This window comes from Rutidosis leptorrhynchoides, chromosome 9 (genome assembly GCF_046630445.1).
Source record: "Rutidosis leptorrhynchoides isolate AG116_Rl617_1_P2 chromosome 9, CSIRO_AGI_Rlap_v1, whole genome shotgun sequence".
Classification (NCBI taxonomy): Eukaryota; Viridiplantae; Streptophyta; class Magnoliopsida; order Asterales; family Asteraceae; genus Rutidosis; species Rutidosis leptorrhynchoides.
In genome coordinates this window covers 69,319,019-69,391,107 of record NC_092341.1, presented here as the reverse complement: position 1 = coordinate 69,391,107, position 72,089 = coordinate 69,319,019, and positions in this window count along the sequence as shown.

Below are 72,089 nucleotides of genomic sequence, written 5' to 3'. Positions count from 1 at the left end.
TAAATAATAAAAAGTTGTTAATTTAGCATAGTTCAGGGGTCGTAAATGAAAATTCAATTTCATATTTTGCCTATAAAAGGCGATGATTGTCGATGTATTTTAGGCATACCTTTTTCTATCTTTTTCTTATTTATCAATATCAATTATCAATATCTATATTCTATATCTCTATCATAATGTTAACTTAATAAGATATAACAATAATCTTAATTTTAATTTTAAATTATGATAATAATAAGATTTATGATAGAGATCGTTTGAGTGTGTAAGTCGAAATTCTGTCCGTGTAACGCTACGCTATTTTTAATCATTGTAAGTTATGTTCAACCTTTTTACATTAATGTATCGTAACTAAGTTATTATTATGCTTATTTGAGCCGAAGTAATCGTGATGTTGGGCTAAAATATTAAGAAGGGGTTATTGAACTTTGGACCATAATTAAGGTTTGGGCAAAAGACCGACACTTGTGGAAATTGAACTATTGACTATTAATAGATGGGGGGTATTGTCTAATTGAGTGACAACTCATTGGAGTCTGTCGAACCTATCTTCAAATTAATTAACCTAATAATTAATAATGATTATGGTTGTCCTATTTAGTGATGTTCATATGGAATCTGTTATAATCATTTAATTAATCAATTGGGTTGGGTAATTGATTATTCATTCTGATCAAGTGGATGAATTAATATTCATAAACTAATTAAAACAGGGGTGGATTACATACAGTGATAACTGGTGTAATTGTTGACAGAAGTGATAACTGCGTCACAGTTTAAATCCTTAATCAGTTGGAATATTTGACTTCGGGTATAAGGGTAATTTGACGAGGATACTCGCACTTTATTTTTATGACCGATGGACTATTATGGACAAAAACCAGATAGACGTATCAAATAAACCAGGACAAAGGACAATTAACCCATGGTAATAAATTAAAATCAACACGTCAAACATCATGATTACGGAAGTTTAAATAAGCATAATTCTTTTATTATATTTCTCATCGTATCTTTATTTACTGTCATTTTATTACTCGCAATTTTATTTACTGTCATTTTATTTATTGTCATTATTTTACGCACTTTAATTATCGTCATTTATCTTTACGCTTAAAATATAGAATCGACAAACCGGTCATTAAACGGTAAAACCCCCCTTTTATAATAATATTACTACTTATATAATTATATATATTTTGTATAAATATAGTTAAAAATATAGTAAGTATCACCAGCTCCCTGTGGAACGAACCGGACTTACTAAAAACTACACTACTCTACGATTAGGTACACTGCCTATAGTGTTGTAGCAAGGTTTAGGTATATCCCATACGTAAATTAATAAAACTTGTGTCATATTTTGTAGTATTTTGTATTAAAAATAATACTATTTCGTACCCTCACGCTACATCATCAATCTTTGTTAAGAATTATAACCCGAACATTCTTAAACTAGAAGCTTACTATAAGTGAAAGCTTTTCATAAATAGTAGGTTTCCAAAAATAGAAACTTTTGAGAAATAGGAACTTTTCTCGAAAACCGTCACTGTCAATATAGTCGCTATATTAATAAACATACTTTATGTCAAGTTAGACATTAACTAATCAAACGTTATACCTCTAGGTTGATATCTAGATCACTTACTTGCTTTACTTTCCTTCTTGCGTGGAATACTTCAACTGCTATTTAAGGTGAATTTCATAGCCCCGTTTTTACATTTTTATGTTTTTACATTGGGGTGAGACACATGCTTTATTTTAAATGCTTTGACATGCTAGACACAAGTACAAACTTATTATGCGACCAACATGAGTATTTTATTATGTTCAATTGAAACATACAAATCCCTGCTTTGTAATATCATTAATTTCTAGATGAATTAAAGTGGCAAACGGAATTATTATAGATAGCGCTATTGGGAGTAACGTCCCGCACTGTTGACCATAGGTCAATTAGTGGTATAATAATGATCTCGACAATTACATATGTATTGTTACGGGGTAAAATCGTTTAGTTTTTATATTATACGCTCATGGCATACTTTTGATATACATGATATATCGACTTTATTTAAATCTTGTGGTCTAACAAACTTACTCAAAATTAAACCTATGTTATTCACTCAACCTCGTGTTGACTTTTTAAGCATGTTTGTCTCGGGTAATTAGAAGCTGTTGATGTGCTGCTTTGATTATGATTGCTTGCTATACTTGGAGTCTTCATGCATTACTTATCATTCCATTTAAAAACATTTAATGCTTTGTTCATTCAATAAAATGTAATGACTATTTATCTTCCGCTGCAAAAACTCAATAAAAGTTATATAAAACGTCTCATATAGAGTCGTTCTCGTTATACAATTGCTTGATTTAATATAATTAGTCACAAATACCCCCGACCCTATTTGAGGGTGTGACAGATTGGTATCAGAGCAGGTTGTTATAGAGAACCAGGATTGCATTTTATGTGTGCCTTATGTGTTAGCTAGGGTGCCTTAGCAATCTTTAGGACTACAGCCTTTCCTGCTTTAGTTTTAATTGCCTATTCCTTATTATCTTGCTATCTGTTATCCATACTTTTACTTCTTGCCCTACGTCTTCTTTAGAACGCTAACCTTATTGTGTTTCGAAGAAATATGGTTCACGGCGAATCAAGCAACGCAATTCCAAACGTCACCTTGACATCTCCCCAATTCCAACAACTGCTGGCTGCGGCACGAAGCAATGGCAACAACAGCGCACCACGAAATCTTCTGACTATTTATTCATATCAGAATTTCATGAACTACCAGCTCCCTACATACAAGGGTATTGAAAGACCTGAGTTTGGGAACATGGAAATGGTAGATGCTGATCTCATAAACTACACCAACCGATTCCAAGAATTTGCTTTCATGAATTCTCACATGACTACTCCCGAGTATCTTGGGATCCAACACTACATCAATGGGTTACCTGATGGCCTTCGAAGGGGCGTCGCCGTATTAAACCCAAGGATCATACAAGAAGCCATTTGTATGGCAAACCAGCTAATTAACAAACCTTGGAGGAAAGAAGATTCTAAAAGAAAGTGGGAAGAGATAGAGCAAAAAGACTCTAAGGGTGAACCCGACAAATGCTATAAAGGAACCATTCCTTATTGCCAAAGGTGTGAGAAACATCACTTTGGGAGATGTAACGCTGTATGCTCCAAATGTAAGAAGATGGGTCACCTGAGCAAAAACTGTAGACTTCCTGCTGTTACAACATATACTTCTGCAACTAAAGACAAGCCATTTGTTCCTACTTGCTATTCTTGTGGTGAAACTGGACATACAAAACCCAATTGTCCTAAGAAGGAGGATATCACTAAGAATGCAGATGCTGGAAAGTCTAAAGGCCGAGCATTCGTCATGACTGCTGAAGAAGCTAGGGACGACGAGGACGTCATCACTAGTACATTTCTTGTCAACAACTGCTATGCTTCTGTTTTATTCGATACTGGTGCTGATAGAAGTTATGTGTCTACTTAATTTGTAAAAAAAATCGTTTTTAAAAAAAAAAAAAAAAAAACGTAAAAAAAAAACGTAAAAAAAAAAAAACGTAAAAAAAAAAATATATATTTTTTTAAGATTTTGTCTATAAAAAAAAAATGTTTTTTTTAGTTTTATTACCTTTAGATTTTTAGACTATAGTCGCAACTTTTAGTATTAAGTTTAGTTTTGCCATAGTTATTTTTACTTCTAGAATTTTTAGGCTTTGCCGTAAAATCCCTTAAGTGCTTATTCCTTAGACTAAGTTTTAGGTGCTTTAGAATTTTACCACGCCGTTTTTCGCGCTACTTTCTTATTTTTATTTTTCGACGCCTATTTTTCGACCTTTTATTTTTCGACCTTTTTCGACGCGCAATCTTTTTCTTTCTTATTTCTCGCTATTCTAGTTTTAGGACATAGATTTTTATTCTACTTCTTATCTAAATTTCTTAAAATTACAAAAATTTATTTTAAGTGGTTAAATTGATAGACATCAAAATTTTCTGATTCGTAGTAATAGTTGGATTTGTACGTGGACCGGGTTATTGGAGCCAAACAGTCCTCAATTATATTGAGACCAAACGAATCCTGCCCCTCTGCTGCATCTTTTGGCTATTCGAAACGTGGGCAAAATCAGAAAAGTCTATTAATTGGACAACTTATATAAGTTTTTCTTATTTTTATAACTAATAGGATATTCTGTGAATGCACCGAGCAAAACGTTCACCACCTTTCATACGTTCACCACCTGTAACTCGATCAAGACATCTAGCAAATATTGTCGCCGTTGATTTTTCTTTAGAATCGTCATCTAGACGACCAAGTACTCCAACTCAAATTTCCGATAATCCAATTTTTAAACCCTAAATATAAAGGCTCTCACAACCAAGAACCCGGAGGATATTCAAGGACAATTCCAAGATCCTGAACCACTAATCATTCCTCCTGAACCACAAACCATTAAATCAGAATCCTCTAGTGATTCGTATTCAACAAATTCAATTATGGAAGTAACGGAACCTCTAAGTATGGAAGATCGAATGAGAGCCACACGCACGGGCCAAGGTCACGCCATTATTAAGCCAGAAGTTAATGCGCCAGATTATGAAATCAAAGGACAAATTCTACACATGGTAACTAACCAATGCCAATTCAGTGGTGCACCGAATGAAGATCCTAACGAACACCTTCGTACGTTTAAAAGAATTTGTACACTATTCAAAATCCGAGAAGTGGAAGATGAGCAGATCTATCTCATGTTGTTTCCCTGGACTTTAAAGGGAGAAGCCAAAGATTGGTTAGAATCGTTACCTGAAGGGGCGATTGACACATGGGATGTTTTAGTTGAAAAATTTCTTAAACAATTCTTTCCGGCATCCAAAGCCGTGAGACTTCAAGGAGAAATTGTTACGTTCGCGCAAAAGCCAAATGAAACATTATATGAGGCGTGGACAAGATTCGGAAGGATGTTGAGAGGATGTCCTCAACACGGTTTAGACACTTACCAAATAGTACAAATATTCTACCAAGGTGTCAACGTTGCTACACGAAAAGACATCGACATAACAGCCGGTGGTTCCATTATGAAGAAAACCGCAACGGAAGCTTACAAAATTATTGATAACACAGCATCCCACTCACATGAGTGGCACCAAGAAAAAGATATCTTTCGATCATCTAAAGCGGCTAGAGCTGATTCTAGCCATGACTTTGATTCCGTTTCCGCAAAAATAGATGCTTTCGAAAGACGAATGGAAAAGATGAATAAAGATATTCACGCAATACGAATCAGTTGTGAGCTATGCGGTGGACCACACTTATTGAAAGATTGTCACATTGAACCAACCATGGAACAACGAGAGAATGTTTCCTATATGAACCAAAGGCCGGGAAATAATTATCAAAATAATTATCAACCGCCAAAGCTGAACTTCAATCGAAATCAAAACATTCTTTACAATCCAAATGGACCCAACAATAACTCGTATAACCAACCAACTCAAACCAACACTTTCAATCAACAAATACATGGCTTGTATAAACCACCACAACAAATCGAAGAGAAAAAGCCAAATCTAGAAGAAATGATGGCAAAGCTAATAGAATCTCAAACACAATTTATTACAACTCAAACCCAAACAAATGATAGGTTTGATCAGTCATTAAGAACTCAACAAGCTTCCATTTTGAATCTAGAAAAACACGTAGGTACTCTTGCTAGCATGATGAGTGAGAGGGAACAAGGAAAGCTACCGAGTAATACTGAAGTAAATCCTCGGAAAGAGAATGTTAATATGGTTTCAACAAATTCTGAAAAACCAGCTCCGGAAGATGGGAAGGTTTTAGATGAGAATAAAAATGAAGAAGTTACACCACCACCACCAGAGTATGTAAAGCCAGTGGTAGCACCATATAAACCACCCATCCCGTTTCCAAGAAAAGGAGTTGAGTATGAGCAAGTGATAGGTAATAAAGATTGTGATACCTCTGGAAAGAAGAAGAAGAAAAAGAATAAGAAAGTGCAAGAAACAAAAGCCGTAAATATAAACCCGGTGAATACATTTCCACCAAAACCTCCACCCAGGGTAGGTGATCCGGGTGAATTTATTGTTCCTTGTCTACTTAGTGATTGTGTCATGTATGATGCACTAGCAGATTTAGGTGCAAGTGTGAGTGTTATGCCTCTTTCATTATATAAGAGATTAGGTGTAGGTGAGTTAAGTCCAACGAATATGAGTGTTCGACTCTTTGATCAAACCATTAAGCACCCAGTTGGAATTGCTGACAACCTACCCGTTCAAGTAGGTAATTTAACCTTTCTAGTCGAATTTATTGTCATTGATATAGAAGAGGACCCAAACGTTCCTCTAATTTTAGGTCGACCATTCTTTGCGTCCACCGGGGCGTTATTTGATGTAGGAAATGGAAGAATGACACTTAAAAGTGGTAACAAATCAATCACCTTTATGATTCGAAAGTCTAAATCTCCACCAACTAAAACCGTTGAACCAGTAAAAACGATTGGTAATAACCATGTTGTTTTACCAACTCCAACGGTAGTGCTTAGCAATAATAAAACGCCTAAGTGTGGGGAAAATGAAGTAAAACCTAATGATGACTTGATAATAAAGAACCCCGTTGTTGATACGAAATTAAATGACCCCGTTATTAACAGTTCAATGAAGAAACTTTTTAAACGGGCTATCGATGCTAGAAGTAAGGGGAACTTTAAGTTATGTAACCGGTTAGTATCCAATCTGTCGCCTAAAGAAAAGGCGAAACTAGTTGAATTTTGGGATATTACGGAAGAAGCCGGGCACTGGCTTAAAGAAAAAGTCACAGATAGGCAAGTTGATTATGGACCAAAAGAAATTGACGATGAAGTTAATCACAATTTCGACACCACAGCTACCTAAGTGTGGGGAGATTCAAATGTTCTAAGAAAATGTTATCTAGAGTTAGTTGTTCTGTTCTCGTGTAGTTCTGAGAATGGAACCCGATTGGTCTTTTCCGCTAGCAGACACTAAAGAACTAGTTTTCTCCCTCCATTCTGAATTTTTGTTTTGTAGTTTTTTTTTTATGAAATTAATATGCATTTTAATTTAAGTTTTTAAAAACAAAATTTACTTTAATTCATTAAGTTTAAAAAATGATTTCTAAAATTCGTCGTGAGTTAAAGACTATGTCGTTGAGCCGAAATTGCTTTACCCGAGGGCGGGACGACAAATTTTGTTATCATTATTTTTAATTTTATTGATTTAAAGTATGCCAAAAATATTATACTTTATAAATTTTTGAAAAGTGGGGTTATAAACCAAACTTCAAAAATATATATATATATATGTTTGTATTTTATCTTATGTACAAAACAGGGTAAAACAACGCACTTTCAAAGACTGTCATTAAAGTTCAGCAAAAGGTACTAATTTTGATGACAAGGCGCAAAATATCAAATGTGATGTAAAATAATATGCTTACAAACTGGGTATTTTTAATCACTTTTCTACACTAATCACCCTCATGAATTAATAATTATAGTCTGATTTCATGCAAATGAGGGCATTGCATGATCTTAAGTGTGGGGAAGGGTTATAAATTCTCTCAGGTTTATACTTGGTTTATTTGCCAAATTTTGTGAAAATTTGAAAAATTTTCAATTAAATGAACTCAAAATCATGTTTATACATATTTATGAACGATGAAAACTAGGTGATAATACCGAAATTATCGTTACCTCGAAAAGGACATAAATTGAGAAACAACCCAAAACGCTTGAATTCATTTAAAATGGGATAGAAGAGAATAAAAAGGCAAAGAAAAGAATAAATAAAAGCTAAGTGTGGGGAGAATGTACCAAGTTATTCAATTAAAAACTATCTATCACATTTTTGTATAAGAATTATTGCAGGTACTTTTGCTTTGGACGATACTAATCAGTTTTACCCGGTTTACTGTAATATATTTTAAAGAAAGATGGATCTACACGATGAATCAATTCCATCATTAAAAGGAAGTAAAGTCTTCCGAAAAAGACACGCGCTTCTTGATTTAGGTCATGAAGTTGTCGTCCAGACCAGCTGTAGGTTGACGAAAAATCTAGAAAAGTCATCTCTAAAATCAGCAGGAAATCCACGGACCTCAGCATCAAACAGGGTTGTCAAGTGGTCAGATTTATCCTAACCATGAGAAGGATTTATCTCGTACAATGGGGAGGCACCGTGCAAATTAGCTTGATAAGACTAATGAATCAGATCCCCAGAAAAGGATAATCTCCTTAAAGATTAAAAATCAGCTTTTAAGACTGATAATACTCAATCCTAGAGATTGACCTTAAAGATTGAGAATTCAAACTCATGGAATTCGATGATATCTAAACTCGAGCATGAACGAGAAAATATTTTGATCAAAAATACAAACCGATTTGTTTTCTGAAAAACCATTTTCAATGCGTTCATTACCATTGAACGTAAAATCCTAAGAAATTCACCTGGAATTCATTAGGTCACCTGAACCAAATCGGGTGTCAACCGTAAGAACGGTGGTTGCATAGCATGGTCGGAGACAGGACCTTGTGCCAGACCGGAAAATTATAGGATGATCTTTACTATCGCTCCTACCAAGGATAGTTCTAGCATCCGACACGTTAATAAGACCATAATCATCTGCATGTCACGGGACATTGCCTTAACAGTTTCTTGTTCATCGCTTTCCTTTACAACCGGACGGTAGTTTGCCGAAAGGTAATATACGGGACAAGTAAACTGGACGTGTTGCTTTCCTAATACAAGGTTAGCAAGTGGGTAACACAAAACCACAAGTGTTGAGCTAAAATTTTCAAATCTGAAACCCACACAACCCACAAAAATATTTTGCAAACACCGGTGAAGGGTTATTCCGGAAAACTTATCTAGGGTAAAAGCTAGATTAAATTTTCAAAAAGATCAAATGTTTTCATAAAGATCCAATTTTCTTAAGGATCTACATTTTAATAGTCATGTGGGACTGTAAACCACCTTTCAAATGTGCACTTTGCTTTGGAAACCGAAAGTAAATCGGCTATTTGATTGCAAGTGTCGTTGACCTAAACCCGAGGCAACTGTGGATGACACACCCACCTTTAACCATCATTACTGTCATTGTTTATACCGCTATATCAAAATCACTGATGTACAAAGTGTGATGAATAAAAAAGTGATTCATGTATGTTTTTATTTCAAGTTCTGTATTGCTTGAGGACAAGCAACGCTCAAGTGTGGGGATATTTGATAGTGCTCCAAATGAACATATATTTAGTAGCAATATCGTTCCAATATGTAAAGTTTTTAAATGTAATTTCCTTATTTTTAGTTGTAATAGTTAAATAAATAAGTGCGAAGACGAAAGACGCAAATCGCTCGAAAATGAAGATTTAAAGACAAAAACAAAGATTTGAAAGACCAAAACGTCCAAAAAGCTCAAATGTACAAGATACAATTAAAAAGGTTCAAATTATTGATGAAGAACGTCTAAAAATGACAAGAGTACAAGTTACAAAATGCAAAGTACACGATATAAAATAGTACGCAAGGACGTTCGAAAATCCGGAACCGGGACATGAGTCAACTCTCAACGCTCGACGCAACGGTGTAAAAATTACGAGTCAACTATGCACAAGAATAAAATATAATATTTAAATAATTCATAATAAGAATAATATTAAATAATAAAAAGTTGTTAATTTAGCATAGTTCAGGGGTCGTAAATGAAAATTCAATTTCATATTTTGCCTATAAAAGGCGATGATTGTCGATGTATTTTAGGCATACCTTTTTCTATCTTTTTCTTATTTATCAATATCAATTATCAATATCTATATTCTATATCTCTATCATAATGTTAACTTAATAAGATATAACAATAATCTTAATTTTAATTTTAAATTATGATAATAATAAGATTTATGATAGAGATCGTTTGAGTGTGTAAGTCGAAATTCTGTCCGTGTAACGCTACGCTATTTTTAATCATTGTAAGTTATGTTCAACCTTTTTACATTAATGTATCGTAACTAAGTTATTATTATGCTTATTTGAGCCGAAGTAATCGTGATGTTGGGCTAAAATATTAAGAAGGGGTTATTGAACTTTGGACCATAATTAAGGTTTGGGCAAAAGACCGACACTTGTGGAAATTGAACTATTGACTATTAATAGATGGGGGGTATTGTCTAATTGAGTGACAACTCATTGGAGTCTGTCGAACCTATCTTCAAATTAATTAACCTAATAATTAATAATGATTATGGTTGTCCTATTTAGTGATGTTCATATGGAATCTGTTATAATCATTTAATTAATCAATTGGGTTGGGTAATTGATTATTCATTCTGATCAAGTGGATGAATTAATATTCATAAACTAATTAAAACAGGGGTGGATTACATACAGTGATAACTGGTGTAATTGTTGACAGAAGTGATAACTGCGTCACAGTTTAAATCCTTAATCAGTTGGAATATTTGACTTCGGGTATAAGGGTAATTTGACGAGGATACTCACACTTTATTTTTATGACCGATGGACTATTATGGACAAAAACCAGATAGACGTATCAAATAAACCAGGACAAAGGACAATTAACCCATGGTAATAAATTAAAATTAACACGTCAAACATCATGATTACGGAAGTTTAAATAAGCATAATTCTTTTATTATATTTCTCATCGTATCTTTATTTACTGTCATTTTATTACTCGCAATTTTATTTACTGTCATTTTATTTATTGTCATTATTTTACGCACTTTAATTATCGTCATTTATCTTTACGCTTAAAATATAGAATCGACAAACCGGTCATTAAACGGTAAAACCCCCCTTTTATAATAATATTACTACTTATATAATTATATATATTTTGTATAAATATAGTTAAAAATATAGTAAGTATCACCAGCTCCCTGTGGAACGAACCGGACTTACTAAAAACTACACTACTCTACGATTAGGTACACTGCCTATAGTGTTGTAGCAAGGTTTAGGTATATCCCATCCGTAAATTAATAAAACTTGTGTCATATTTTGTAGTATTTTGTATTAAAAATAATACTATTTCGTACCCTCACGCTACATCATCAATCTTTGTTAAGAATTATAACCCGAACATTCTTAAACTAGAAGCTTACTATAAGTGAAAGCTTTTCATAAATAGTAGGTTTCCAAAAATAGAAACTTTTGAGAAATAGGAACTTTTCTCGAAAACCGTCACTGTCAATATAGTCGCTATATTAATAAACATACTTTATGTCAAGTTAGACATTAACTAATCAAACGTTATACCTCTAGGTTGATATCTAGATCACTTACTTGCTTTACTTTCCTTCTTGCGTGGAATACTTCAACTGCTATTTAAGGTGAATTTCATAGCCCCGTTTTTACATTTTTATGTTTTTACATTGGGGTGAGACACATGCTTTATTTTAAATGCTTTGACATGCTAGACACAAGTACAAACTTATTATGCGACCAACATGAGTATTTTATTATGTTCAATTGAAACATACAAATCCCTGCTTTGTAATATCATTAATTTCTAGATGAATTAAAGTGGCAAACGGAATTATTATAGATAGCGCTATTGGGAGTAACGTCCCGCACTGTTGACCATAGGTCAATTAGTGGTATAATAATGATCTCGACAATTACATATGTATTGTTACGGGGTAAAATCGTTTAGTTTTTATATTATACGCTCATGGCATACTTTTGATATACATGATATATCGACTTTATTTAAATCTTGTGGTCTAACAAACTTACTCAAAATTAAACCTATGTTATTCACTCAACCTCGTGTTGACTTTTTAAGCATGTTTGTCTCGGGTAATTAGAAGCTGTTGATGTGCTGCTTTGATTATGATTGCTTGCTATACTTGGAGTCTTCATGCATTACTTATCATTCCATTTAAAAACATTTAATGCTTTGTTCATTCAATAAAATGTAATGACTATTTATCTTCCGCTGCAAAAACTCAATAAAAGTTATATAAAACGTCTCATATAGAGTCGTTCTCGTTATACAATTGCTTGATTTAATATAATTAGTCACAAATACCCCCGACCCTATTTGAGGGTGTGACAGATTGGTATCAGAGCAGGTTGTTATAGAGAACCAGGATTGCATTTTATGTGTGCCTTATGTGTTAGCTAGGGTGCCTTAGCAATCTTTAGGACTACAGCCTTTCCTGCTTTAGTTTTAATTGCCTATTCCTTATTATCTTGCTATCTGTTATCCATACTTTTACTTCTTGCCCTACGTCTTCTTTAGAACGCTAACCTTATTGTGTTTCGAAGAAATATGGTTCACGGCGAATCAAGCAACGCAATTCCAAACGTCACCTTGACATCTCCCCAATTCCAACAACTGCTGGCTGCGGCACGAAGCAATGGCAACAACAGCGCACCACGAAATCTTTTGACTATTTATTCATATCAGAATTTCATGAACTACCAGCTCCCTACATACAAGGGTATTGAAAGACCTGAGTTTGGGAACATGGAAATGGTAGATGCTGATCTCATAAACTACACCAACCGATTCCAAGAATTTGCTTTCATGAATTCTCACATGACTACTCCCGAGTATCTTGGGATCCAACACTACATCAATGGGTTACCTGATGGCCTTCGAAGGGGCGTCGCCGTATTAAACCCAAGGATCATACAAGAAGCCATTTGTATGGCAAACCAGCTAATTAACAAACCTTGTAGGAAAGAAGATTCTAAAAGAAAGTGGGAAGAGATAGAGCAAAAAGACTCTAAGGGTGAACCCGACAAATGCTATAAAGGAACCATTCCTTATTGCCAAAGGTGTGAGAAACATCACTTTGGGAGATGTAACGCTGTATGCTCCAAATGTAAGAAGATGGGTCACCTGAGCAAAAACTGTAGACTTCCTGCTATTACAACATATACTTCTGCAACTAAAGACAAGCCCTTTGTTCCTACTTGCTATTCTTGTGGTGAAACTGGACATACAAAACCCAATTGTCCTAAGAAGGAGGATATCACTAAGAATGCAGATGCTGGAAAGTCTAAAGGCCGAGCATTCGTCATGACTGCTGAAGAAGCTAGGGACGACGAGGACGTCATCACTGGTACATTTCTTGTCAACAACTGCTATGCTTCTGTTTTATTCGATACTGGTGCTGATAGAAGTTATGTGTCTACTGAATTTTGTGCCTTATTTGACAAGGAACCCCAAACCTTAGACACTAAGTGTCTTGTAGAAATGGCCAACGATAAATTTGTAAAAGTTGACCGGATCTACAAGAAATGTAATCTGACTCTAGCCAATAAAACCTTCAAGGTTGACTTATTGCCTGTTGAACTAGGAAGCTTTGATGTAGTCTTAGGGATGGATTGGTTATCCCCGATGAATGTGGGTATCCAGTGTTTTGATAAGACAATTAATATTCCTCTCGAAACTGGTGAAATTCTTGTTATCCAAGGAGATAAGAGTGGTTCCAAACTTAATCTTATCTCATGCATCAAAACCCGAAAGTACCTTATGAAAAGATGTCAAGCCATTTTGGCTCACATAAAGGAAGTCAAGCCAGATGAACGGCGTATTGAAGACGTTCCTGTTGTTAAAGACTTTCCTGAAGTTTTTCCTGATGAACTCCATAGTCTTCCACCACAAAGACAAGTTGAGTTTCAAATCGATTTGATCCCCGGTGCTGCACCTATTGCAAAGGCACCATACCGGCTAGCTCCATCAGAAATGAAAGAGCTATCTATGCAACTACAAGAGCTTCTGGAGAAAGGATTCATTCGTCCTAGCTCATCACTGTGGGGAGCACCTATATTGTTCATCAAAAAGAAAGATGGTTCAATGAGGATGTGTATCGACTACCGCGAATGTAAGACCCGTATATTTGTAGTGTACATAAGTGTAGTTAATGTACTTGAAGTGGGGTTTTGGTTGTACATATTAAAAAGAATGCAGAAAAACTGGTCTGGGCGTTTGGCGGGCCGCGCGGCCATTTGGCGTGCCGCGCCATTGTTCTGTGACAGATTCCTTTTTAATTAGATATTTTGAGGGCTTTTTGGTAATTACACATGGGGGCCCGAATTAAAGGCTCTAGATCAGTTTTGGAGCCTCATTAACTCCATTTTCATCTACTTCACCTCTTCCAAATTAATTTAGTGAGAGAAAGGGTTTTCTAGAGTGAGAGAACTCAAATCAAGGAAGAAGAAGCCGATTTCGGGTCTAAGTGCGAGCTTTAAAGTTGTTCATCTATCCTCTAGCTACGTTTTGATTGTAGTGGTATGCTCTAATCTTGATTTCCTAATTTAATTTTGTGAAAGGGTTAGTGTTAGGGTTAATGGTGAACTTAAAACCCACTTTGTTAGTAAATTGGGTGTTTTGGGTGAATTTGGGTCATGTAGACCTAAAGATGATTAACTTGGGTTTTTCAAAGTATTGATTGATGTTTATTAGCTTAATTTAGTTAGTAAATTACTAGCACACCTAGAGATAAGTATATGGGCGTTGTGTGGGTTGGTGGATGACCCGAAATGGGTGTGTTGACCTTAATTTGGTCAAATGGGTCAAAATGGACCTAAGTTAGTTAATGTTGTTGTACAATGCATATACCTTATGTTGAAATGCGTTTTAAACCTAACTTGGCTAATGATTAGGGTTTTGGGGATGTTAACCCAAATATTAGGGTTAAGGGTATAAATGGGTCGAAATTGCACCATGGGTCAAGATAACACTAGAATGGAGTTTTAGTTGGTTGACCAACTTGAGTTTGTGATTGATATTATGTATAATGTAATAGGTACGTTACATTGAAGATTTTCGAGCTTGATTATCTCTCATCAAGACTTTGAGGTGAGTGGAAAATCTATATATATATGTATAGGATTTACGTGCCGTATTAATGGTGTCACATAGCCGTTTTGTGACCGTAGTTGTGAGACATAGCCGTTTTGTCCACATTTTATATTTATGCACATAGTCGTGTTTGTGCATATAGTGGCGAGTAATAGCCGTGTTTTACCCCCACATTTTTATCCGAGTTATTGTGCACATAGTCGTGTTTGTGTACATGATTGTGAGTAATAGCCGTGTTTTACTCACACGTTAATCAAGTGATGCCATAGCCATTTTTGGAAACACTTGGGGGTGATGCCATAGCTGTTTTTGGAACACCTCGGGGGTTAGCATACCATAGCCGTTTTTGGGAGCTAACGGTTGTTATGAACATCGATGACTTGTTTCTCGAAGTCATTCCCTTGCGAAGATATTGGTTAACCATGGTTTATAGTTGTTGACGTAAGCATTTAATTATTATTATGAATATTATGCTATTGATGTTGCTAGTTGTACGAATTGGCGATACTAGCTTGTTTATTGAGACGTTATGCGTTTATATGCGTTATATGATATTGTGGATGCGAGTAGGTAAGTTTTATATGCATGTATATATTTATTCTACTCACTAAGCGTTAGCTTACCCTCTCGTTGTTTACCATTTTATAGGTTCCGACGTGGATAAGGGTAAGGGCATACGGTTGGATTAGAGATCCTGCTTGTTAGGGGACGTCTTTTGGATGTGTTAGCTTTTGGAGTTTGACCATGACTTGGGTAGATTAATCCCAAACACCATGCTCATCGTGTCGTTTGGTACTTAAACTTTTTGGTGGTCGAAACTCACGTTATGTATTAAACTCGTAAAATAGCCAAAGTGAGCCCCACTTTGTAAACTTATTTTATGTTTGAATTGTGTTAGTTTTACAAGTTTGAATATGTTGTTAAAAGCGTTTTGTCTAATTATGTCGGGAAGTGGCCGATCTTTTTTGCGTTTCATGACTTTTGGGACAGACTAGTTTGGCGCGCCGCACGGCCATATGCTGTTCCAGCAATTTTGTTTTATTTGTTATTTTTACGCGGGTTGTTCGTGGTTTGGTTTGGGTTGTTACAGCGAACTGAACAAGTTGACCGTCAAGAATCGTTATCCTCTTCCTAGAATCGATGACTTGTTTGATTAGTTACAAGGATCAAGCATCTATTCGAAGATCGACCTGAGATATGGATATCAACAACTTAAAGTTAAGGAATTTGACGTTTCCAAGACTGCCTTCCGGACTCGTTACGGACATTACGAATTTTTGGTAATGCCCTTTGGGTTAAATAACGCTCCTGCTGTGTTCATGGATCTCATGAACCGTGTATACAAGCCTTATCTCCATAAGTTTGTGATTGTTTTCATAGACGATATTCTCATCTACTCTAAGAGTGAGAAAGAACACGAACAACACCTCCGATAAATTCTGGAGTTATTAAAGAAGGAACAGTTGTATGCTAAGTTCTACAAGTGTGAGTTTTGGTTAAAGACTGTTCAGTTTTTGGGGCATGTAGTTGACAGTAATGGAATACATGTCGACCCCGCAAAGATCTCGGCTATTCAGAACTTGGAAACACCTAAGAACGTGAAACACATTCGTCAGTCCCTAGGACTTTCCGGTTACTATCGGAAATTTATCAAAGATTTCTCCATTCTTGCCAAACCACTCACCAAGTTGACTCTTAAGGATAAGAAGTTCGAGTGGTCTATTAAACAGGAATCTGCGTTTCAGACCCTGAAAGAAAAATTGACTACCGCTCCAATCTTATCACTACCCGGCAGAATTGAAGACTTCGTAGTCTATTGTGATGCTTCAAACCAAGGTTTTGGGTGTGTGTTAATGCAGCTCCAGAAAGTCATTGGAATTACCCGAAGAGCTTGAGGGGATTCATAATAATTTCATGTTTCCCATCTCCGTAAGTGTCTTACGGATGATTCTTCATGGATGCCATTAGACGAAATTGAGCTAAAACAATAAGTTAGAAAATGTTGAAGAGCCGATTGCTATACTTGATGAGAAGGTGAAAATGTTGAGAAATAAAGAGGTGAGCACTTTTAAAGTTCAATGGCATCGTAGTAAAGGTTCCGAGTTTACTTGGGAGCCCGAAGAGTTTGTGTTGGTTTATCTTCCTTTTTGTCATGCTGCGTGGATCGCGAGGACGCGCTCCGATTCAAGTGGGGGAGAGTTGTAAGACCCGTTTATTTGTAGTGTACATAAGTGTAGTTAATGTACTTGAAGTGGGGTTTTGGTTGTACATATTAAAAAGAATGCAGAAAAACTGGTCTGGGCGTTTGGCGCGCCGCACAGCCATTTGGCGCGCCGCGCCATTGTTCTGTGACAGATTCCTTTTTAATAAGATATTTTGAGGGCTTTTTGGTAATTACACATGGGGGCCCGAATTAAAGGCTCTAGATCAGTTTTGGAGCCTCATTAACTCCATTTTCATCTACTTCACCTCTTCCAAATTAATTTAGTGAGAGAAAGGGTTTTCTAGAGTGAGAGAACTCAAATCAAGGAAGAAGAAGCCGATTTCGGGTCTAAGTGCTAGCTTTAAAGTTTTTCATCTATCCTCTAGCTACGTTTTGATTGTAGTGGTATGCTCTAATCTTGATTTCCTAATTTAATTTTGTGAAAGGGTTAGTGTTAGGGTTAATGGTGAACTTAAAACCCACTTTGTTAGTAAATTGGGTGTTTTGGGTGAATTTGGGTCATGTAGACCTCAAGATGATTAACTAGGGTTTTTCAAAGTATTAATTGATGTTTATGAGCTTAATTTAGTTAGTAAATTACTAGCACACCTAGAGATAAGTATATGGGCGTTGTGTGGGTTGGTGGATGACCCGAAATGGGTGTGTTGACCTTAATTTGGTCAAATGGGTCAAAATGGACCTAAGTTAGTTAATGTTGTTGTGCAATGCATAGACCTTGTGTTGAAATGCGTTTTAAACCTAACTTGACTAATGATTAGGGTTTTGGGGATGTTAACCCAAATATTAGGGTTAAGGGTGTAAATGGGTCGAAATTGCACCATGGGTCAAGATAACACTAGAATGGAGTTTTAGTTGGTTGACCAACTTGAGTTTGTGATTGATATTATGTATAATGTAATAGGTACATTACATTGAAGATTTTCGAGCTTGATTATCTCTCATCAAGACTTTGAGGTGAGTGGAAAATCTATATATGTATGTATAGGATTTACGTACCGTATTAATGGTGTCACATAGCCGTTTTGTGACCGTAGTTGTGAGACATAGCCATTTTGTCCACGTTTTATATTTATGCACATAGCCGTGTTTGTACATATAGTGGCGAGTAATAGCCGTGTTTTACTCCCACATTTTTATCCGAGTTATTGTGCACATAGCCGTGTTTGTGTACATGATTGTGAGTAATAGCCGTGTTTTACTCACACGTTGATCAAGTGATGCCATAGCCATTTTTGGGAACACTTGGGGGTGATGCCATAGCCGTTTTTGGAACACCTCGGGGGTTAGCATACCATAGCCGTTTTTGGGAGCTAACGGTTGTTATGAACATCGATGCCTTGTTTCGCGAAGTCATTCCCTTACGAAGATATTGGTTAACCATGGTTTATAGTTGTTGACAATAGCATTTAATTATTATTATGAATATTATGCTATTGATGTTGCTAGTTGTACGAACTGACGATACTAGCTTGTTTATTGAGACGTTATGCATTTGTATGCGTTATATGATATCGTGGATGCGAGTAGGTAAGTTTTATATGCATGTATATATTTATTCTACTCACTAAGCGTTAGCTTACCCTCTCGTTGTTTACCATTTTATAGGTTCCGGCGTGGATAAGGGTAAGGGCATACGGTTGGATTAGAGATCCCGCTTGTTAGGGGACGCCTTTTGGATGTGTTAGCTTTTGGAGTTTGACCATGACTTGGGTAGTTTAATCCCAAACACCATGCTCATCGTGTCGTTTGGTACTTAAACTTTTTGGTGGTCGAAACTCACGTTATGTATTAAACTCGTAAAACGGCCAAAGTGGGCCCCGCTTTGTAAAACTTATTTTATGTTTGAATTGTGTTAGTTTTACATGTTTGAATATGTTGTTTAAAGCGTTTTGTCTAATTATGTCGGGAAGTGGCCGATCTTTTTCGCGTTTCATGACTTTTGGGACAGACCAGTTTGGAGCGCCGCGCCATATGCTGTTCCAGCGGAAAAAAAAATTTTATTTGTTATTTTTACGCGGGTTGTTCGTGCTTTGGTTTGGGTTGTTACAAGTGGTACCAGAGCATGGTCTAAGGGATTTAGGTGACTTGAGATAGACGCCTAGACTTAGACTTTTTGTGTGCGCATTATGCTAGACTTGTAGGACTTTGGGTCGGATCGGGTTTTGGTTAGTGCATAGTTTTATGTAAACTAATCATGCGCTATTTTTTGTGGGGCATTTGAAATCGTCAAGCGAAATAGACGTGGTACTAGTGAGTTAATGCGATGTGCTCGCGTAACAATGATTAGCTACCATTGTTACGGGTTTAAATCGTGTCAAACAAGCGATGTACGACAATTGTTGAGCAAGATGGGGTAGTGTGGTGTATATGTATATACATATGTGTTAAGTCCTTTCGTTTTGTTGCTTAATTTACTTCATTTTATAGAATGAAGATGAGAAATGGACACGACACCAATGATGGAAGTACGAGTGAGGACGTTGAACTCACGGCCAAGGTTGAGGCCATCTTTAAAAGGCTAAAGAAGGATTTTCTTGATGACGTCCGAAAGGTCTTCCAAGAGTCGGTTGATGGACAAGTGACTGAAATGATCAATGATCGAATGAAAGCCGCAATAGAGGAGGCTTTAGAGGCTAGAAACATTTATCCTCGAGGCGAAGGGGGTGAAGGTAATGGTGGGGGTGGAAGACGGGACTTCCACTACAAAAATTTCAAGGATACTCAACCTCCGATGTTTAATGGGGTGAGGGATCCATTGAAAAGCACTTGTTGGATTTCCGATATCGAGGGAGCGTTCCGTACCGCGGAGTGTCCTCCCGAGAAGAAGACGAGGTATGGGTCTTGCATGTTGCGCGAAGAGGGCAAGTTGTGGTGGGACGATAAAATCAAATTATATGATGAAGAGCAATGCATGTGCTTGACATGGGAGGAGTTTAAGAAAGAATTTTTCCAAGAATACCGAACTTCTTCCGATCTTGATAAAATCCGAGACGAGTTGCACAATTTGCAACAAGGTTCAATGGACTTGGTTACTCTCAAGTCTACCTTCTTGGCAAAGACTCGTTTTTGTCCAGAGTATGTTGGCGATGATCACAAGTTGATGCTAGATTTCTACCGTACTTTAAGTGATGAGTTGAAGGGTAAGATTATGTAACACCGGCCATTTTTTTTTTATAACACACAGCGGAAGACTTTATTAACAAACACACTATAAGTCGCGTCATTACATTAATCTGAGTAATTAAGTTTAAGTTTACACAACGGTGTTACGTTATTACAAAACATTATTTATACAAAAGTTCACATCAGAGTTGGGTTGTCAAACATGTCTTCTGCATCCATACCCATCCCGACTAGCAGTACCTAAACCTGCAAAGGGGGAAACATGTGGGGGATTAGCGCACCGCTAAGTGAATGGAATCTATCTAACAGATATAGCTTAAGCCACACACAAGCTATATACATCAACAATACCTGCTAACTACCAACTAGCATACAATAAGACAATACGAGGATCGGCGGCTTGTACGAGCACACGACTCCCAGCTGATCGGGCCTGAGTCTACCGATAGTCCCTGCTACTCAATTAACAGTATAGTTATCCAGATGCAGGGGATGCATCATTCACACTATACTCCACAATTAGTAGCCTATGGACCCAACCTCCCCTAGGCACGGTTGACCTCATACGGACTCTAACCTCTCCCAGGCACGGTCTCGAGTCCCCAGTCTCCCTAGACCTGACTGGTGCCATTCACACAGTGTACACATAATTCACATACAACATCAGGCAAACGATATTATTCTATCATGGCAATTCCTACACTATGCATGGTAAAAGAGTCAACCACAGTAGCATGATATGCTACTTAAACTCTATCCGTAGATAGACCCACTCACCAATTACCAGCAACTGCTCAGTTATTATTTCTGAGCTTCCTCCTTGTCCTTATCTCCTGAGAACAGCAAAAACCAAGTTAGAATAGTGTTCCCATCAAGGTTAGACACACGGACAGCGAATTATAGCAAATTAGTAAAAATTTGCGTCCGCTAAAATTTTCATGTTTAACACTTATGCATTTTCAGAATTTACATCCTGAAAATCATAAAAACACACGGACAGCATAACGGCTAAAAATCAACACTTAGTAAAAATTTCACTGCCTAAGACCATCGGTCGATGGTCCCATCCATCGGCCGATCGTCAACACACCATCGGTCGATGGTCTCCCCCAATCGGTCGATCGTCAAAACTACATCAGTTGGTCAGAAGTCATACACCATCGGTCGATGGTCCTATCCACCGGCCGATCGTCCCTCACCATCGGTCGATGGTCAACGACCATCGGCCGAAGGTAGTTCATCAGCTGCAACAGCAGCAATGAAATGTCCCGTTCTTATTGATTAAAAACGTTCCATATTAATTGATTTCGTTGCGAGGTTTTGACCTCTATATGAGACGTTTTTCAAAGACTGCATTCATTTTTAAACAAACCATAACCTTTATTTCATCAATAAAGGTTTAAAAAAAAAAGCTTTACGTAGATTATCAAATAATGATAATCTAAAATATCCTGTTTACACACGACCATTACATAATGGTTTACAATACAAATATGTTACAACAAAATAAGTTTCTTGAATGCAGTTTTTACACAATATCATACAAGCATGGACTCCAAATCTTGTCCTTATTTAAGTATGCGACAGCGGAAGCTCTTAATAATCACCTGAGAATAAACATGCTTAAAACGTCAACAAAAATGTTGGTGAGTTATAGGTTTAACCTATATATATCAAATCGTAACAATAGACCACAAGATTTCATATTTCAATACACATCCCATACATAGAGATAAAAATCATTCATATGGTGAACACCTGGTAACCGACAATAACAAGATGCATATATAAGAATATCCCCATCATTCCGGGACACCCTTCGGATATGATATAAATTTCGAAGTACTAAAGCATCCGGTACTTTGGATGGGGTTTGTTAGGCCCAATAGATCTATCTTTAGGATTCGCGTCAATTAGGGTGTCTGTTCCCTAATTCTTAGATTACCAGACTTAATAAAAAGGGGCATATTCAATTTCGATAATTCAACCATAGAATGTAGTTTCACGTACTTGTGTCTATTTTGTAAATCATTTATAAAACCTGCATGTATTCTCATCCCAAAAATATTAGATTTTAAAAGTGGGACTATAACTCACTTTCACAGATTTTTACTTCGTCGGGAAGTAAGACTTGGCCACTGGTTGATTCACGAACCTATAACAATATATACATATATATCAAAGTATGTTCAAAATATATTTACAACACTTTTAATATATTTTGATGTTTTAAGTTTATTAAGTCAGCTGTCCTCGTTAGTAACCTACAACTAGTTATCCACAGTTAGATGTACAGAAATAAATCGATAAATATTATCTTGAATCAATCCACGACCCAGTGTATACGTATCTCAGTATTGATCACAACTCAAACTATATATATTTTGGAATCAACCTCAACCCTGTATAGCTAACTCCAACATTCACATATAGAGTGTCTATGGTTGTTCCGAAATATATATAGATGTGTCGACATGATAGGTCGAAACATTGTATACGTGTCTATGGTATCTCAAGATTACATAATATATAATACAAGTTGATTAAGTTATGGTTGGAATAGATTTGTTACCAATTTTCACGTAGCTAAAATGAGAAAAATTATCCAATCTTCTTTTACCCATAACTTCTTCATTTTAAATCCGTTTTGAGTGAATCAAATTGCTATGGTTTCATATTGAACTCTATTTTATGAATCTAAACAAAAAAAGTATAGGTTTCTAGTCGGAAAAATAAGTTACAAGTCGTTTTTGTAAAGGTAGTCATTTCAGTCGAAAGAACGACGTCTAGATGACCATTTTAGAAAACATACTTCCACTTTGAGTTTAACCATAATTTTTGGATATAGTTTCATGTTCATAATAAAAATCATTTTCTCAGAATAACAACTTTTAAATCAAAGTTTATCATAGTTTTTAATTAACTAACCCAAAACAGCCCGCAGTGTTACTACGACGGCGTAAATCCGGTTTTACGGTGTTTTTCGTGTTTCCAGGTTTTAAATCATTAAGTTAGCATATCATATAGATATAGAACATGTGTTTAGTTGATTTTAAAAGTCAAGTTAGAAGGATTAACTTTTGTTTGCGAACAAGTTTAGAATTAACTAAACTATGTTCTAGTGATTACAAGTTTAAACCTTCGAATAAGATAGCTTTATATGTATGAATCGAATGATGTTATGAACATCATTACTACCTTAAGTTCCTTGGATGAACCTACTGGAAAAGAGAAAAATGGATCTAGCTTCAATGGATCCTTGGATGGCTCAAAGTTCTTGAAGCAAAATCATGACACGAAAACAAGTTCAAGTAAGATCATCACTTGAAATAAGATTGTTATAGTTATAGAAATTGAACCAAAGTTTGAATATGATTATTACCTTGTATTAGAATGATAACCTACTGTAAGAAACAAAGATTTCTTGAGGTTGGATGATCACCTTACAAGATTGGAAGTGAGCTTGCAAACTTGAAAGTATTCTTGATTTTATGAAACTAGAACTTTTGGAATTTATGAAGAACACTTAGAACTTGAAGATAGAACTTGAGAGAGTTCAATTAGATGAAGAAAATTGAAGAATGAAAGTGTTTGTAGGTGTTTTTGGTCGTTGGTGTATGGATTAGATATAAAGGATATGTAATTTTGTTTTCATGTAAATAAGTCATGAATGATTACTCATATTTTTGTAATCTTATGAGATATTTCATGCTAGTTGCCAAATGATGGTTCCCACATGTGTTAGGTGACTCACATGGGCTGCTAAGAGCTGATCATTGGAGTGTATATACCAATAGTACATACATCTAAAAGCTGTGTATTGTACGAGTACGAATACGGGTGCATACGAGTAGAATTGTTGATGAAACTGAACGAGAATGTAATTGTAAGCATTTTTGTTAAGTAGAAGTATTTTGATAAGTGTATTGAAGTCTTTCAAAAGTGTATAAATACATATTAAAACACTACATGTATATACATTTTAACTGAGTCGTTAAGTCATCGTTAGTCGTTACATGTAAGTGTTGTTTTGAAACCTTTAGGTTAACGATCTTGTTAAATGTTGTTAACCCAATGTTTATAATATCAAAAGAGATTTTAAATTATTATATTATCATGATATTATGATGTACGAATATCTCTTAATATGATATATATACATTAAATGTCGTTACAACGATAAACGTTACATATATGTCTCGTTTCAAAATCATTAAGTTAGTAGTCTTGTTTTTACATATGTAGTTCATTGTTAATATAATTAATGATATGTTTACTTATCATAATATCATGTTAACTATATATATAACCATATATATGTCATCATATAGTTTTTTACAAGTTTTAACGTTCGTGAATCATCGGTCAACTTGGGTGGTCAATTGTCTATATGAAACCTATTTCAATTAATCAAGTCTTAACAAGTTTGATTGCTTAACATGTTGGAAACATTTAATCATGTAAACATCAATCTCAATTAATATATATAAACATGGAAAAGTTCGGGTCACTACAGTACCTACCCGTTAAATAAATTTCGTCCCGAAATTTTAAGCTGTTGAAGGTGTTGACGAATCTTCTGGAAATAGATGCGGGTATTTCTTCTTCATCTGATCTTCACGCTCCCAGGTGAACTCGGGTCCTCTACGAGCATTCCATCGAACCTTAACAATTGGTATCTTGTTTTGCTTAAGTCTTTTAACCTCACGATCCATTATTTCGACGGGTTCTTCGATGAATTGGAGTTTTTCGTTGATTTGGATTTCATCTAACGGAATAGTGAGATCTTCTTTAGCAAAACATTTCTTCAAATTCGAGACGTGGAAAGGGTTATGTACATCCGCGAGTTGTTGAGGTAACTCAAGTCGGTAAGCTACTGGTCCGACACGATCAATAATCTTGAATGGTCCAATATACCTTGGATTTAATTTCCCTCGTTTACCAAATCGAACAACGCCTTTCCAAGGTGAAACTTTAAGCATGACCATCTCTCCAATTTCAAATTCTATATCTTTTCTTTTAATGTCAGCGTAGCTCTTTTGTCGACTTTGGGCGGTTTTCAACCGTTGTTGAATTTGGATGATCTTCTCGGTAGTTTCTTGTATAATCTCCGGACCCGTAATCTGTCTATCCCCCACCTCACTCCAACAAATCGGAGACCTGCACTTTCTACCATAAAGTGCTTCGAACGGCGCCATCTCAATGCTTGAATGGTAGCTGTTGTTGTAGGAAAATTCTGCTAACGGTAGATGTCGATCCCAACTGTTTCCGAAATCAATAACACATGCTCGTAGCATGTCTTCAAGCGTTTGTATCGTCCTTTCGCTCTGCCCATCAGTTTGTGGATGATAGGCAGTACTCATGTCTAGACGAGTTCCTAATGCTTGCTGTAATGTCTGCCAGAATCTTGAAATAAATCTGCCATCCCTATCAGAGATAATAGAGATTGGTATTCCATGTCTGGAGACGACTTCCTTCAAATACAGTCGTGCTAACTTCTCCATCTTGTCATCTTCTCTTATTGGTAGGAAGTGTGCTGATTTGGTGAGACGATCAACTATTACCCAAATAGTATCAAAACCACTTGCAGTCCTTGGCAATTTAGTGATGAAATCCATGGTAATGTTTTCCCATTTCCATTCCGGGATTTCGGGTTGTTGAAGTAGACCTGATGGTTTCTGATGCTCAGCTTTGACCTTAGAACACGTCAAACATTCTCCTACGTATTTAGCAACATCGGCTTTCATACCCGGCCACCAAAAATGTTTCTTGAGATCCTTGTACATCTTCCCCGTTCCAGGATGTATTGAGTATCTGGTTTTATGAGCTTCTCTAAGTACCATTTCTCTCATATCTCCAAATTTTGGTACCCAAATCCTTTCAGCCCTATACCGGGTTCCGTCTTCCCGAATATTAAGATGCTTCTCCGATCCTTTGGGTATTTCATCCTTTAAATTTCCCTCTTTTAAAACTCCTTGTTGCGCCTCCTTTATTTGAGTAGTAATGTTATTATGAATCATTATATTCATAGATTTTACTCGAATGGGTTCTCTATCCTTCCTGCTCAAGGCATCGGCTACCACATTTGCCTTCCCCGGGTGGTAACGAATATCAAAATCGTAATCATTCAATAATTCAATCCACCTACGCTGCCTCATATTCAGTTGTTTCTGATTAAATATGTGTTGAAGACTTTTGTGGTCGGTATATATAATACTTTTGACCCCATATAAGTAGTGCCTCCAAGTCTTTAATGCAAAAACAACCGCGCCTAATTCCAAATCATGCGTCGTATAATTTTGTTCGTGAATCTTCAATTGTCTAGACGCATAAGCAATCACCTTCGTTCGTTGCATTAATACACAACCGAGACCTTGCTTTGATGCGTCACAATAAATCACAAAATCATCATTCCCTTCAGGCAATGACAATATAGGTGCCGTAGTTAGCTTTTTCTTCAATAACTGAAACGCTTTCTCTTGTTCATCATTCCATTCAAATTTCTTCCCTTTATGCGTTAATGCAGTCAAGGGTTTTGCTATTCTGGAAAAGTCTTGGATGAACCTTCTGTAGTAACCAGCTAGTCCTAAAAACTGGCGTATGTGTTTCGGAGTTTTCGGGGTTTCCCACTTTTCAACAGTTTCTATCTTTGCCGGATCCACCTTAATACCTTCTTTGTTCACTATGTGACCGAGGAATTGAACTTCTTCCAACCAAAATGCACACTTTGAAAACTTAGCGTACAATTCTTCCTTCCTCAATACTTCTAACACCTTTCTCAAATGTTCACCGTGTTCTTGGTCATTCTTTGAGTAAATAAGTATGTCATCAATGAAAACAATGACAAACTTGTCAAGGTATGGTCCACACACTCGGTTCATAAGGTCCATGAACACAGCTGGTGCATTAGTTAAACCAAACGGCATGACCATAAACTCGTAATGAGCGTAACGTGTTCTGAAAGCAGTCTTTGGAATATTATCTTCTTTCACCCGCATTTGATGATACCCGGAACGTAAGTCAATCTTTGAATAAACAGACGAGCCTTGTAGTTGATCAAATAAGTCGTCGATTCTCGGTAGTGGGTAGCGGTTCTTGATGGTAAGTTTGTTCAACTCTCGGTAGTCGATACACAACCTGAATGTACCATCTTTCTTCTTGACAAACAAAACAGGAGCTCCCCACGGTGATGTGCTTGGTCGAATGAAACCACGCTCTAAAAGTTCTTGTAATTGGCTTTGCAGTTCTTTCATCTCGCTGGGTGCGAGTCTGTAAGGAGCACGAGCTATTGGTGCAGCTCCTGGTACAAGATCTATTTGAAATTCAACGGATCGATGTGGGGGTAATCCCGGTAATTCTTTCGGAAATACATCGGGAAATTCTTTTGCAATGGGAACATCATTGATGCTCTTTTCTTCAGTTTGTACTTTCTCGACGTGTGCTAGAACAGCATAGCAACCTTTTCTTATTAGTTTTTGTGCCTTCAAATTACTAATAAGATGTAGCTTCGTGTTGCCCTTTTCTCCGTACACCATTAAGGGTTTTCCTTTTTCTCGTATAATGCGAATTGCATTTTTGTAACAAACGATCTCCGCTTTCACTTCTTTCAACCAGTCCATACCGATTATCACATCAAAACTCCCTAACTCTACTGGTATCAAATCAATCTTAAATGTTTCGCTAACCAGTTTAATTTCTCGATTCCGACATATATTATCTGCTGAAATTAATTTACCATTTGCTAATTCGAGTAAAAATTTACTATCCAAAGGCGTCAATGGACAACTTAATTTAGCACAAAAATCTCTACTCATATAGCTTCTATCCGCACCCGAATCAAATAAAACGTATGCAGATTTATTGTCAATAAGAAACGTACCCGTAACAAGCTCCGGGTCTTCCTGTGCCTCTACCGCATTAATATTGAAAACTCTTCCACGGCCTTGTCCATTCGTGTTCTCCTGGTTCGGGCAATTTCTAATAATGTGGCCTGGTTTTCCACATTTATAACAAACTACATTGGCATAACTTGCTCCGACACTACTTGCTCCGCCATTACTCGTTCCGACACCATTTGTTCCTTTCGTTCTATTAACCCCTGGTCCGTAGACCTCACACTTCGCCGCGCTATGACCATTTCGTTTACACTTGTTGCAAAATTTGGTGCAGAACCCCGAGTGATTCTTTTCACACCTTTGGCATAGTTGCTTCTGATTGTTGTTGTTGTTGCGGTTATTATTGTTGTTGGGATGATTGTTGTAGTTGCTGTTGTTGTTGTTGTTGTTGTTGTTGTTGTTGGGCCGTTTGTTGTAGTTGCGATTGATGTTGCGATTGTTGGGATAATTGTTGCGATTATTGTTGTAATTGCTGTTGTTGTTGTATTGGTGATTCTTATCACCGTTTTCCTCCCACTTTCTTTTGACTTGCTTCACATTAGCCTCTTCAGCAGTCTGTTCTTTAATTCTTTCTTCAATCTGGTTCACTAGTTTGTGAGCCATTCGACATGCCTGTTGTATGGAGGCGGGCTCGTGTGAACTTATATCTTCTTGGATTCTTTCCGGTAATCCTTTCACAAACGCGTCGATCTTCTCTTCCTCATCTTCGAATGCTCCCGGACACAATAGGCACAATTCTGTGAATCGTCTTTCGTACGTGGTAATATCAAATCCTTGGGTTCGTAACCCTCTAAGTTCTGTCTTGAGCTTATTGACCTCGGTTCTGGGACGGTACTTCTCGTTCATCAAGTGCTTGAATGCTGACCACGGTAGTGCGTACGCATCATCTTGTCCCACTTGCTCTAGATAGGTATTCCACCATGTTAACGCAGAACCTGTGAAGGTATGCGTAGCGTACTTCACTTTGTCCTCTTCAGTACACTTACTTATGGCAAACACCGATTCAACCTTCTCGGTCCACCGTTTCAATCCGATCGGTCCTTCGGTTCCATCAAATTCCAAAGGTTTGCAGGCAGTGAATTCTTTGTAGGTGCATCCTACACGATTTCCTGTACTGCTAGATCCAAGGTTATTGTTGGTATGTAGCGCAGCCTGTACTGCGGCTATGTTTGAAGCTAGAAAAGTACGGAATTCCTCTTCATTCATATTCACGGTGTGTCGAGTAGTCGGTGCCATTTCCTTCAAAATAGTTAAATGGAACAAGTTAATCATACAGAATATTAAGAGTAGTTAATAGTATTTCGTAGCATAATATGAACTCATTTATAAAAGCTTTTTCTTCATATTAGCGTTTTATAAGTTTAAATTCGGGTAGTACCTACCCGTTAAGTTCATACTTAGTAGCTAATATACAATTCAACTACTACAATTCTATATGAAAAACTGATTGTAATAATATTTCGCGTTCAAACTTTTATACAATATTTTACAAACTTACAATACCGCTTATTTTACATAAAGCATGAAATATAGCACACAATAACTTTGATACAAGATAGTTGTGAAGACAATTCTAGCTAGTACACAAGTCGTTCGGCAAAGGCAATAAAGACACGTAATTCATACGTCCAGAAACAAGTCATGCATTCTGGTTTTACTAGGACTACTTCCCATCCTTGGTCTTGTGCAACATAACCGTTATGGCCGTTGATAAGACAGCGTGTTGTAACGTCATCAAAGGGACGAGGGTTACGTAATGTCCAACAGTCCCGTAATAATCTAAAAACCTCATTTCTTACCCCAATTACCGACTCCGTCACTTGTGGAAACGTTTTGTTTAATAGTTGTAGCCCGATGTTCTTGTTCTCACTTTGGTGAGAAGCGAACATTACTAATCCGTAAGCATAACATGCTTCTTTATGTTGCATGTTAGCCGCTTTTTCTAAATCACGAAGTCCAATATTCGGATATATTGAGTCAAAATAATTTCTTAACCCGTTGCGTAAAATAGCATTTGGGTTCCCCGCAATATATGCGTCAAAGTAAACACATCGTAACTTATGGGTTTCCCAATGTGATATCCCCCATCTTTCAAACGAAAGTCTCTTATAAACCAAGACATTCTTGGAACGTTCTTCGAATGTCTTACAAACTGATCTCGCCTTAAATAGTTGTGCCGAAGAATTCTGGCCGACTCTAGACAAGATTTCATCAATCATGTCTCCGGGTAGGTCTCTTAAAATATTGGGTTGTCTATCCATTTTGTGTTTTTAAACTGTAAAATAGACAAGAGTTAGATTCATAAAAAAAAATACTTATTAATACAAGCAATTTTTACATATATCATAAAGCATAAGAACACTATATTCCATATATTACACCACACGAATACAACTATCTTATTCCGACTCGCTCGTTTCTTCTTCTTCGGTTTTGGTTCGTTTTGCCAAGTTTCTAGGGATATATGATGTTCCCCTAATACGAGCCGTCGTTGTCCACATTGGTTTAGAAAAACCTGGTGGTTTAGAGGTTCCCGGGTCATTGTTACAACTTAAGGACTTCGGGGGTTGACGATACATATAAAGTTCATCGGGGTTGGAATTAGATTTCTCTATTTTTATGCCCTTTCCCTTATTATTTTCTTTTGCCTTTTTAAATTCAGTTGGGGTAATTTCTATAACATCATCGGAATTCTCGTCGAAATCCGATTCATCGGAGAATTGGTAATCCTCCCAATATTTTGCTTCCTTGGCGGAAACACCATTGACCATAATTAACTTTGGTCGGTTGGTTGAGGATTTTCTTTTACTTAACCGTTTTATTATTTCCCCCACCGGTTCTATTTCTTCATCCGGTTCCGATTCTTCTTCCGGTTCCGATTCTTCTTCCGGTTCCTCTTCGGAAACTTGTGAATCAGTCCACAAATCATTCCAATTTACATTTGACTCTTCATTATTATTAGGTGAGTCAATGGGACTTGTTCTAGAGGTAGACATCTATCACATAATATCAAACACGTTAAGAGATTAATATATCACATAATATTCATATGTTAAAAATATATAGTTTCCAACAAAAATGTTAAGCAATCATTTTTAAAGAAAACACGGTCGAAGTCCAGACTCACTAATGCATCCTAACAAACTCGATAAGACACACTAATGCAAATTTTCTGGTTCTCTAAGACCAACGCTCGGATACCAACTGAAATGTCCCGTTCTTATTGATTAAAAACGTTCCATATTAATTGATTTCGTTGCGAGGTTTTGACCTCTATATGAGACGTTTTTCAAAGACTGCATTCATTTTTAAACAAACCATAACCTTTATTTCATCAATAAAGGTTTAAAAAAAAAAAGCTTTACGTAGATTATCAAATAATGATAATCTAAAATATCCTGTTTACACACGACCATTACATAATGGTTTACAATACAAATATGTTACAACAAAATAAGTTTCTTGAATGCAGTTTTTACACAATATCATACAAGCATGGACTCCAAATCTTGTCCTTATTTAAGTATGCGACAGCGGAAGCTCTTAATAATCACCTGAGAATAAACATGCTTAAAACGTCAACAAAAATGTTGGTGAGTTATAGGTTTAACCTATATATATCAAATCGTAACAATAGACCACAAGATTTCATATTTCAATACACATCCCATACATAGAGATAAAAATCATTCATATGGTGAACACCTGGTAACCGACAATAACAAGATGCATATATAAGAATATCCCCATCATTCCGGGACACCCTTCGGATATGATATAAATTTCGAAGTACTAAAGCATCCGGTACTTTGGATGGGGTTTGTTAGGCCCAATAGATCTATCTTTAGGATTCGCGTCAATTAGGGTGTCTGTTCCCTAATTCTTAGATTACCAGACTTAATAAAAAGGGGCATATTCAATTTCGATAATTCAACCATAGAATGTAGTTTCACGTACTTGTGTCTATTTTGTAAATCATTTATAAAACCTGCATGTATTCTCATCCCAAAAATATTAGATTTTAAAAGTGGGACTATAACTCACTTTCACAGATTTTTACTTCGTCGGGAAGTAAGACTTGGCCACTGGTTGATTCACGAACCTATAACAATATATACATATATATCAAAGTATGTTCAAAATATATTTACAACACTTTTAATATATTTTGATGTTTTAAGTTTATTAAGTCAGCTGTCCTCGTTAGTAACCTACAACTAGTTATCCACAGTTAGATGTACAGAAATAAATCGATAAATATTATCTTGAATCAATCCACGACCCAGTGTATACGTATCTCAGTATTGATCACAACTCAAACTATATATATTTTGGAATCAACCTCAACCCTGTATAGCTAACTCCAACATTCACATATAGAGTGTCTATGGTTGTTCCGAAATATATATAGATGTGTCGACATGATAGGTCGAAACATTGTATACGTGTCTATGGTATCTCAAGATTACATAATATATAATACAAGTTGATTAAGTTATGGTTGGAATAGATTTGTTACCAATTTTCACGTAGCTAAAATGAGAAAAATTATCCAATCTTCTTTTACCCATAACTTCTTCATTTTAAATCCGTTTTGAGTGAATCAAATTGCTATGGTTTCATATTGAACTCTATTTTATGAATCTAAACAAAAAAAGTATAGGTTTCTAGTCGGAAAAATAAGTTACAAGTCGTTTTTGTAAAGGTAGTCATTTCAGTCGAAAGAACGACGTCTAGATGACCATTTTAGAAAACATACTTCCACTTTGAGTTTAACCATAATTTTTGGATATAGTTTCATGTTCATAATAAAAATCATTTTCTCAGAATAACAACTTTTAAATCAAAGTTTATCATAGTTTTTAATTAACTAACCCAAAACAGCCCGCAGTGTTACTACGACGGCGTAAATCCGGTTTTACGGTGTTTTTCGTGTTTCCAGGTTTTAAATCATTAAGTTAGCATATCATATAGATATAGAACATGTGTTTAGTTGATTTTAAAAGTCAAGTTAGAAGGATTAACTTTTGTTTGCGAACAAGTTTAGAATTAACTAAACTATGTTCTAGTGATTACAAGTTTAAACCTTCGAATAAGATAGCTTTATATGTATGAATCGAATGATGTTATGAACATCATTACTACCTTAAGTTCCTTGGATGAACCTACTGGAAAAGAGAAAAATGGATCTAGCTTCAATGGATCCTTGGATGGCTCAAAGTTCTTGAAGCAAAATCATGACACGAAAACAAGTTCAAGTAAGATCATCACTTGAAATAAGATTGTTATAGTTATAGAAATTGAACCAAAGTTTGAATATGATTATTACCTTGTATTAGAATGATAACCTACTGTAAGAAACAAAGATTTCTTGAGGTTGGATGATCACCTTACAAGATTGGAAGTGAGCTTGCAAACTTGAAAGTATTCTTGATTTTATGAAACTAGAACTTTTGGAATTTATGAAGAACACTTAGAACTTGAAGATAGAACTTGAGAGAGTTCAATTAGATGAAGAAAATTGAAGAATGAAAGTGTTTGTAGGTGTTTTTGGTCGTTGGTGTATGGATTAGATATAAAGGATATGTAATTTTGTTTTCATGTAAATAAGTCATGAATGATTACTCATATTTTTGTAATCTTATGAGATATTTCATGCTAGTTGCCAAATGATGGTTCCCACATGTGTTAGGTGACTCACATGGGCTGCTAAGAGCTGATCATTGGAGTGTATATACCAATAGTACATACATCTAAAAGCTGTGTATTGTACGAGTACGAATACGGGTGCATACGAGTAGAATTGTTGATGAAACTGAACGAGAATGTAATTGTAAGCATTTTTGTTAAGTAGAAGTATTTTGATAAGTGTATTGAAGTCTTTCAAAAGTGTATAAATACATATTAAAACACTACATGTATATACATTTTAACTGAGTCGTTAAGTCATCGTTAGTCGTTACATGTAAGTGTTGTTTTGAAACCTTTAGGTTAACGATCTTGTTAAATGTTGTTAACCCAATGTTTATAATATCAAAAGAGATTTTAAATTATTATATTATCATGATATTATGATGTACGAATATCTCTTAATATGATATATATACATTAAATGTCGTTACAACGATAAACGTTACATATATGTCTCGTTTCAAAATCATTAAGTTAGTAGTCTTGTTTTTACATATGTAGTTCATTGTTAATATAATTAATGATATGTTTACTTATCATAATATCATGTTAACTATATATATAACCATATATATGTCATCATATAGTTTTTTACAAGTTTTAACGTTCGTGAATCATCGGTCAACTTGGGTGGTCAATTGTCTATATGAAACCTATTTCAATTAATCAAGTCTTAACAAGTTTGATTGCTTAACATGTTGGAAACATTTAATCATGTAAACATCAATCTCAATTAATATATATAAACATGGAAAAGTTCGGGTCACTACAAGCAAAGTGACGGGTTTCAACCCAAAATCACCAAATCTCGACTTTAGACACGTTTTTGACCTCAAAACTGAACACAACTCGTACACTAAACTTTTTGGAACATAAACCCACAACATTCAAACACAAACAACATCAATTTCTACCAATTTGACACAAAACCCCATTTTCATAAAACTTGACTAAAACACCCATTTTGACACTGATTTGATCACGAAATTAAACAAACTTTACCTTGTTAGAATCACAACAACACAAGGAACGATTTGACACTAAAATCAAGCTTCAATTCGAGATCAAATGATTTAGGGTTGAGATGAAGATGGTGAAGTTTAGGTTAGGTGAATGTGTGAGTGAGAGGAAAGTTCAGGAAACCTCAAGAAAAGAGCTGGTCACTAGCTTATATTTGTGTTAAAACACAATACCCCATCACACACGGGTATTTACCAGTTATCTGATATCTTTCGCACAAGATTAGGTAACTCCAACGAGATCCAAATAAAATAAACAAACCTGTTCTGGGACCCTTGTCACAAACTGGTCACAACACAATTATATTAAAATACTAATAAAATAATTAAAATAAAAAGCACTTAAGACTAAGCACAAACCCTAAAGGCAAAAATAGAAAACTTACAACTAGCCCGGGTTTCAGTCTGTTACAAATCCACCCCCCTTAAGGAGATTCCGTCCTCGGAATCTGGTCTTGGTCAAACAAATAAGGATAGCGGTTTCTCATCAACTCTTCCATTTCCCACGTAAGATTAGAACCCAAACTGTGTTTCCACTCGATCAACACCATCGGTATCTCTTTATATCTCAACTTAGTCACCTTTTGGTCAACCACACGGACCGGCTCTTCCACCAATTTCTTATTCAAATCGACCCTTAAATCTTCTAAAGGAAGAAGTTGCGTTTCTTCATCGACTTTACACTTACGAAGATAACACACGTTAAATGTATTATGAATACCGGCTAACTCTGGCGGAAGATCTAACACCACAGTCTGATCATTCAACACTTCACTGATCGGAAACGGACCAATAAATCTCGGTGCTAACTTACCACGTTTACCGAATCTGATAACCCCTTTCCACGGCGAAACTTTCATATACACTCGTTCACCCACATTAAAAGTTACCGGACGTCTACGCGGATCAGCATACATTTTCTGCCTATCTCTAGCGGCTTTCAACTTTTCTCTCGCAATTGTAACTTTTTCAGCTGTCATTTGAACAATTTCGGGACCTGCAAACTGCTTCTCCCCGGCTTCTAACCAACAAGTCGGAGTTCTGCAACGACGACCGTACAACATTTCATAGGGCGGCATTCCTATACTCAAATGATATGAATTATTATACGCGAATTCGACCAACGGTAAATGTGTATCCCATGAACCACCGTATTCTAACACACAAGCCCTTAACATATCCTCCAAAGTCTGTATCGTTCTTTCACTCTGACCGTCTGTCTGAGGATGATAAGCTGTACTTAAATTCACACGTGTACCCAAATTCTGTTGAAGACTATTCCAAAAATTCGACACAAATCTGGAATCTCTGTCTGAAACGATCGATAACGGCACACCATGTCGACTAACTATTTCTTTCACATACAAATCGGCTAACTCACTTAACGAAGCTGTCTCACGAGTAGCAAGAAAATGAGCACTTTTAGTTAGACGATCCACTATTACCCAAATCATATCATGTCGTTTCTGAATTCGAGGTAATTTGGTCACAAAATCCATCATTATATGTTCCCATTTCCACTCTGGAATCTGTAACTGACGTAGCGAACCATAAGGTTTCTGATGTTCTGCCTTCACTTGAGCACAAATATGACACTTTTCGACATATCGAGCGATATCTGTTTTCATTGTCGGCCACCAATACACTGTTTTCAAATCATGATACATCTTATTACTACCCGGATGTACTGTCAGTCTGGATTTGTGAGCTTCCGTCATGATTAAATCCCTCAAATCTCCAAGCTTAGGCACCCAAACACGATTGTTTAAGGTCTTTAGTCCACGTGAGTCATCAATTAAGTCCACTTTTCTTTTGGTCATTTGTTCAGATTTAATATGTTCGTCCTCTAAAGCACAGGCTTGAACAGTTCTTAAGCTGTTAATCAAATCTGGAGTTATATTCAAACGAAGAAATTTCACATTTTCACTTGAATTTTTATGACTTAGCGCATCTGCAACCACATTTGCCTTACCCGGATGATATTTAATTTCACAATCATAGTCTTTGATCAACTCTTGCCACCGTCTCTGACGCATATTCAATTCTTTCTGTGAGAAGATATATTGCAAACTCTTATGATCTGTACAAATAACACAATGAGTTCCATACAAATAGTGTCTCCATAGTTTCAAAGCAAACACTACTGCAGCCATTTCAAGATCATGCACTGGATAATTCTTCTCATGAACTTTCAACTGTCGCGAGGCGTAGGCGATTACTTTATCTCTTTGCATTAATACACAACCCAACCCAGCATATGATGCATCACAGTATACCACGAAGTTGTCTGAACCTTCTGGTAAAGCTAGCACTGGTGCCTGACACAGTAGCTGTTTCAAAATCTGAAAAGCCTTTTCCTGTTCATCAGTCCATCGAAAGGCTACATCTTTACGAGTCAACTTAGTCAATGGACCCGCTATTTTAGAGAAATCTTTGATAAACCTGCGATAATAACCAGCCAATCCCAGAAAACTCTTAATCTCAGTCGGAGTCCTCGGAGAATTCCAATTCATTACCGCTTCTATCTTTGTCGGATCAACTTTTATACCCTCGGTACAAATCACATGACCCAAAAACTGCACTTCACGTAACCAAAATTCACACTTTGAAAATTTTGCAAATAGTTGCTCACGTTTTAACAAGTTCAAAACCAACCTCAGATGTTCAGCATGTTCACTCTCTGTTTTCGAATACACCAATATGTCATCAATAAACACAATCGCAAACTTATCTAAGAATGGACGACACACTCTATTCATTAGATCCATGAAGACTGCTGGCGCATTCGTCAACCCAAAAGGCATGACAAGAAATTCATAATGACCATACCTAGTTCTAAACGCTGTTTTCGATATATCTGATTCAGCAACACGAACCTGATGATATCCGGATCGTAAGTCTATCTTAGAAAAGAATGAAGCACCCTGTAACTGATCGAACAAATCATCTATTCGAGGTAACGGATATTTATTCTTCACAGGTCTTTTGTTCAATTCACGATAATCAATACACATACGCATTGACCCATCTTTCTTTTTAACAAACATTACCGGAGCACCCCACGGTGAAGAACTCGGTCGGATAAACCCACGATCTAATAGTTCTTGAATCTGTGACATCATTTCACGGATTTCAGACGGCGCTAATCGGTATGGAGCTTTTGCAACTGGAGTTGTTCCAGGAACCAATTCAATCTTATATTCAACTTCCCTTACCGGCGGCAGACCTGGTTACTCATCTGGGAACACATCGGGAAATTCTGATACTATCGGAATATCGGCCACTGTTTTCTTTTCTTTCTTCGCATCAATCACATATGCAAGAAATGATTCACAACCCTTTGCCATCGACTTTTTTGCTTTCATCATGGTTATCAACAGAAAATTATACCCTCCCCGCTCCCCTCGGGCCACAACACGGGTTCCATCGGTCGAACGAAAGGTAATCATTTTCCTATCACACTTAATATTAGCCCTAAGCGAGCTTAACCAATCCATCCCTAATACTACATCAAAGCTAGGAATAGGTAACACTAAACAAGTCACCGGGAAAGACTTCCCTTCAATCTCTATACAAACCCCAGACACATATGTTGTGACTGGTGTGATCTTACCATCGGCTACTTCTACACTAACCGGCTTGGGTAACACATTAGCTGGTAAATTCAACTTAGCATAGAAATCTAGGGACATAAAACACCTATTGGCACCATAATCAAACAATACAAGAGCAGGTATTGAGTTGATTAGAAACATACCGGTGATCACTTCGTCGGTTGCCACAGCATTCTCAACTGACATCTGAAAAGCTCTAGCCTCTGCTGTTGGAGGGTTCTTCCTCTTCTGCCCACTCGAGGCAGTTGACCCTACGGCTGATGCTGAACGCGCCCCTGACCCTGCCCCGGAACTACCACTCTTCGATGGACAACTAACTGCACGATGCCCTGGTTTATGACAACTCCAACACACACTATTCGGATACGGACATGCTGAAGACTCATGCCCAACCACACCACACTTTAAGCACCTTCTTGTAGTCTCAGAACACTAACCACTGTGAGAAGATCGGCACGTGTGACACCAATTCCCTTTACCTGATCCAGATCCAGTACTACTCTGACCACTTTTACCCTTCGATTTAAACCCACTAGACTTCTTAAATTTAGATCCTGATTGACCAGATACTTGTCCACCTTGTTGTAGCACATTACCAAACATTCTGTTTCTGGCAGCCTGAACATCACTTTCTACCATCTTAGCCATCACAACAGCTTGAGACAATGATGTAGCTGTTCTAACAAAAGTTCTGTACTCAGGCATAATGATATTAACAAAATGCTGGATACGAGACGCTTCGTCTGGCACCCATTGTTGTACAAACCTCAGTTTATCCATAAACTTCTCTACTACCTCATCGATCGTCATTTGAGGTGTCATCTTCATTTCAAGAAACTCAGTCTTGATTCGGTTCATATCAAATGGATTACAATATTGTTCACACACCTTCCCATGAAACTGCTCCCATGTGATAATACTCACTTGTTCTTTCGGTATACTGGAAATCAAGGAATCCCACCAAATCATAGCCCTACCTTTCAACATTCGACTTGCATATGTCACTTTCAGCTCGGGTTCACACTGGCATGCTTCAAATACCCTTTCAATTTCTCGCAACCAATTGAGAGTTACAGTCGGATCAGTACTTCCAGAGAACTCAGAGGGTTTGCAATCACGGAAGTTCTTATAAGTACACTTTTTGGGTGGTTGCATGTAAGGTTGTTGAAACATTTGCATTTGGTACGGGTTCATCATCATGGGATTTTGGTAAGTAAAAGTGTTTTGCGGTGGCATATAATATTGGTTAAGTATTTGATTCTGAAACTGGTTCTGGTGCACATTAGGTATCGTTTGGGATTGCGCGGTTGGGAATCCAGGTGGTGTATCTTCATTTCCAGAATGCCTTGCCAATTCAAGCTCATTAATTTTGTCCTCAGCCTCTTTTAGCTTACTTTCTAATTGAAGGATGTAACTACTCTGATCATCATCAGACTCAACACCCTCTTCTGGTGCTCTGAATGTTCTGGGGTTAGATGGGCCAGTTGCGTTTCTATCAGCCATACCTGTGCTACAAAACAGCTTACACAAAAGCTTAGTGGATAACAGTTAGTTCAATCACAACTAACACACGTATATCCTATTTTCACTTAGCCCCCACTCCCACAGACATGTTTGACTTGCCTCAGGGTTTGGGAACAAAATACGCGCACGTATTTGCTGCCCAAACCATGCTCTGATACCAACTTGTAACACCGGCCATTTTTTTTTTTAACACACAGCGGAAGACTTTATTAACAAACACACTATAAGTCGCGTCATTACATTAATCTGAGTAATTAAGTTTAAGTTTACACAACGTTGTTACGTTATTACAAAACATTATTTATACAAAAGTTCACATCAGAGTTGGGTTGTCAAACATGTCTTCTGCATCCATACCCATCCCGACTAGCAGTACCTAAACCTGCAAAGGGGGAACATGTGGGGGATTAGCGCACCGCTAAGTGAATGGAATCTATCTAACAGATATAGCTTAAGCCACACACAAGCTATATACATCAACAATACCTGCTAACTACCAACTAGCATACAATAAGACAATACGAGGATCGGCGGCTTGTACGAGCACACGACTCCCAGCTGATCGGGCCTGAGTCTACCGATAGTCCCTGCTACTCAATTAACAGTATAGTTATCCAGATGCAGGGGATGCATCATTCACACTATACTCCACAATTAGTAGCCTATGGACCCAACCTCCCCTAGGCACGGTTGACCTCATACGGACTCTAACCTCTCCCAGGCACGGTCTCGAGTCCCCAGTCTCCCTAGGCCCGACTGGTGCCATTCACACAGTGTACACATAATTCACATACAACATCAGGCAAACGATATTATTCTATCATGGCAATTCCTACACTATGCATGGTAAAAGAGTCAACCACAGTAGCATGATATGCTACTTAAACTCTATCCGTAGATAGACCCACTCACCAATTACCAGCAACTGCTCAGTTATTATTTCTGAGCTTCCTCCTTGTCCTTATCTCCTGAGAACAGCAAAAACCAAGTTAGAATAGTGTTCCCATCAAGGTTAGACACACGGACAGCGAATTATAGCAAATTAGTAAAAATTTGCGTCCGCTAAAATTTTCATGTTTAACACTTATGCATTTTCAGAATTTACATCCTGAAAATCATAAAAACACACGGACAGCATAACGGCTAAAAATCAACACTTAGTAAAAATTTCACTGCCTAAGACCATCGGTCGATGGTCCCATCCATCGGCCGATCGTCAACACACCATCGGTCGATGGTCTCCCCCAATTGGTCGATCGTCAAAACTACATCAGTTGGTCAGAAGTCATACACCATCGGTCGATGGTCCTATCCACCGGCCGATCGTCCCTCACCATCGGTCGATGGTCAACGACCATCGGCCGAAGGTAGTTCATCAGCTGCAACAGCAGCAAAGTGACGGGTTTCAACCCAAAATCACCAAATCTCGACTTTAGACACGTTTTTGACCTCAAAACTGAACACAACTCGTACACTAAACTTTTTGGAACATAAACCCACAACATTCAAACACAAACAACATCAATTTCTACCAATTTGACACAAAACCCCATTTTCATAAAACTTGACTAAAACACCCATTTTGACACTGATTTGATCACGAAATTAAACAAACTTTACCTTGTTAGAATCACAACAACACAAGGAACGATTTGACACTAAAATCAAGCTTCAATTCGAGATCAAATGATTTAGGGTTGAGATGAAGATGGTGAAGTTTAGGTTAGGTGAATGTGTGAGTGAGAGGAAAGTTCAGGAAACCTCAAGAAAAGAGCTGGTCACTAGCTTATATTTGTGTTAAAACACAATACCCCATCACACACGGGTATTTACCAGTTATCTGATATCTTTCGCACAAGATTAGGTAACTCCAACGAGATCCAAATAAAATAAACAAACCTGTTCTGGGACCCTTGTCACAAACTGGTCACAACACAATTATACTAAAATACTAATAAAATAATTAAAATAAAAAGCACTTAAGACTAAGCACAAACCCTAAAGGCAAAAATAGACAACTTACAACTAGCCCGGGTTTCAGTCTGTTACAGATTAGTCGGGGTATGGCTAAGTCTTTTGAAGATTTATACGAATTGGCTAGGGGTTTTGAGCTGGAGGTTCCAAGAAAGAGTGATTTCGCTTTTTCCAAAAGAAAGTTTGAAGGTTCTAGTCATTCTAACTTTTCAAACAAGAAAATCAAGAACAAGAAGGGGTCCGAAAGCGTTGGAAGTGTGAAGAAGGGTGGTTCAAATACTTTTGCGCCTACTTGTTATAGTTGTGGGAAGTCGGGTCATTACGCCCGTGATTGTTTGACCAAGTCGGTCACGTGTTTTAATTGTTGAATGGAGGGGCACAAGAGGCCGGAATGTCCCGATTTGAATAATGATCATGTCAAGATGTTAGAAAAGGCGGCGGGCATGGCTAGGGGTCACAACTATTTGATGACGAATGAGGAGGCCAAGCAATCCAACGAAGTTGTTTCAGGTACTTTTATGGTTAACTCTAATCCGTAAAGGATCCTATTTGATAGCGGTGCAAATTTGTCGTTTGTATCTCCAAAATTTGTGCCTAGACTTAATAGACCGTTAGCTAAGTTAAGTCGCCCGGTTGAAGTCGAAATAGCGGAAGGCAAGACGGTGCTAGTGGTTGATGTGTGTAAAAATTGTGATGTCATTTTTGGTGCCAAAAACTTTAAGATTGATCTTATCCCGATGACTTTGGGCGATTTCGATATCATTGTTGGTATGGATTGGCTCGATCATAATAGAGCCGATATTACATGCCATGAAAAATTTATTCGTGTAAAGGCCCAAGTGGGGGAGAGTTAATTATTCACGGTGATAAGCGTAGAAGACTTGTGTCGATATGCACTTTTGCACTGGAACGTCGTCTCCTCGGTAGTGGTGGCATAGCTTTACTTGCCCATGTTGTTGATACTCGTGATGAGCCACCACCCATTCGTGAAATTCCGGTGGTTAGTGAATTCGAAGACGTTTTTCCGGATGAGTTACCGGGTGTTCCGGCGGAAAGACAAGTTGAATTTCGCAATGAGTTGGTTCCGGGGGCTACCCCCATTGCTAAAACTCCTTATCGTTTAGCGCCGATGGAAATGCAAGAGTTATTAAATCAAACCCGAGAGTTACTTGAGAAGGGTTTCATTCAACCGAGTGCTTCGCCATGGGGTGCTCCGGTTTTATTCGTAAAGAAGAAGGATGGTAGTATGCGGATGTGCATCGATTATCGGGAGTTAAATAAAGTAACGATCAAGAATCGTTATCCATTACCTCGGATTGACGATTTGTTTGACCAACTCCAAGGTGCAACATATTTCTCTAAAATCGACCTACGATCCGGCTATCACCAAATGCGGGTCCGTGAGGAAGACATCGAGAAAATGGCTTTTCGAACGCGTTATGGGCATTTTGAGTTTGTAGTTAGGCATTTCGGTCTTACGAATGCACCGGTGGCATTCATGGACCTTATAAACCGAGTGTGCCAACCTATGTTGGACAAGTCGGTGATTGTGTTCATTGACAACATACTAGTCTACTCGAAAAGTATGAACGAACATGAACGTCATTTGCGTGAGGTGTTGAAGACTTTATGAAAGGAGAAGTTGTATGCTAAGTTCTCCAAATGTGAATTTTGGCTAAGGGAGGTTCAATTCCTTGGCCACATTGTGAACAAAGACAGTATTCAAGTAGATCCGGGAAAGATCGAGACGGTGAAGAGTTGGAGACAACCGACTACGCCTACGGAGGTCCGAAGTTTTCTCGGATTGGCCGGTTATTATCGTCGGTTTATCCAAGACTTTTCTAAGATCGCTTCTTCGTTGACGAAATTGACAAGGAAGAACGCGAGATTTACTTGGGAGAACGAGCAAGAAATTGCTTTTCAATTGCTAAAAGAGAAATTGTGTCAAGCTCCGGTGTTAGTGTTGCCGGAAGGAGTGGAAGACATGACGGTTTATTGTGATGCTTCGTTAAATGGGCTCGGGTGTGTTCTAATGCAAAGAGGTAAAGCCATTGCTTATGCCTCTCGACAACTAAAGGAGCACGAAACGAGATATCCGACTCATGATCTTGAGTTGGCGGCGGTTGTACATGCATTGAAAATTTGGCGCCATTACTTGTATGGTGTCAAGAGTACGATTTATTCGGATCATAAGAGTTTGAAACACCTCTTCAATCAATGAGATTTGAATTATCGCCAACGTAGGTGGATGGATGTGGTGAAAGATTATGATTGTGAGATACTTTATCATCCGGACAAGGCGAATGTGGTCGCGGATGCGTTAAGTCGAAAGATTCATCACCCGGTGTTACGATTGGGATTGTTACGTATGATTATTACTAACGATTTTCTTGAAAAACTTGGTGTGATTCAAATAGAGGCTTACGTTCACAACAAGTATGCGGACCGAATCATGGGGCAATCGGAGTTCATTACTATGGGCTCGCATGGTTTGTTGTCTTTTCAAGGAAGAGTGTGGGTGCCTAAGATGGGTGATTATCGACAAGTGCTACTTGATGAAGTACATAAGTCAAAGTATTCCATTCATCCGGGCGCGACGAAAATGTATCTAGATTTAAGAAAAGATTATTGGTGGCCGGGCATGAAACGTGATGTTGTGAAGTATGTTGAGCAATGCGTCACGTGTTTGCAAGTTACAACTGTTGGAAATCCCGAAATGGAAATGGGAGCACATTACCATGGATTTCATCACAAAGTTACCTAAAACGGCGAGAACCCAATTTGATTCGATTTGAGTTATAGTTGATCGATTGACGAAAAGTGCTTTGTTTCTTCCTATTCGGGAAGCGATATCGTCGGAGACCTTGGCTAAGTTGTTTATCAAGGAAGTCATCTCTCGACACGGTGTTCCTATATCGATTATTTCGGATCGAGATACTCGTTTTACATCTCGGTTTTGGGAAAAGTTTCATGAAGATATGGGTACACAATTGAAATTGAGCACGGCGTATCATCCTCAAACGGACGGTCAAACCGATCCTATGAATCAAACTTTGGAGGATATGTTACGGGCGTGCATTATTGATTTTGGTGGTAGTTGGGACGAGCACTTACCTTTGGTGGAATTCTCGTACAATAATAGTTATCATACTAGTATCGGGATGCCACCTTACGAGATGCTTTATGGGCGGAGGTGCCGAACTCCGATTTGTTGGGGTGAAATTGATCAAAGAGAGATCGGGAGTACCGATTTGGTTTTGGAGATGAATAACAAGATTGATATTATTCGGGATCACTTGAAGAAGGCTCAAGATAGACAAAAGTCGTATGCCGATAAACATAGACGAACGATCGAATTTCTAGAAGGTGACATGGTGATGCTTAAGGTTTCGCCATGGAAAGGTATTATTCGATTTCGAAAACAGGGAAAGTTAGCTCCTCGGTTTATTGGGCCATTTAAGGTTTTATCTCGCGTTGGTGAAGTCGCGTATCGTTTGGAATTACCCGAAGAGCTTGCGGGGATTCATAATACATTTCATGTTTCCCATCTCCATAAGTGTCTTGCGGATGATTCTTCATGGATGCCATTAGACGAAATTGAGCTAAACAATAAGTTAGAAAATGTTGAAGAGCCGATTGCTATACTTGATGAGAAGGTGAAAATGTTGAGAAATAAAGAGGTGAGAACTTTTAAAGTTCAATGGCATCGTAGTAAAGGTTCCGAGTTTACTTGGGAGCCCGAAGAGTTTGTGTTGGTTTATCTTCCTTCTTGTCATGCTGCGTGGATCGCGAGGACGCGCTCCGATTCAAGTGGGGGAGAGTTGTAAGACCCGTTTATTTGTAGTGTACATAAGTGTAGTTAATGTACTTGAAGTGGGGTTTTGGTTGTACATATTAAAAAGAATGCAGAAAAACTGGTCTGGGCGTTTGGCGCGCCGCACAGCCATTTGGCGCGCCGCGCCATTGTTCTGTGACAGATTCCTTTTTAATTAGATATTTTGAGGGCTTTTTGGTAATTACACATGGGGGCCCGAATTAAAGGCTCTAGATCAGTTTTGGAGCCTCATTAACTCCATTTTCATCTACTTCACCTCTTCCAAATTAATTTAGTGAGAGAAAGGGTTTTCTAGAGTGAGAGAACTCAAATCAAGGAAGAAGAAGCCGATTTCGGGTCTAAGTGCGAGCTTTAAAGTTGTTCATCTATCCTCTAGCTATGTTTTGATTGTCGTGGTATGCTCTAATATTGATTTCCTAATTTAATTTTGTGAAAGGGTTAGTGTTAGGGTTAATGGTGAACTTAAAACCCACTTTGTTAGTAAATTGGGTGTTTTGGGTGAATTTGGGTCATGTAGACCTAAAGATGATTAACTAGGGTTTTTCAAAGTATTAATTGATGTTTATGAGCTTAATTTAGTTAGTAAATTACTAGCACACCTAGAGATAAGTATATGGGCGTTGTGTGGGTTGGTGGATGACCCGAAATGGGTGTGTTGACCTTAATTTGGTCAAATGGGTCAAAATGGACCTAAGTTAGTTAATGTTGTTGTGCAATGCATAGACCTTATGTTGAAATGCGTTTTAAACCTAACTTGGCTAATGATTAGGGTTTTGGGGATGTTAACCCAAATATTAGGGTTAAGGGTATAAATGGGTCGAAATTGCACCATGGGTCAAGATAACACTAGAATGGAGTTTTAGTTGGTTGACCAACTTGAGTTTGTGATTGATATTATGTATAATGTAATAGGTACGTTACATTGAAGATTTCCGAGCTTGATTATCTCTGATCAAGACTTTGAGGTGAGTGGAAAATCTATATATGTATGTATAGGATTTACGTGCCGTATTAATGGTGTCACATAGCCGTTTTGTGACCGTAGTTGTGAGACATAGCCATTTTGTCCACGTTTTATATTTATGCACATAGCCGTGTTTGTGCATATAGTGGCGAGTAATAGCCGTGTTTTACTCCCACATTTTTATCCGAGTTATTGTGCACATAGCCGTGTTTGTGTACATGATTATGAGTAATAGCCGTGTTTTACTCACACGTTGATCAAGTGATGCCATAGCCATTTTTGGGAACACTTGGGGGTGATGCCATGGCTGTTTTTGGAACACCTCGGGGGTTAGCATACCATAGCCGTTTTTGGGAGCTAACGGTTGTTATGAACATCGATGACTTATTTCGCGAAGTCATTCCCTTGCGAAGATATTGGTTAACCAAGGTTTATAGTTGTTGACGTCAGCATTTAATTATTATTATGAATATTATGCTATTGATGTTGCTAGTTGTACGAACTGACGATACTAGCTTGTTTATTGAGACATTATGCGTTTATATGCGTTATATGATATCGTGGATGCGAGTAGGTAAGTTTTATATGCATGTATATATTTATTCTACTCACTAAACGTTATCTTACCCTCTCGTTGTTTACCATTTTATAGGTTTCGCCTTTTGGATGTGTTAGCTTTTGGAGTTTGACCATGACTTGGGTAGTTTAATCCCAAACACCATGCTCATCGTGTCGTTTGGTACTTAAACTTTTTGGTGGTCGAAACTCACGTTATGTATTAAACTCGTAAAACAGCCATAGTGGGCCCCACTTTGTAAAACTTATTTTATGTTTGAATTGTGTTAGTTTTACAAGTTTGAATATGTTGTTAAAAGCGTTTTGTCTAATTATGTCAGGAAGTGGCCGATCTTTTTCGCGTTTCATGACTTTTGGGACAGACCAGTTTGGCGCGCCGCGCCATATGCTGTTCCAGCAAAAAAAAATTTATTTTTTATTTTTACGCGGGTTGTTCGTGGTTTGGTTTGGGTTGTTACAGCGAACTAAACAAGTTGACCGTCAAGAATCGTTATCCTCTTCCTAGAATCGATGACTTGTTTGATCAGTTACAAGGATCAAGCATCTATTCCAAGATCGACCTGAGATATGGATATCAACAACTTAAAGTTAAGGAATTTGACGTTTCCAAGACTGCCTTCCGGACTCGTTACGGACATTACGAGTTTTTGGTAATGCCCTTTGGGTTAAATAACGCTCCTGCTGTGTTCATGGATCTCATGAACCGTGTATGCAAGCCTTATCTCCATAAGTTTGTGATTGTTTTCATCGACGATATTCTCATCTACTCTAAGAGTGAGAAAGAACACGAACAACACCTCCGACAAATTCTGGAGTTATTAAAGAAGGAACAGTTGTATGCTAAGTTCTCCAAGTGTGAGTTTTGGTTGAAGACTGTTCAGTTTTTGGGGCATGTAGTTGACAGTAATGGAATACATGTCGACCCCGCGAAGATCTCGGCTATTCAGAATTGGGAAACACCTAAGAACGTGAAACACATTCGTCAGTTCCTAGGACTTGCCGGTTACTATCGGAGATTTATCAAAGATTTCTCCATTCTTACCAAACCACTCACCAAGTTGACTCATAAGGATAAGAAGTTCGAGTGATCTATTGAACAGGAATCTGCGTTTCAGACCCTGAAAGAAAAATTGACTACCGCTCCAATCTTATCACTACCCGGCAGAATTGAAGACTTCGTAGTCTATTGTGATGCTTCAAACCAAGGTTTTGGGTGTATGTTAATGCAGCGCCAGAAAGTCATTGCATATGCATCCAGACAATTAAAGAAGCATGAGAAGAACTATACTACCCACGACTTGGAACTAGGAGCTGTAGTATTCGCATTAAAGATATGGCGACACTATCTTTATGGAATAAAATTCACCATATTCACCAATCATAAGAGTCTCTAGCACATCTTTGATCAAAAGCAACTGAACATGAGACAAAAACGTTGGGTCGAATTACTAAATGACTACAACTATGAACTCAAGTACCATCCTGGTAAGGCAAGTGTTGTTGCTTATGCACTCAGTCAAAAGGATCGAGTCAAGCCTATCCGAGTGCGAGCTTTGAATATGATCATTCAAATAAATCTGACAGCTAAAATACGGGAAGCACAAATAGAAGCTATAAAGCAAGAAAATATCAAACATGAAGGACCTTCAGGATTTGAAAATCAATTACAAATCAAGGAGAACGGAACACGGTACTACAACAACCGTATCTGGGTTCCTCAATTTGAAAATCTGCGAAAGCTAGTCTTGGATGAAGCACATAAGACTAGATATTCTATTCACCCAGGCTCCAGTAAGATGTATCACGATGTGAAAGAATTTTATTGGTGGCCTAATCTTAAATCTGATATTGCTGAATATGTGAGCAAGTGTCTTACTTGTTTAAAAGTTAAGGCCGAGCATCAAAAATCCGTCTGGTTTACTGCAACAACCGGATATTCCGCAGTGGAAGTGGGAATGTATCGCTATGGACTTAATTACTAAATTGCCCAAGACTTCTAGTGGCAATGATACTATATGGGTCAGAGTAGATCGTCTTACTAAATCTACTCATTTCTTACCGATCAAGGAGACCGACAAGATGGAGAGATTGTCACAACTGTATATCAAAGAAATTGTCTCTCGTCATGGTGTTCCTATATCAATCATATCCGATCGCGACAGTAGATTCACTTCCAGATTATGGAAATCCTTACAAACTGCTCTTGGAACACAACTCGACATGAGTACTGCTTATCATCCACAAACCGATGGTTAAAGTAAACGAACCATTCAAACGTTGGAAGATATGCTTCGCGCTTGTGTAATCGACTTCGGCAAAGGATGGGATAGACATTTTGGCTTTGGTTGAATTCTCTTACAATAATAGTTACCACTCAAGTATTAAGGCTGCACCTTTTGAGGCCTTATACGGATAAAAATGTAGATCCCCACTGTGCTGGGATGAATTAGAGGACAGACAGTTAGCCGGTCCTGAATTCATACACCAGACAACCGAAAAGATAATTCAGATTAAGAAACGAATAGAAACTGTCCGCAGTCGACAGAAAAGCTATGCTAATAAAGGTCGGAAAGATTTGGAATTTCAAGTTGGTGACAAAGTCATGTTGAAAGTATCCCCTTAGAAAGGTGTCGTTCGTTTTGGTAAACGAAGCAAACTAAGTCCGCGTTTTGTTGGACCCTTCAAGATTACTGAAAGAATCGGACCCGTGGCTTATCGTTTAGAATTAATTGCTGAACTTAGCAGCGTATATGACGTATTTCATGTCTCGAATCTTAAAAAATGTCTCGCTAATGACACTCTCGTTATTCCTTTGGATGACATTCGCATTGATGATAAAATTCACTTTAAGAGGAACCCGTAGAAGTCATGGACCGATCTGCTAAAAGCTTGAAACAAAGCACCATACCTATTGTTAAGATCCGTTGGAATTCACGACATGGCCCCGAGTATACCTGGGAACGTGAAGACTAAATGAAACAGAAATATCTCCATATCTTCTCAACCGCTGATGCATCCGAGAAGTTTACCTAAAACTTCAGGACGAAGTTTTATTAACGGGGAGGTACTATAACAACCCTCACTTTTCGACTTCTAGATTTACTGAATTAACCTTAGGGTTATCTGCCTGACAATATGTATTAAGGGTTGTTATATACAATTAAATATTGATCGTATAGTAATTTTTAGTCAACAACGTACGCTTAAATAAATAATATATTATTAATTTATATAATTTAACATAATTTAACTAAGTATATAAACTTTGTATCACTTTTATTATTTAGTTAATATATTATATATTTAACTATATAATAAATCCAATTATATATAAATGTAATAATATTTACAAACTTACAAAAACTATAGTTTAATAATTAAAATCATAATTATTATTAAAAATACAAAATACCGAATTATTTATTATTTTTATGCAAAATTCGTATTTATTAATTAAATAAAAAAATTATTGACAAATATTCTTGGAAAAGTACTAAATCAATTTGTTTATTAAAAAAAAAATATATATATATATATATATATATATATATATATATATATATATATATATATATATATATATATATATCCTTAAAATAAACGAATTTTAAAAATAAATAAAATAAAATAAATAAATAAATTACTTTTTAATTAAAAATAATAACGGAAAACTACTATTATTATTTTATTTTGTGCATTATCCCATGACCTATGTAACGACCCGGCTTTTTCGACTTGCTTTTGTGCTTCGTGCTTTCGCAAAACTGCGTATATGTGCGTACTGAGCTAGTTTATGCTCTGGGTTCTTATTTAATGATTAATTACTTTCATTAATACCTTACAACGTGCTATTAAGTGTGTAATCACTTAACTTGATCCCCGAATGATTTTATGACCGTTGGTGTCACTTGACGTTTAAAACGAGCTATGTACTTGGTACACGTTTAACTTTGGTCATAATCGGAATATTATGACTACGTAATACTAATTTTTATTTTATAATAACAATTACTTGGGTATTTGGAAGCTTAATTACGCTTAGTAAATTACTAGAACACACTAGTTAGTCTTGTTGGACTTTCTACCTTGTTGGACTTTAGCCCACCCTACACTAGCTAGTGGACTATTAAATTAGCCCAATTATAATTAACTAGTGACCCATTAATAAGTAAGAAAAATGCCCATTTATTAGAGGGAACATACTAGTATTTTTGTCAAGTATTATCCTTAATGTTACATGGGATCCTAACATAAGCACCAACTTTTGACAACCATTAAGCAAAAAGCAAAAAGGTGTCCCCCCTTGTTCCCCCCATAACCCATGACCATGTACCCCTCCCCACACCCTCACCACCTATAAATACAAGCCTTATTTCATCCATTTTACACTTGCTCTCATTTGCATTTCACACACACTTACTCTCTAATTCTTTCTCTAGTCTTTCTCTCTCTAAAAAGTGTAAGTATTTGATTTTTCTTCTTCTTCTTCCCTTGCCTTTCACAAAATCATCATCATCATCTAAGGGTCTAGCTTTTTAGCTTTGATCTTGATTACATCTTGTAGATACAAACATGGATTTGAATCATTCAAGAACATGGAAGATTCAAGCTTTCTAGCTTTGAATCTTCACCTACTTTGTAGATCTAAATCTTTTAACTTTAACTTGTTATTTTGTTATAAAGATTCAAACTTGTGTTTGTAATCTTCATGCAACTTAAAGATCCAAGCTTTATGCTTCAAGATCTTTGTAACACCCCGTTTTCCCGTGCGCGTATAAAGGTACGTACTTAATCAATAGTACGCTTAAAACTTTTTCGTTATGTGATTAAATGAGCTACGGTGTTAGTTGTCGTATAAGTGTATATGTGTGTGTATATATATATATGTTTGGACCTTTGTTTTATGGTAAACTTTCGAAGTGACCAGGAAAAGGAAAACACCGCGCCGCAGCAAAGGGGATCGCGCCGCGATACAGAAAGCAAATCCAGATCAGAACTTGAATTAAGAAGGGTTGTTTTTCCTTCTATACGTCGCGCCGCGACAAAAGGGCCGCGCCGCGGCACCTCTGCAGTTCTGACTCCGATTTCTGCTCAAATTAAAAAGGGTATTAGGGGCAATTTGGTCTTTTTGTGTGTAGATCTGATGGGAGCTTTTAATATCAGCCACTTATCCTATATTTCTCATTTCTTTTCCATTTTCTTTCATAATTTCCTCTCAAAACTTAAAATCCACTTAGCTTAAACTTGAGATTTGAAGAAGAAGTTTTGTGAATCAATCCTAGGAGCAAGAATTAAAGCTGTACTCCTTGCTATTAGCTACAAGAGGATAGTTTTGGTAAGTCTCAACTCTAAGTTTTGAGTTTTATTTAGTTTAAGCTAGGGTTTGGTTCATATGGAACTTGTGTGACCCATTTGAAGGTTAAATGGGTGGATTTTGGGTTAGATTGTTGAAAGGAAACCCTAATTACCATAATCTAGGGTTTGGTCTAATGAAATGAGGTTTGTAAGTGTTAATGGTGTTGTAAGCATTAAAACACTTGATTAAAGTTGAATGACGTTAATTGGGTCATATGAGTCAAAGTTGACCTAATTGGGTAAAATGGGTATGAAATACACCAAGTTTGTGTTAGTTGATGTTAATAGACCCTAATCACTAGCTTTTAGTGATTTATGACAAGGATGGTCATTAATGGGCGGTTTTGGTGTAGTTGAGTCATTTAATGCAATCGGGTCATTAAATGCTCAAGGGTTAGAAGTTGGCATTTAATTCAACTAGATTGTATGTTAATAAATGCATAATGTAATAGGTACGTTACATTGAAGGGTTGCAAGCTCGGTTAGCTTTCACAAGAGACTTGAGGTGAGTGAAATATCTATATACGTATGTATATGATTTATGTGTCGTATTGATGGTGTCACATAGCCGTTTTGTGACCATAGTTGCGAGACATAGCCATTTTTGTCTATGTTTGTTATTTATGCACATAGCCGTGTTTGTGCATATAGTGGCGAGTAATAGCCGTGTTTTACTCCCACGTTGTTATCCGTGTTATTTGTGCACATAGCCATGTTTGTGTACAAGATTGTGAGTAATAGCCGTGTTTTACTCATATGTTGATCAAGTGATGCCATTGCCATTTTTGGGAACACTTGGGGGTGATACCATAGCCGTTATTGGAACACCTCGGGGGTCAGTATACCTTAGCCAGGTTTGGGAGCTAACGGTTATTATGAACATCGATGACTTGTTTCGCGAAGTCATTCCCCTTGCGAAGAATTTTGGTTAACCATGGTTTTGTAGTTGATGATGCTAGCATTTGATTTATGATTATGATATTTATGCTATTAATGTGGCTAGTGGTATGGTTTGACAATACTAGCTTATTTATTGAGATGTTATGCGATTGTGTGCGTTATATGATATCGTGGATGCGTGTGGGTAAGTCTTATATGCATGTATATATTTATTCTACTCACTAAGCTTTGCATACCCCTCTCGTTGTTTATCTTTTTAGATGCAGGCGCGGACAAGGGCAAGGGGGTCGTTGCGCACTAGGTGTCCCTTGTTGTTGTTATGTTGGAGCTTTTGGAAGTTGGCCTAGTTTTTGGGTAGTTTAGTCTCAAACCATGCTCGGAACGTCGTTTGGTTTATAAACTATCATTTGTAATGGGTCAAACTTGTACTAAACCTTATTCGTGGCCCTCGTGCCTTTTGTAAACAATTAGTTGTTGTGCGTTTTAAATGGAACTCGTGGAATGGGTTACATATTTATTTGGCGTGTAATTGTGTTGTATAAAAAAAAATTATCGTATGGATTACGGGTTGGGTTGTTTCAAGTGGTATCAGAGCATGGTCTAAGGGATTTAGGTGACTTGAGATAGGCAGCTAGACTTAGACTTTTATGTTGTTGAATTATATGCGGGACTTGTAGGATTACGGGTCAGTGCGGGGTTTGATTAGTTCTTTGATGCATAAGTGGACAACTATGCTATGTTATGATGTTACTAATCGTGTGTTCTTGTTTTGAACATCGAGCAAGATGGTTGTGATACGTTTGAGCATGGCACGGCATGTGAGTGTAATAGTGAGTCGCGACCACTATTACGGTTGCAAGTCAAGTCAAGCAAGGATGTGCGACAAGTATCGAGCTAGATGTGAATGAAGACGAGAAACGGAACGAATACGAATGGCAATGGTGGTCCATCTCATGTGGAGGAAGATGAGATGACTACCAAGATTGAGACCGCTTTAGAAAACTATGTTTTGGTTTTCTCGCGAAGGGTTAAAAAAATATTCGAAGAGTCGGTTTCGGAATAAATTGTCGATATGATTCAAGAACGAATGACCAATGCTGTCAAAGAAGAAGTTGAAAGGAGGTTTCCTAGACCTCAAAATGTGGGCGAATTGGAGTTTAGCTATAAGAACTTCTTGGCGACTAAGCCTCCTCACTTTCACGGGGATCCCGACCCCATGAAAAGTGCGGCTTGGATTTCCGATGTTGAAGGTTGTTTTCGCACTACCGAGTGCCCACACGAGAAGAAAACGACGCTTGCTACTAGTTTGCTAAGGGGCCATGCTAAAGATTGGCTCGATGGTAAGATTGATATGGTGGGTGATGCGGCTTTTGTAGGTTTATCATGGGCGGAGTTCAAGAAGGAGCTTTTCCTTGAATATCGTATGCAAGCGGATCTTTCCAAATTGTGAAATGAGTTAAGGAACATGCATCAAGGGTCTTTGGACCTAAACACTCTCAAAACAAACTTTCTCGCCAAGGCACGTTTTTGCCCCGAGTATGTGGGAAATGATCAAATGCTAATGGAAGACTTTCATGCAACCCTTAGAGATGATTTGAAGGGTAAAATTAGTATCGGTCATGTTGAAACTTTCGCTAAGATTTTGGCGGTGGGAAAAGGGTTTGAAGCACAAGCTCCGAGTCTGGTTCCGGTTAGTTATGGGTCGAGCAAAAGAAAATTTGGAGCGCCTAGTTACTCCAACAAGAAGAGCAAGGGTGTGTCCGAAAGTGTCGGAAGTGTGAAGAAGGGTGGTTGGAATACTTTTACGCCTACTTGTTATAGTTGTGGAAAGCCGGGTCATTACGCTCGTGATTGTTTGACCAAGACGGCCACGTGCTTCAATTGTCAAAAGACGGGGAACCGGAAGGCGGAATGTCCCGAATTATCAAACGACCAAGTAAAAAGGCTAGAGAAGGCGGCGGGGTCGACTAGGGGGAGTAACTACTTGATGATGAATGATGAAGCCAAACAATCCAACGAAGTCATCTCAGGTACTTTCATGGTTAACTCTAATCCGGCACGGATACTTTTTGATAGTGGTGCTAATTTATCTTTCGTGTCTCCAAGATTTGTGCCTAAGTTAAATAAACCACTAATGAAGTTGAGTCGTCCGATAGAAGTTGAAATAGCGGATGGCAAGACGGCGCTAGTGGTTGATGTGTGTAAAAATTGTAATGCTGTGTTTGGTGCCGAAAGTTTTGAAATTGATCTCATTCCGATGACCTTGGGCGATTTTGATATTGTCGTTGGTATGGATTGGCTCGATCGTTATAGAGCCGATATTGCATTCCATGAGAAATCTATTCGTGTGAAGACCCCTAGTGGGGGAGAGCTAATTATTCATGGTGATAAACGAAGGAGACCGGTGCCGATATGCACTTTTGCACGGGCACGTCGTCTCGTTGTTACCAGTGGCATGGCTTTCCTTACTCATGTTGTTGATACTCATAATGAGCCACCACCCATTCGTGAAATTCCGGTGGTTAGTGAATTTGAAGACGTTTTTCCGGATGAGTTACCAGGTGTTCCGGCGGAAAGACAAGTTGAATTTCGCATTGAGTTGGTTCCGGGAGCTACTCCCATTGCTAAAACTCCGTATCGTTTAGCACCGACAGAAATGCAAGAATTGTTAAATCAAACCCAGGAGTTACTTGAGAAGGGTTTTATTCGACCGAGTGCTTCGCCATGGGGTGCTCCGGTCTTATTCGTGAAGAAGAAAGATGGTAGTATGCGTATGTGCATAACTATCGGGAGTTAAATAAAGTGACGATCAAAAATCGTTATCCGTTGCCTAGGATTGACGATTTATTTGACCAACTTCAAGGCGCTACGCACTTCTCTAAAATTGACCTACGGTCCGGCTATCATCAAATGCGGATTCGTGAGGAAGATATCGAGAAAATGGCCTTTCGTACTTGTTATGGGCATTTTGAATTTGTAGTTATGCCTTTTGATCTTACGAATGCACCGGCGGCATTCATGGATCTTATGAAACGAGTGTGCCAACCTATGTTGGACAAGTCGGTAATTGTGTTCATTGACAATATTCTTGTATATTCCAGGAGTATGAAGGAACATGAACACCATTTGCGCGAAGTGTTGAAGACATTGAGAAAAGAGAAGCTGTATGCTAAATTCTCGAAATGTGAATTTTGGCTAAGGGAGGTTCAATTCCTTGGCCATATTGTGATCAAGGATGGTATTCAAGTAGATCCGGGGAAGATAGAAACGGTGAAGAGTTGGGGATAACCGACTATGCCTACGAAAATCCGAAGTTTTCTCGGATTGGCCGGTTATTATCGTCAGTTTATCTAAGACTTTTCTAAGATTGCTTCGCCATTAACTAAGTTGACAAGGAAGAATACGAGATTCAATTGGGAGAACGAGCAAGAAATTGCTTTTCAATTGTTGAAAGAGAAATTGTGTAAAGCTCCGGTCTTAGTATTGCCGGAAGGTGTAGATGATATGACGGTCTATTGTGATGCTTCTTTGAATGGGCTCGGGTGTGTTCTAATGTAACGAGGTAAAGTCATCGCTTACGCCTCTCGCCAATTAAAGGAACATGAAAAGAGATACCCAACTCATGATCTCGAATTAGCGGCGGTGGTCCATGCTTTGAAAATTTGGCACCATTACTTGTATGGTGTCAAGTGTACGATTTATTCGGATCACAAGAGTTTGAAACATCTTTTTGATCAACGGGATTTGAATTATCGTCAACGTAGATGGATGGATGTGGTAAAGGATTTTGATTGTGAGATACTTTATCATCCGGGCAAAGCGAATGTGGACGCGGATGCGTTAAGCCAAAAGAGTCACCACCCGGCGTTACGATTGGGATTGTTACGTATGATTATTACTAACGATTTTCTTGAAAAACTTGGTGTGATTCAAATAGAGGCTTACGTTCACAACAAGCATGCGGAACGAATTGTGTGGCAATCGGAATTCATTACGATGGGTTCGCGTGGTTTATTGTCTTTTCAAGAAAGAGTGTGGGTGCCTAAGGTGGGTGATTTCCGAAAGGTGCTTCTTGATGAGGCGCACAAGTCTAAGTATTCCATACATCCGGGTGCGATGAAGATGTACCATGATTTGAAGAAAGATTATTGGTGGCCGGGCATGAAACGCGACGTTGTTAAGTATGTTGAGCAATGCGTCACGTGTTTGCAAGTTAAAGCCGAACACCAAAATCCGTATGGTAAGTTGTAACCGCTAGAAATTTTGATGTGGAAGTGGGAGCATATTACCATGGATTTTATTACCAAGTTGCCAAAAACGGCAAGAACCCAATTTGATACTATTTGGGTGATTGTTGATAGATTGACGAAAAGTGCATTGTTTCTTCCTATTAAACAAGCGATTACATCGGAGGCACTTGCGAAGATGTTCATTAAGGAGGTGATATCAAGACACGGCGTTCCCGCGTCTATCGTTTCGGATCGGGACACGCGTTTTACTTCTCGATTTTGGAAGAAGTTTCATGAAGATATGGGTACGAAGGTAAATATGAGTACGGCGTACCATCCTCAAACGGACGGTCAAACCGAACATACGAATCAAACATTGGGGGATATGTTACGTGCGTGTATCATTGACTTCGGTGGTAGTTGGGATGAACATTTACCTTTGGTGGAATTCTCGTACAATAATAGTTTTCACTCTAGTATTGGAATGCCACCGTATGAGATGTTGTATGGTAGAAGGTGTCGAACCCCGATTTGTTGGGGCGAAGTGGGACAAAGGGAATTCGGGAGCTCCGACTTGGTATTGGAGACAAATGATAAAATCGATATGATTCGGGAACATTTGAAAAAGGCGCAAGATAGGCAAAAGTCTTACGCCGATAAGCGTAGACGTTTGATCGAATTCCAAGAAGGTGATATGGTGATGCTCAAGGTTTCGCCATGGAAGGGTATTATTCGATTTCGGAAACGATAAAAGTCAGCTCCTCGGTTTATTGGGCCGTTTAAGGTTTTAGCTCGTGTTGGTGAAGTCGCGTATCGTTTGGAATTACCCGAAGAACTTGCGGGGATCCATAACACATTTCATGTTTCCCACCTCCGTAAGTGTCTTGCGGATGATTCTTCATGGATGCCTTTAGACGAAATTGAGCTAAACAACAAGTTAGAATACGTTGAAGAGCCGATTGCTATACTCGATGAGAAGGTAAAAATGTTGCGTAACAAAGAGGTGAGGACCTTTAAGGTCCAATGGCGTCTTAGTAAAGGTTCCGAGTTTACTTGGGAGCCCGAAGAATTCGTGTTGGTTTACCTTCCCTCGTGTCATGCGGCTTGGATCACGAGGACGCGCTCTGATTTAAGTGGGGGAGAGTTGTAACACCCCGTTTTCCCGTGCGCGTATAAAGGTACGTACTTAATCAATAGTACGCTTAAAACTTGTTCGTTATGTGATTAAATGAGCTACGGTGTTAGTTGTCGTATAAGTGTATATGTGTATATATATATATATATATATATATATATATATATATATATATATATATATATATATATATATGTTTGGACCTTTGTTTTATGTTAAACTTTCGAAGTGACCAGGAAAAGGCAAACACCGTGCCGCGGCAAACGGGATCGCGCCGCAACACAGAAAGCAAATCCAGATCAGAACTTGAGTTAAGAAGGGTTGTTTTTCCTTCTATACGTCGCGCCGCGACAAAAGGGCCGCGCCGCGGCACCTCTGCAGTTCTGACTCCGATTTCTGCTCAAATTAAAAAGGGTTTTAGGGGCAATTTGGTCTTTTTGCGTGTAGATCTGAGGGGAGCTTTTAATATCAGCCACTTATCCTATATTTCTCATTTCCTCTCCATTTTTTTTTCATAATTTCCTCTCAAAACTTAAAATTCACTTAGCTTAAACTTGAGATTTGAAGAAGAAGTTTTGTGAATCAATCCTAGGAGCAAGAATTAAAGTTGTACTCCCTGATATTAGCTATAAGAGGATAGTTTTGGTAAATCCCAACTGTAAGTTTGGAGTTTTATTCAGTTTAAGCTAGGGTTTGGTTCATATGGAACTTGTGTGACCCATTTGAGGGTTAAATGGGTGGATTTTGGGTTAGATTGTTGAAAGGAAACCCTAATTACCATAATTTAGGGTTTGGTCTAATGAAATGAGGTTTGTAAGTGTTAATGGTGTTGTAAGCATTAAAACACTTGTTTAAAGTTGAATGATGTTAATTGGGTCATATGAGTCAAAGTTGACCTAATTGGGTAAAATGGGTATGAAATACACCAAGTTTATGTTAGTTGATGTTAATAGACCCTAATCACTAGCTTTTAGTGATTTATGACAAGGATGGTCATTAATAGGCGGTTTTGGTGTAGTTGAGTCATTTAATGCAATCGGGTCATTAAATGCTCAAGGGTTAGAAGTTGGCATTTAATTCAACTAGATTGTATGTTAATAAATGCATAATGTAATAGGTACGTTACATTGAAGGGTTGCAAGCTCGGTTAGCTTTCACAAGAGACTTGAGGTGAGTGGAATATCTATATATGTATGTATATGATTTATGTGCCGTATTGATGGTGTCGCATAGCCGTTTTGTGACCATAGTTGCGAGACATAGCCGTTTTTGTCTACGTTTGTTATTTATGCACATAGGCGTGTTTGTGCATATAGTGGCGAGTAATAGCCGTGTTTTACTCCCACGTTGTTATCCGTGTTATTTGTGCACATAGCCATGTTTGTGCACAAGATTGTGAGTAATAGCCGTGTTTTACTCACATGTTGATCAAGTGATGCCATAGACGTTTTTGGGAACACTTGGGGGTGATACCATAGCCATTTTTAGAACACCTCGGGGGTTAGTATACCATAGCCGGGTTTGGGAGCTAACGGTTGTTATGAACATCGATGACTTGTTTCGTGAAGTCATACCCCTTGCGAAGAATTTTGGTTAACCATGGTTTTATAGTTGATGATGCTAGCATTTGATTTATGATTATGATATTTATGCTATTAATGTGGCTAGTGGTACAGTTTGACGATACTAGCTTATTTATTGAGATGTTATGCGATTGTGTGCGTTATATGATATCGTGGATGCGTGTGGGTAAGTCTTATATGCATGTATATATTTATTCTACTCACTAAGCGTGTGGGTAAGTCTTATATGCATGTATATATTTAGACAAGGGAAAGGGGGTCGTTGGGCACTAGGTGTCCCTTGTTGTTGTTATGTTGGAGCGTTTGGAAGTTGGCCTAGTTTTTAGGTAGTTTAGTCTCAAACCATGCTCGGAACGTCGTTTGGTTTATAAACTATCATTTGTAATGGGTCAAACTTGTACTAAACCTTATTCGTGGCCCTCGTGCCTTTTGTAAACAATTAGTTGTTGTTCGTTTTAAATGGAACTCGTGAAATGGGTTACATATTTATTTGGCGTGTAATTGTGTTGTATAAAAAAAAATTTATCGTATGGATTACGGGTTGGGTTCTTTCAATCTTCAAGAACAACCAAGATTTAAGCTTTCTAGCTTTGAATCTTCATATCTTTTGTTGGATCTAAGTTTCCTAACTTATGATCTCATTATTTTGTTATAAAGATCAAAACTTGTGTTTATGGTCTTCATATAACTTAAAGATCTAAGCTTTATGCTTCAAGTTCTTCAAGAACACTAAAGGTTCAAGCTTTCTAGCTTTGTGACCTTATAACTTGTGTGAAAAGGATCCAAGCTCTCTAGCTTAGGGTTCCATCACTTTATTTGACTTAGATTATGTTCATACTTGTCTGATTGAAGTAAAGTTTGTATCTTTAGTTGTAAATGTAACTTGTAATTGTGTTAAGACTAAGGATATGATGTAACCTTGGTTCATCATCCATCTAAGACTTTTAAATGAGTTGTGTTCTTACTTGGTCTTAACATATTGTGTGTTGATGGTAGAATCTTGGTCAAGGTGATGCTAACCCATCAACGAGTTGTACACTTGAAGCTACAAGCATCAAGGATGAGAACCGTGATGAGCATCAAGCACTAAGAACCCCACCGGAGCACCTTGCTTACTATTTTTGGGATCTTATCAGACCACCTGGGCTACTATAAAGTTAATTTTCAGATATTTCTGTTCGAGTAGATGATTTTCCGTTTAGACCTCGTCTTAATCCGAGTTACGGTTTAGGATTTATGGCCTTCCGAAAGTCACTACACCCTATTAACGTTGTGCTGAAATTTCTGACCTACTCGCACTTAAACCATCACCACGGTCAAACTAAGACGAGTTTGGTTCTGAAAAATGGTTAGCAACTAGGGGACTCCCATACGGATCCATTGCCACTGATTACGCGTCTTTTCGATTTACGTAGAGGCCTTAGCAGCTGATCAAAGTCAGGCTATTGTTTCGACCTCTATACTTGTTAAACTTACTTAACTTTTACGATGATGAATGATGATGATGATGACACTTAAACTTATTTTATGCACTATTAAAACTTATGAGGATAACATACTGACCTAGTAACCTTTGACTTAGGTTGATGACCTTTCGGACCGACTTACTACTTGCATACTTTCATTATCGACTTTACCGCTCTTATCACTGTGAGTTATAGCATTCCTTTTTACTTTAACTATTTTGGGACTGAGAATACATGCGCTTTTTATGTTTTACATACTAGGCACGAGTACTTAAACTTTATATATGTGTGGGTTTACAACGGCATAAACTTTCCCCTTAGCTCGGTAACGTTTAGTAATTGGTTTTTGAACCGGTGAACGCGAATCTTAGATATGGATCCATAGGGTTTGACATCCCCACTCGGGCTAGTCGCACTAGCATTTAACGGGTGTTTAATACTTCGTAAACATACGCACTCGCCAAGTGTACTTTTAGGGGGTTATAAACGTTAAGTTAGTTACCAAGTGCCCACGGATAAGCATATAATTTATCATACTTTTTTGAAACGCTGGTTGAAGCACTGAAATCTCGTGGACTACATTACATTACTGATTACAAACAAACTATAGCTCACCAACATTCGTGTTAACTTTTTAAGCGTGTATTTTTTAGGTGCTTAGACGATGTTGCTTCCGCTGTTAGACTTGCTGTCTTGGTGTTATAGACTTGCTGTTATGGACCTGCTGTGTTAGATTTTCGCTGCATTACTTAGAGATGTTTCGATCATGAAACTTTTATCTTTCATTCGCAACTTATGTTATTTGACTAATGGCTTTGTAATGACCTCTGTGTCACGTTATCTTTTGTAAACACTATCTTTTTATGAATGCAAAACTGGTTTTCAAACCGCATTTAGTGTTTGACCGTGTAAAGATCATGTTGTTGACGAATCATACATGACGGTTTTGTATGGGGCATCACATTTGGTATCAGAGCAATGGTTGTAGGGAATTAGGTTTCATTAGTGAGTCTGGATCGAGCCGAGTAGGATTCGCTAATAGGACTAATCTACAACTTGCTTGTTTACCTGTTTCTGCGAAACTGCTGCATACTACTGTATTATATTACTGCATGTTACTGCTTACTTTTACTGCTCTATGAACTTGTTGCATGGTACTGCCTACTTTCACTGCTATGTGAACTTACTGTATGCTGCTGCTTATTCTCGCTACTGCATGCTACTATCTGCTTTTTGCATGATACTTCTGTTAATACTGCTATTATTGCCATACTATGCACTGCTGTAGACGATCTAGGCTGCTGTAGTTATTAAGCCTGATTACATGCTTGCCACCCGTCTGCTTTTCGCTGTACTGACTTGGAGAATTAATCCTTCCTAGCTCACATGTTTTTCTGAACCCTTTCCCACTCGTCTAACCCTAAGGACTAGTGATGTAATCCACATGTTACTACTGTTCCACCGTTCCAGAGATCGAAACATTACTTCACGCAATCTAGGAGGAGTACCCCTCGGACTATACGTCCACTAAAGTTGATCCTCGAAGGAGGAGATATGTGAGGACTTGTCGGAGTAACCGCACCCCGAGTTCACTCTAATTAGCTACGTACAACGTATGAACATCAGAAGGTTATTCAGTTTCTGCAAGTTGACTCGTATCCCGTACGCTTTCATGACCGTCGCTTATCTCCTTCATTTTACACCACTACTTGACGATCTAACGACACTTCTGGACTTAGATCCCTAACTCTCTTAGGCATTGGAGAAGTCGGGAAGGCATCTCCTTTCACAAGGTCATAGTGTTTTCCACTGATGCTCAGCCATACTCAAAGGCTTGGGAGTCGCCTCAAGACATATCGTATTACTACTTGTTACACGTACAACTCGACACGAGACCCAGATTGAATTCCTAAGAAAGGAACCTAACGACGTTACCTGAACCAGAACGTTTTGAAGAAATTTTGGGACATTTAGGCATTGATGCATGACCTACAGAACCTACGCACCCACATCGAGAAACCGTGAGATATTATGTGGAATTTGCTTCGAGATAGCATAGATAAAGCACCGTTAGATGAAATTGAGTAGAACTTGAGGTGATCACGTTACATTGACCATATGGAGTGATATTGGAATGAACGTACGATTTAGTACAATATAATGACACCCGTCCATCGTGATTATATTGAAGTAAATCATGCAGAAGTTCCAATTTTACTACATAAGGAATATGAAGTGATTCAAAGGAAATTTTGGTAGGAACCACTTGAGTATACGCATTATGGTCTGTTAGAGGTAGGGAACGAATAACCACGTAGTCAGATACTGTACAAGAAGGGCCTTGATTGCAGAATTGATAACCCGAAAATTTGTTATAGATATAGAAACCCTGGATACTTAAGGAAAAAGTCTCAAATAGGAAAAACTTTGGACTTACTTGCGGTAGAGAAATCGTTATCTTAGCTGTGGAGACTCGCATGGATCATGATTTTAGTTAGGGTACGTTTCATCGCAACGTTTTATTGTCTTAAAGTTGTTTAGTACTAGAGCGATAGAAACCTTATATCTAAGAACCTTAGTGTTATGATTGATAAACCATTAACAACCATGAGAGTTAAGTATTCTATAGGACAAGCTAATGGTAAGCTGGCAGAGATAGAGGAATGATTTAAGGTAGTACCTTAAAATTAACAGGTGGGTCATTTGGAGATGACCTCATGTCAACAAAACTTGGAAGTTTTAAAATAGTAGTTGGAAAGGATTAGTTACCTACGCACAAGCAGATGTTATTTGAGAAGTTTGATAGAATTTTCCACGGTAGTATAATAAGATTTAGTTGGAATGAACCTTAAGATTAACCTAACATCCATCAATTTGAGAAGCTTGATGTGATAGTTGGAATGGACTTTAGGATTAACTTAATACTCATCAAGTTAGGAAGCTTTGACGAAATAGTTGGAATGGACTGGCTTTCAAGGACGAAAGTGAAAGCTATTTATAGATTATTCGTATACCTCGCGAGAATGGTGAGCCATTAATAGTTACAGAGAGAGAAATAGCCCGAAGCTGAACCCTATTAGTTGCATGACAACAACCCGAAATCCCACAATGGAAATGGGAAGAAATAACAATGGATCTCATCACTAAACTACCGAAAACGGTAAGGCAGTTAGGACACTATATGGGTTATTGTTGACCATCTCACCAAATCTGCTCACTTTCTAGCCACGAAAGAAACCGATGCAATGGACAAACTTGCACAACGATACATAAAGAGAAATTGTATCCCATCACTCCAGCGATTCAAATTCTATATTAAAGACAACCCAAGAATCTTATTTGATGCTCATTCTTACACGACTCTGAATCCTAACTTATTCCGAGAGATTTCTTATTTGATGATAATCACACCATCATCCTTCTTACTTCGATATTAGTCATACCAGTTCGAAATTTCCAAAATCAATGGGTAGTTAATTCTCATCCTCATACTCCCCCTTTCGTATCTCACTTATAAGCAACAACTTTACACTTAAGCATTTTTGGTCAAAGGACTTATGCCCTACTAATAGTCATCAACCACATTTAAATTCAACAGTTTTCATTACCTCGTGACATTGATGCTCAAATGTCACCCGAAATTTTCCAAAATCTTTTACTCGATCTTTTTCCAACTTGTAACCTCCGAAATATGAAAAAACATTTTGCTGCTAAAATTTTTCACACACTATTTTACTGTGCGATCCTCCCAAGGTTTTATAAAAGTAAATTTATTCGTGCAAATTTTTGAAATCATATATGTTATATAAAATAAAGTAAATGATTACTTATTTTTGGAAAATACATATGAAATTTTACTTTTACTTTTACAAATCAAATCTTTTGTTCAAAAGATATTTTACTTTGAATGGTACGGGTTGTACATAACCCTAGATTACTAAGAACTTCATTTCTTTTCTTACATTGTCACCTTAACGATTTCTATATAAATTTCATTGCTTTTTTATAAAATTATTCGTTGCTTATTCGTATCCAAGTCATCATGAAGACTTTACAACCGTCGAAATCTAGAGATTCATGTGTGTGTGTGTATGTGATGAAGGCACTTACTACCACGTCATGCAGAGCCTTCGTGCATCCACTAACACTTCAACCATTCAAAATTTTTGCGTTACCCCAGGGATCTTATTTGCCACACCTGTCAGAGCGATGATCTTTCTTACATAATCCTAAGTCCTGACTTATTCCAAGGGATTTTCATCTAGCGATATTAACATCATCAGTACTCCGACTTTAATATTGGCCATAACCTGTATGGCATTTTGCAAAGTCAAGAAGCGATTAACTTCTCATCCTCATGCTCTATCCTTCATACCTCACTTTTTAGCAACGGCTTCGAACGTGAACATTTTTGGGCCAAAGACTTAAGCCCCTGATAATCATCAAAACTACATTTAATTCATTAGTTTTCATTACCTAGTAACATGTCAACCGATGATTCAAAGATTTTTCACTCGACCTTTTTCAACTCGTAACCTCTGAAATACGAAAAACTATGTTTATCAAAAATTTTACACGTTGATTTTACACGTTGATTATTTGTTCGGTCCTCACGAGATTTATGGACAAATAAAAGTAATGAAATTTTTCTATCACTTATGCGACTTATAAAATCATACATATATATATATATATATATATATATATATATATATATATATATATATATATATATATATATATATATATATATATATATATATATATATATATATATATATGAATATAATTAAATTAATAGATTTACCCTTACTTATTTTAGTACACACGAAGTTATACCTTCAAATTAATCAAAATTCGCTCCTTTATTGAGTTGTTTAACTTAAGTCAAATAGTTTTGTACAAAATGGTACACGTTGTATATACTTTTGAAGTTACTAAGAACTTCGTTCCGTTTATGTTTTCACATCAAACATTTAAAGGTTTTCAAAACTTCCTTGGTCGATTTTACTAAAGGTTTTTCTATTAAACTACACCATGTATGGACCACAATTTTTCTCGCCTTCCGTTAGGGATGAAACTTACTATTAAGATCTTTGTTAAAAACTCTTGAGCCACTTTGGGTGGCAGTTTTATAAAATTTGTTAAGAAGTCTTTGTGCTCATGAAATGTTCCTCTTAAGGTTAGACTTGGCAAAAACGCGGGCCGATAAATCAGTTTTATGTGGTCCACTCAGTGATCATCCCATTTTAGGAAAGGCACTAGGTAGGATTTCTACTCTCAATATTTCACGGCTAATCGCAACACCCTCGTAAACATCATCTCTATGAATCAGTGTATTGAGGTATAAGAAATCATCTTTGAGATCCTTTTCACTTGGAGTAAACCATTCTTTATGACCTAGGGTTCACCTATCTTCTCATCCGCGCATTCCTTTAAGTATAAGGATAAATGTAGGACAAACCACTCTAAGAGTTCACCCTCGTTCAAGGATCACACCTTTCGTGCGATTTTCTTTTGGAAATGTAATATAAGATACTTTGAGAATCTATGAATCTTGTTATCCTCTTGGAAGGGGACTACTTAAAACATTTACGACACTGATGTGGATACTCTACATATTTATTCCTTCGTTGATTGCAACTATATGTTGTTCTAGTTAATGTTAACCCTAACTTCAACATGTAACTGAAAGGATAAAGTTACATTATGGAACCGTGCTTTCATTCCATTCAAGGATTAGATCACATGCATCATGGAAAACTGAGTGATATCTTTCATTGTTCGTTCGAACCGCCCTGAAGACACTATAAATAATTATGGTTGGCTTTGCAAGTAAGTCTGATTTGTCACTTTCGGCTAAAATTTCGATTCAACAAATGTTTCTTAAATATCGGGTTCTTTATACCTATGGTCTCCTTCCGAAATTAAGGGATTAGTAAAATCCGTGGCTAACACTATCCAGATATCAAATCGCATGGTTATGATCACCATGTTTTCCATTCTATCTGTCAGCTTTGTATTGCGGCATATGCGCTCAACGTCTTAGATGAGTTTGGTAGCATTCATGATGCATTTCATTCATCCAGCTTACTGAAGATGCCTGTAAGGCTAAAAACATCATCTTTCCTTTTGTGGGTATATATATTCAGATGACATACACATGTTAACCAGAAACAAAATCAATTCGTTGATCTCTTAGGATAAGAGACTTAATCAATGGCATATACCTATACTTACTCTTATACGCCCAAGTACCTTTCAAGGTAAATAGCTCACTTCTGAGCCCATGAGTCTCGGAACTTTGATACGCCCCTTATTCAAATACGGTACCATTGTTGGTCGCCCCTCAAAATTTCGGGACGAAATTTTCTTTGACAGGTGGGTAATGTAACGACCCGGCTTTTTCGACTTGCTTTTGTGCTTTGTGTTTTCGCGAAACTGTGTATATGTGCGTACTGAGCTAGTTTATGCTCTGGGTTCTTATTTAATGATTAATTACTTTCATTAATACCTTACAACGTGCTATTAAGTGTGTAATCACTTAACTTGATCCCCGAATGCTTTTACGTCCGTTGGTGTCACTTGACATTTAAAATGAGCTATGTACTTGGTACACGTTTATTTGGTCATAATCGGAATACTATGACTACGTAATACTAATTTTTATTTTATAATAACAATTACTTGGGTATTTGGATGCTTAATTACGCTTAGTAAATTACTAGAATACACTAGTTAGTCTTGTTGGACTTTCTAGCTTATTGGACTTTAGCCCACCCTACACTAGCTAGTGGACTATTAAATTAGCCCAATTATAATTAACTAGTGACCCATTAATAAGTAAGACAAATGCCCATTTATTAGAGGGAACATACTAGCATTTTTTTCAAGTATTATCCTTAATGTTGCATGGGATCCTAACATAAGCACCAACTTTAGACAACCATTAACCAAAAAGCAAAAAGGTGTCCCCCCTTGTTCCCCCCATAACCCATGGCCATGTACCCCTCCCCACACCTTCACCACCTATAAATACAAGCCTTATTCCATCCATTTTACACTTGCTCTCATTTACATTTCACACACACTTACTCTCTAATTCTTTCTCTAGTCTTTCTCTCTCTAAAAAGTGTAAGTATTTGATTTTTCTTCTTCTTCTTCCCTTGCCTTTCACGAAATCATCATCATCATCTAAGGGTCTAGCTTTTTAGATTTAATCTTGATTACATCTTGTAGATTCAAACATGGATTTGAATCATTCAAGAACATGGAAGATTCAAGCTTTCTAGCTTTGAATCTTCACCTACTTTGTAGATCTAAATCTTTTACCTTTAATCTTGTTATTTTGTTATAAAGATTCAAACTTGTATTTGTAATCTTCATGTAACTTAAAGATCCAAGCTTTATGCTTCAAGATCTTCAAGAACATCCAAAATTCAAGCTTTCTAGCTTTGAATCTTCATATCTTTTGTTGGATCTAAGTTTCCTAACTTATGATCTCATTATTTTGTTATAAAAATCAAAACTTGTGTTTATGGTCTTCATATAACTTAAAGATCTAAGCTTTATGCTTCAAGTTCTTCAAGAACACTAAAGGTTCAAGCTTTCTAGCTTTGTGACCTTATAACTTGTGTGAAAAGGATCCAAGCTCTTAGCTTAGGGTTCCATAACTTTATTTGACTTAGATTATGTTTATACTTGTTTGATTGAAGTAAAGTTTGTAGCTTTAGTTGTAAATGTAACTTGTAATTGTGTTAAGACTAAGGATATGATGTAACCTTAGTTCATCATCCATCTAAGACTCTTAAATGAATTGTGTTCTTACTTGGTCTTAACATATTGTGTGTTGATGGTAGAATCTTGGTCAAGGTGATGCTAACTGATAATGCTAAAAACGAACATATATTTCATAGCATTATTTCTCAAGAAAGACAAGCTTTTAGTTGCAATTGTTCTATTTACAAGTGATATTCGTTTAAATAATAAAAGGTGAAGACAAAAGACAGATTCGACTAATTGAAGACGCAAACGACCAAAAAGCTCAAAAGTACAAAATACAATCAAAGAGGTTCCAATTATTGATAAGAAACGTCTCGAAATTACAAGAGTACAAGATTCAAAACGCAAAGTACAAGATATTAAATTGTACGCAAGGACGTTCGAAAATCCGGAACCGGGACCAGAATCAACTCTCAACGCTCGATGCAACGGACTAAAAATTACAAGTCAACTATGCACATAAATTTAATATAATATTTAAATAATTCTTATAATTATTTATATATTATATAAATAAATAAAAACCGTCGGCAAGAAAGACTCCAAATTGTGTGAGCTGTATTTACAAACACCGCGACTCGCGGAGTTTGAAGGCAAAAAATGCCGCGAGTCGTGGAGCCCCTAATTCTGCAACTCCCTATAAAGCCAACCGAATTCTGATCATTTTTCATCATCTAATATCTATCTCTCTCTCAATATATACGTAAAAATATATATATAATTTATATTTTAATTTTAATTTTAATTTTTAATCCTAATAATAAGGGTATGTTAGTGAATATTGTAAGGGTGTAAGTCGAAATTCTGTCCGTGTAACGCTACGCTATTTTTAATCATTGTAAGTTATGTTCAACCTTTTTAATTTAATGTCTCGTAGCTAAGTTATTATTATGCTTATTTAATCCGAAGTAATCATGATGTTGGGCTAATTACTAAAATTGGGTAATTGAGCTTTGTACCATAATTGGGGTTTGGACAAAAGAACGACACTTGTGGAAATTAGACTATGGGCTATTAATGGGCTTTATATTTGTTTAACTAAATGATAGTTTGTTAATGTTAATATAAAGATTTACAATTGGGCGTCCCTATAAATTACCATATACACTCGATCGGACACGATGGGTGGGGTATTTATATGTACGAATAATCGTTCATTTAACCGGACACGGGAATGGATTAATAGCCACTAGAATAATTAAAACAGGGGTGAAATTATGTACAAGGACACTTGGTATAATTGATAACAAAATATTAAAACCTTGGATTACACTCAGTCGACATCCTGGTGTAATTATTAAACAAAGTATTAAAATCTTGTTACAGTTTAAGTCCCCAATTAGTTGGAATATTTAACTTCGGGTATAAGGATAATTTGACGAGGATACTCGCACTTTATATTTATGACTGATGGACTGTTATGGACAAAAACCAGACGGACATATTAAATAATCCAGGACAAAGGACAATTAACCCATGGGCATAAAACTAAAATCAACACGTCAAACATCATGATTACGGAAGTTTAAATAAGCATAATTCTTTTATTTCATATTTTATTTCCTTTATTTTATATTTAATTGCACTTCTAATTATCGCATTTTTATTGTTATTGTATTTAATTGCACTTTTAATTATCGTACATTTTAATTATCGCAAGTTTATTTTATCGCACTTTTATTATTCGTAATTTCATTATCGTTATTTACTTTACGCTTTAAATTAAGTCTTGTATTTATTTATTATTTTACATTTGGTTTTAACTGTGACTAAAGTTTTAAAATCGACAAACCGGTCATTAAACGGTAAAAACCCCCTTTATAATAATAATATTACTTATATATATATTTGTATTTTTATAAAAGTAAACTAATATAGCGTTAAGCTTTGTTTAAAGATTTCCCTGTGGAACGAACCGGACTTACTAAAAACTACACTACTGTACAATTAGGTACACTGCCTATAAGTGTTGTAGCAAGGTTTAAGTATATCCATTCTCTAAATAAATAAATATCTTGTGTAAAATTGTATCGTATTTAATAGTATTTCCTGCTAAAATTAATAGCTATTTTATATACACCTCGCACGAAATCAAGTATATTTTTGGCGCCGCTGCCGGGGATCTCTTAAAAGCCGAAAGCGCAACGCTAATATAAAAAAAAATATATAAGTATTTTTAAGATTTTGTTAAATATTTAAGTTTTATAAAGTTTCTTTATTTTTATATAAGTTTTATTTAAGTATTTTGTTTTTATTTAAAACATAAAAAATAAAAAAACTGAAAAAATAAAAAAAATTTAATATAT